At 39.4% G+C, this 72,089-nt stretch overlaps 1 long non-coding RNA gene and 9 other non-coding genes across 12 annotated transcripts; 5 read left to right on the top strand and 5 right to left on the bottom strand.

Annotated features, from left to right (window-relative positions):
* Positions 1 to 6,704: 6,704 nt before the first annotated feature.
* On the top strand, positions 6,705 to 6,798 carry TRNAI-UAU (transfer RNA isoleucine (anticodon UAU)). The gene is made up of 2 exons: positions 6,705 to 6,742; positions 6,763 to 6,798. It is a non-coding gene; the product is annotated as a tRNA-Ile (tRNA).
* An 18,476-nt stretch (positions 6,799 to 25,274) lies between these two features.
* Positions 25,275 to 25,347, top strand: TRNAF-GAA (transfer RNA phenylalanine (anticodon GAA)). Its single transcript has one exon. It is a non-coding gene; the product is annotated as a tRNA-Phe (tRNA).
* A 2,401-nt stretch (positions 25,348 to 27,748) lies between these two features.
* TRNAI-AAU (transfer RNA isoleucine (anticodon AAU)) lies at positions 27,749 to 27,822 on the top strand. Its single transcript has one exon. It is a non-coding gene; the product is annotated as a tRNA-Ile (tRNA).
* Positions 27,823 to 29,410: 1,588 nt separating this feature from the next.
* TRNAR-ACG (transfer RNA arginine (anticodon ACG)) lies at positions 29,411 to 29,483 on the bottom strand. The gene has a single exon. It is a non-coding gene; the product is annotated as a tRNA-Arg (tRNA).
* A 1,309-nt stretch (positions 29,484 to 30,792) lies between these two features.
* On the bottom strand, positions 30,793 to 30,874 carry TRNAS-CGA (transfer RNA serine (anticodon CGA)). The gene has a single exon. It is a non-coding gene; the product is annotated as a tRNA-Ser (tRNA).
* A 5,533-nt stretch (positions 30,875 to 36,407) lies between these two features.
* TRNAV-AAC (transfer RNA valine (anticodon AAC)) lies at positions 36,408 to 36,480 on the bottom strand. The gene has a single exon. It is a non-coding gene; the product is annotated as a tRNA-Val (tRNA).
* Positions 36,481 to 40,640: 4,160 nt separating this feature from the next.
* Positions 40,641 to 40,714, bottom strand: TRNAT-AGU (transfer RNA threonine (anticodon AGU)). Its single transcript has one exon. It is a non-coding gene; the product is annotated as a tRNA-Thr (tRNA).
* Positions 40,715 to 42,768: 2,054 nt separating this feature from the next.
* On the top strand, positions 42,769 to 42,842 carry TRNAI-AAU (transfer RNA isoleucine (anticodon AAU)). Its single transcript has one exon. It is a non-coding gene; the product is annotated as a tRNA-Ile (tRNA).
* Positions 42,843 to 49,381: 6,539 nt separating this feature from the next.
* Positions 49,382 to 65,890, top strand: LOC124226321 (uncharacterized). Of its 3 annotated transcripts, none has more exons than XR_006885268.1 (5): positions 49,382 to 49,791; positions 52,760 to 52,863; positions 56,019 to 56,226; positions 63,558 to 63,663; positions 63,847 to 65,890. It is a non-coding gene; the product is annotated as an uncharacterized LOC124226321 (long non-coding RNA). The 3 variants fall into 3 exon arrangements; XR_006885266.1 differs by having other exon boundaries at positions 49,382 to 49,948; XR_006885267.1 differs by having other exon boundaries at positions 49,382 to 49,948; positions 63,558 to 63,667.
* Positions 65,891 to 69,144: 3,254 nt separating this feature from the next.
* Positions 69,145 to 69,227, bottom strand: TRNAL-UAA (transfer RNA leucine (anticodon UAA)). The gene has a single exon. It is a non-coding gene; the product is annotated as a tRNA-Leu (tRNA).
* Between the last annotated feature and the right edge of the window lie 2,862 nt (positions 69,228 to 72,089).

Below are 72,089 nucleotides of genomic sequence, written 5' to 3'. Positions count from 1 at the left end.
TACTAGCCTAACTATAATCCATTTTATTTTAAAAATAGATATTTATCTATTTTATATCTACATATTTTATCTATTTATAGCTATATATTTTATCTCTTTTTTTTCCTAAAAAATAATCTTTTCGATCCTGTTTTCTCTTTGTTAAATTTTGTTTTCATCTATTTTAGTTTATTTCTTATGCCTGCCTTGGTTCTTTCATTGTTATTTTTTTCCAATGTCATGTCTCAAAGGCTTAATTATTTTATTTATTCTTGTTTAATGATGTGAAGGTTTTAGTCTCTTAGCTCGAATTTAGCTGTACATAAGAGTTATCAAAATACACATGCAGAATATCTGGAGTAATGTCTTCCTTACCTCATAATTGATTTTATCCCATATATATGGTACTATCCATGAAATCATTTTGAAAACAAGACATAACTCACCTGGTTATAATTTATTTGTTCAGGGATGATTGTCTTCCCATTTGGCCCAATCACAGCCTCTTTCCTGGGTTTTACCCTTTAGCCAGTTACTTGGTTGGTCCAAAGGTAGACACTCAGAAGTAGATTTATTGTGAAGGTAATAACTTTTCAAGCTACTGGATCCCTCACTTGCACTTCAGGGCCCTGGGAGATGCCCAAGCAAGACACTGATAAAGTCATGTATCTTTAAAAATTGTACTTAATGTCACTATGGAAACTCATAGTCTGATTTCTGCTCCCTTGTAGGTAACTTTCTTTCTTTCTGTATTTTGAAGTTTAATAACTATATGTCCCAGTTTTTATGGATTCAATATTTGTTTTTCCTGGAAAATGGCTTTCTTTATGAATATTTTACCCACGTTTTTATTTCTTGTCCCATTTAGTTTTTCTCTACTTCAGATACTAGTCACTTGGTTTTGTTTACATCTTAAATAGGTTCTGGGACCAATTCCAGTGTGGGGAGCAGGCTGTAGAGATTTCCTCACACAGCCAAGCAATTCTCCAGACAGCAGCTGGGTGTCCTACAATTCAACTCAGTTGTGACACTATCTACCCAGAGATAGTGTCAGATCCCACAGATTAAGGGTTTAGTCCTACAAGACTACTTCCCCCCTCCCCTTCAGATGCCAGTCACAAGTCCAGGTTATCACTTGTGCTTCTAACCAAGCAGCTATAGATTGGAGATTCCACCAACGCCTCCTTGGACTTTGGATGCCAGTTGCAAATCCAGGTTTTTACCTGTACTTCTGACCAACATGCTATAAATCAGAAGTTCCCAAAAACCCCTCATGGGTTCCATTAATTTGTTGGAGCGGCTCACAGAACTCAGGGAAATATGTTACTTGCTAGATCACTGGCTTATTGTGAAAGGATGTAACTCAGAAGTAGCCAGATGGAAGAGATGCATAGGGCAAGGTATGTGGGAAGAGGCCTGGAGCTTCTATGCCTCTCCCAGCTCATCATTCTCCACATGTTCAACAACCCAGGAAGGTCTCAACTCTGTCCTTTTGGGTTTTTATGGAAGCTTTATTATACAGTCACGATTGATTAAATCATTGGCCATGGATGATTGATTCAACCTCCAGCCCCTATCCCCTCCCCAGAGGTGGGAGGGGAGGTAATACTGAAAGTTCCAACCCTCCAATTAACACTGTTGGTTTCCCTTGCAAACAGCTCCCATCCTTAGGTTACCTAAGGACTTTCCAAAAGTCACTTCATTAATTAACAAGATGCCTTTATCGCTATTATTGGTAAGTTCCAAGGGTTTTAGGAGCTCTGTGCCAGGAATTGAGTTGAAGACCAAATACATATTTCTTATTATAAATCACATCACAGATCTCCATCTTTCAGTAAAGTCTATGATTACCTTAATATGTTTGTTTTTTTCCTTTGAATTCTATGAAATTTTCACTAATCTTGCTTTGTCACTGACTCAGTTTTTTTGAGGAGACGGACAGACTTCTTTACTTGCTCCTTCTAATTTGTTAATGCTGTAACGTTATGTCTCACTCTCTTCTCCTTGCTCTTCAATCTCCATTTTCTTGTCTAATTCTATTGTCTTGTCTTTGAATTCACTTTCTCTGCAGCCAGAGCATATGCATATGCCCTAGCCTCTACCACCAGATTCATTCATATCAAACTTCGATTCAGGAGTTCTAGACATGAAGAAGCAGATAGTGCAAGACATCCATTCTGGGGCCGGCTCCGAGTGGTTAAGTTCGCGCACTCTGCTGCAGCGGCCCAGGGTTCGGATTCTGGGCGCGGACACGGCACCGCTCGTCAGGCCACGTTGAGGCGGCGTCCCACGTCCCACAAGCAGGACATGCAACTAAGATACAGAACCGTGTGCGGGGTTGGGGGGGGGGGGGGTTTGGGGAGATAAAGCAGGAAAAAAAAAAAGATTGGCAACAGTTGTTAGCTCAGGTGCCAATCTATTTAAAAAAAAAAAAAAAAAGACATCCATTCTGGTGATAGTGGCAGCAAATGCGTTCATTTTCCAGAAAAAATATGAACCACTGCCTCACAATGGCAACAGTGTGAGCAGTCCTATAATGTGATTTTGTTTGTTGTTCTGGGCTACAGAGCCTCCAAGCCTGGTTCTCTGGCATCCTCAGGTGTTCTGTGAACTGCCTTGTATCCTTAAGTGTATTTCTTATCTACTTATGGTAGAGTTGGGTTTAGCCACATACAGCTAAGAACTCTGATTGATGTAATGAGTCTTTGCAATTTTATTCAAAGTGCCATGACAGGAGCAGTCTAACTTAGTCTTAGATTGTTCTTCTGATTTAGGTGAAATTGTTGGTTTGAGGTTGTCAGAGAAAATTAGCCTTAAGACCATATCCCTCCACCAATTTTGTCTCTCTCTACCTCCATTATCACCCTTGGAGAGGTGGGGTGGGAAGAGAACGCCAGAGAGAAAGAGAGGATCTTAGGGTTCTCTTGGTCTTGTACCTAGTGCCAATTCGTCCCAGCTGCTGAGAGGGGGCTTCAGACTTCCTGGGCATCTTTTCAGTAACTGACCCGTATTTCCACATTATTTTCCTTCGTATTTTGTGTTCTGCCAGGCCTTGGTTTATTCTTGGAGGTCATTTATTCCAGATAATTCTTCCTCCAAGATTTTCCTAACTTTATCCTAGAGAGAGAATAGCAAACTAGTGAGGTTTGGCAGTTCTTCCATCTTGTGCGAAGTACCCCTATCAGTGTTGGGGGAGATGGGTTTCTAGTCTAGAGGGACAGTATGCATCTTCTTCCTGGGCTGCATTCCCCTCTACCTCCCCAATCTACATACCTCCAAATTGGAGGATACTGGTGATTGTTTTCAGTTTTTTACCTGATTACTTATTCTATAAAGTATCCTGGAGGTGTATACAGAGACAACCTGGCAATCTGCCTCAATTCCCAGAACTTTTCTTTTAGATTGGTGCTCTTAATTGTTCCTTCTTTGGATGACCCTTTTAAAATCGATGTATGACCCTTGCCTTTTCTCCAGGTTGAGTACTTGTGAGGGATCCAAACTTTTTTTTCTCATTTTTACTTACTTAGGCTTATAAACAGAGAAGGTCTATCAAATAAGGGCTTTTTAAAAATATTACTTTCTTGAATCTACTTCAGAACAGTAAAATCAATCTCTGGGGGTGAGAACTGTTCATGCGTATGATTTTAGGCAATTTTCAGTTCCTCCAGGGTTGAGAAGCACTGTTCTAAAAATATCAAGTAGGAGAGAAGTCTTCAATGTGGTTGGAAATTCTGTGCCGTAGAAGTACATAGGAGCTAGGCCCTGAGAAGTTAAAAATACTATTTCAGAATTTTCACTTTATTAATATGGTCTTAAAGATTTGTGAAGAGAATTTACACCCAAAGGTAAATGGTATTTTTCCCAGCTTATAAAAAAGCCTTATCATCTTCCTCAAATGACAGATGAAGTGCAACATATCTGATACTTTCTGGAAGAGAATGATGAGAGCTTTGATTCTTGGGTTTTTCAGAATTGTCTTTTCGAGAAAGAATTTGAACGTTAATTACCTATAGGTGCCATTTGAGATGACTTTAACAGGACATTTCAGTTGCTACCAAATCTTCATCTTCTTCTTGATAAGTAAGTTAAAGACTCAGTGGTTTTTTTCGGTATTTTTATTACTATTATGTAGGGAAGAGGAAAAAGTTTTCCTTGACCCTCTTAGGGTCCCTGGCTGGGTCTGAAAATTAAACTGACAGAGACAGATTAACAGGAGAAAAGCCTACAAATTTATTTAATATAAGTTTTATATGACATGGGAGCCTTCATAAGGAAATGAAGACCCCCAAAAATAGTTAAACCTGAGCATTTTTATGCTGGGTTTGATGAAGAATGGACAGTCATGGAGAAATATGATAAGTCAAAGAGCATGAGGTAAATGTGGTAAACTTCAGGAAACTGGATTCTTATTGCAGTCCCTCTGTCTTTGCAGATGAGGATGCTCCCTTCCTCAGGGTGCCTCTCACAGGAGGTTTCATGACTTGCTTCAGAATAGACGGACGGGGGAGTGTCAGAGTGACCTTCCTCCTTCTGCTGTTTTCTCAAACTCCTTCAGCTTAAAATATTTAATATGCCAAGATGCCATAGTTTGGGATAGCGTGCTCTGAACCCCATCAATTACAAAAATATGTTTTTTCCATGTTTTCACTCCCATTTTCAAAGCATAATATTACATACCATCTCTAAAACTACTTCCAGTCATTCAGAACAACATCATCAATTGTATCACAGTTTCTATCAATCAGGATCTCAAGAAGGAACAGATGGTGCGTTCACACTGGGATACTTTTAGAAAGATTTCATAAAAGGGCTGCTTAGTAAAGGTGTGGGCAGGGACAAAGACAGGGAGATGGTTGGTTACCACCCCTAGGTCTGAAGAGAGAGGAAAGGAACCTTTACTGGAACTTGAAGGAAAGGTTGACTTTGATGAACTAGCCTGACTTGACCCACAGTAAAGGATCCAGAGAATAATTACCCCAACCTCTCTGTCCTCTCTCATTTTGATCTCCTGCACAAATGAAACTCAAGTTGAAGTCGGAGGGCAGGGGAGCCCATGATATGGTCCATACAGGCCAGCCTTCCATGGAGGGGTAGGCAGAGATCAGGAGATGGTTATTTTTTTTTTCACATCAACAATTCAAAGCACTTAGCTTTCTATCTACTTTTTTCTTCATGAGCATAATTTTATCCTTTTAATGCCTATGCTGTGTCACTGACTTGTCTTCCTTGATGAAAGTCAATTTAATATCCTGTAACATCCCGTTTTGTGAGTTTTTATCCCTTAAGAACAATAATTCCCTAGTTACTGTTTCTTCTTATCTAGATCCAGACTTGGGACACAGCACCATGAGTGTTACTGTGAGGTTTATACAAACCACTGAAAACAGTGTCTGGCTCTTGGTAAGCTCTATCCAACCAGTGGCTGCTACTGTTATTTAGATAGTACGACTCTGCAGGTTCAGGGGAGCTCAGGCTCTTTCTCTAGGACTGTGTGGTGGGGATGTAGGAGGAGATCATCTGGTGAAGGAGTCACTACTAAAGAGCTTATGCTGCTTCTCACTGCTCCTCACTTTAAAGGATTATCTAAAACACGTATAATGATCTCAATACGGCAAGGCAACAGACATCAAGATGTGGAAGCGGTTCTTCCCTCTCACCTACCTTTTCGTGTGTCTGTATGGAGAAATTTGGTCACTGGTCTGTTACTCTTAGTCCTGTTGGGTTCTATGTGGTCAGGAACAGGCAGGCTATTCCCTTCTTTACACAGTTCTCCTTCTCATTGACAGGAATTATTCTGTAAAAGCTCAAAAAGCTTTGTATCTCTTGTGTATGTGTACTTTGACAGCTGAAGTTTCCCCAGGTCAAAAACAAACAAAAAACCAAAACTGGCTTTATAGTTAGAGGCCCCAAGGAAGAAATGAGGATACTGGGTGGGCATTATGTCGCAGAGGCAAAGTATCCGCAATGAATCTCTAAAGGTCTAGACAGGTGGAGGAGCAGGATGGAGGTGGAGGGCTGGACATCGCCTTGACCTCTGTAACACGCAGCGCAAATAAGGAGTGGTTACCACTCTGGCAGTTTTCCCACAAGAGATGCCAGACTAGCTGGCTCTTTGACTTCGAATGCAGTTTTCAGGCATGCTTGGGGAGGATTTGCTGGAACCCTTGTATGCGCAGCCTGGAGCTGCTGGAACGCGAGGTCAGGGCGACAGGCAGGAGCGCGGCGGGTGCTAGGAGACGCGCGGAGGGAGGGCTGGGCGGGCTCGGCTTCTCGGTGTCCTGAATCTTGTAGGAAGCATCACGGACCAGCCCGGCGGTGCGCGGTGATGCTGAGCTCCAGCCAAATAGCCGGTGTCTACCACGCAAGTCGTTCCGTTCTTGGAGCGAAGGCGAGGAGGAGCCAGAGTCCGCTCGCTCTTTCTCCTCAGGCTTCTCTCGGGGCTTTTGAAAGGAGCATCCCTGGATCCCTGGGAAATGCTATTACCCGATGGCGTAGAGGAAGGATCACATACACGAAGATGTATGAAGCTTCCAGGAGAAATGGAAGCGTCTTGATCAAAGCGTGTTTTATTCGCTAGGCTAGCTGCCGCGGAGGAAGGTGGCAAGTGTGGGGCGGCAGAGGGTACCCGGCAGTCCAGCGCGCTCCCGCTCAGGTGTGTCGCGGGCATAGGCGCCCCCATGGCTCACGGCTCTGTAGAGTGCGCACCGAGAGCGCAGGGAAAGCATGCTCCAGTGGCGCAATCGGTTAGCGCGCGGTACTTATACAGCAGTATATGTGCGGGTGATGCCGAGGTTGTGAGTTCGAGCCTCACCTGGAGCATGTTTTCTTCCCTTTACGGTTTCAGACACTTCGTTCTAATGTATTTTTCCCTTCTCCTTAAAGAAGAAACTAAAAAAGGGGTTATTTATTTTCCGTGGTAAGACCGCGGATATCCCCATGATTAAGGAGGCCACTTGGTCACTTTCAAACAGGGGAAGAAATCGCAAACCAAAAGGAAGCAAATTGAACTTAACTATCCAAGCAAATTCGTTTCTCTTCAATAGGAGATCTTACAGCCGGGTTGTACTGCTTCAAAGGACTCTCCACCCTTACTCAGCTCCTTTCTTTAAACTATTCCTCAGCTCTTCGGGGGCCGAACAAGGGAACAGAAAAACTGGGTCTTGCGCTCTGCGATTTCGTGCAGCTGTCACCGGGGCTGAAGAATGTGCGGAAGCTGCTCCCAGACATCTTAGCTTTGATGTCCACAAGGCTTGAGGTGAGGTTGCTGAACTCCACCTGGGAAACCTAAATGTGCTTTGAGTCGAGCTCCACCACCTCGTTCACGTAAATCAGACTGGGAAATAGGAAATAAATTTTTTCCAGCCCTGAAACATCAGACATAGGTGGCTGGGTGTGTATTTCTTCCTAACTTCATCAGAAAATAAGCGATCGGCCTTGTCTGGAGAGCTATATATGCCGGAAATAAATGGTTCAAGGTTGCTCTGCTTTTATCCAGTCTCTCCTCGATTTTATTTTGTCTCGCAGGGCCCTCATTCTCTTCTGTGCCTTAAATACAGATATTCCCCACAGTTCTGTCCTCAGTTTTCCTCTCATCTAATGATATACACGTTCTTTGTATCATGTTCATCCCCATCATTATAATCTCTCTCTATAATCTGATGACGGTAACATTTCTCTCCCACCTAGTCCTCTCATTTGAACCCAGAGCTACACATCCTGCTGACGACCGGACGTTTCTAACTGGAAATTCCTGCGGGTCTGTAACATGAACACAAGGGGAAATTATCAACCTCACTTATGCTCCATCTTCTGTGCTCTTTATCTCAAACGCAGTCATTCAATAAATACACAATGCCTGCTCTTTGCCAGGTCCACTCTGGGTGATAGGTTACTGTGGTGAAATAAAAAGATGAAGCCTCTGCTCTCTGGAACCTAAGTTCCAGCAGCAAGAAATAATGAACAATTAAAAATAAATATGTAATATGTTTTATAGAGAAAAATAAAAATAGGGTAAAAGGGACAACGGATACTAGGGTATGTCCCGGGGGTACTATTTTATGTAGAGTTGTTATAGAAGGTCTCTTAAGAAAGTTAACATTTAATCCGAGGCCTGAAAGAAATAGAGGAGAAAGTCTGTATGCATATGGTAAAAGACAAGACCAGGCAGAGAGAAGGACAGATGCAAAGGCCTAGATGTGGGCAGGGCCCCAGAAGTAGTTAGAGAACAAAGAAGAAAAGAGGTTACTCCTGCATATTCTTCAATAGAAGAGCCTCTTCAGTAATTTTTAAAAAGCTAATACTTGGCATGATGTTATAAATGATACCACTTAAGACAGTCACCAAATGATGTTTGAGGAAACAGTGTGAAAGTAAAATTGCCAGAGACACAAAGAAGTGTCTCCAGGGGTCTTTCCTGTTTTCTGCATGAATCTCTGATCACTCAAGGGCTGCGTTGTCCCTAGTTTCCATGGCTTGAGTTTAGAAGCCTGCAACGACTCTAACCGCACCAATTTCTGTGAAGTTGTTCAAGACAGAAAACAGCAATGTGGTTTTCTAATGTTTCCTTTTAGTAAGATATGTCCATGAAATAAGATTCACTCATTTTAAGTGCACAGTTTGATGAATTTTGGTAATTGCGCTAATTTCCTATTGCTTCTGTAACAAATTAGCACCAACTTAGTGGCTTAAAGTAACAAAGATTATTGTCTTCCAGTTCTGTTGGTCAGAAGTCTACAACGTCGCTCGTAAATCTAAAATCAAGCTCTTGGCAGCGCTGTGTTCCTTCTGGAAGCTCTAGAGGAGAGTCTTTTTTGGCTTTTTCCAACATCTAGAGGCTGCCCACCTTCCTTGGCCCTTGGCTGTCTTCTATCTTCAAAGCCAGCAATTGAATCACTGATTTCTGCATCTCTTGTCACACCTTCTCTGACTCACACCTCTCTCTTCCACCTTTTAAAAAAGGACCCTTATGATTATATCGGGCCCACTTGGATAATCCAGGTAAACCCCCTATTTGAAGATCCTTAATCACATCTGCAGAATTCTTTTTCCATATAAGGTAACAGATTCACAGGTTCTGAGGATTGTGGTATGAACACCTTTGGGGAAATCCTTATTTTGCCAACCACAGTAATTTTATACCATTGTGTAAACACCACCACATTCAAGATGTGGAACAGCACCTTCCCCTAAAAATTTTCCTCCTTCCTTTTTGTAGTTCATCACCTCTCTCCTCTACTCCTGCCACTGGCCACCACTGATCTGCTTTCCATCACTGTAGTCTTGTCTTTTCTAGAATTTCATATAAATGGGATCATACAGTTTGTGGGCTTTTGTGTTAGACTTCTTTTACTTGACATAACACTGTGCTAATCCCTGTGTCAGAAATTCATTTTTGAGTCCCTGCTTCTCTACACTCTCCATATCTATCTGTTACTGAGTCTCCTTGATTCTATCTTACCTCCTTAATGTTTCTGGATATTTCCCTGCTCGCAGTCCAAAGTCCCTCCCAAAGGCCTCTGTACCTTGATAAATACCAATTTTTTGCCCTGACACTTCTTTTTTCTTCTCTTTCTTTGCCTCCACTTCTTCCACTGGTGATCCCTTGTCTGTCCTCAGGGCATGGTGGGAGCTCCACTTCCACAGTTTGCATCAGACACTCTCCTGTGAACTTCATATGCTGTGCCAGGCACTTGGTACATTAGTTCATTCTCCTATTTACTTCACTCTCCCATTTATTGGATCATAAACTCCTTGGGAGTTTATTAATTAATTGCTTTTGTTTTTTAGCACCCAGCTCAATTCCTATCTCTGAACAGATTTTACCTCTCAGTATACTTTTTCCACCTGTGGTATCGTGGAGACCTCTGCTCCTTTTCCTCCCTTTGTCTTCCCCCATTGTCACCCCTTAGAGTGAGAGTTCATTTTTATTTTATTGATTTAATTTATTTTAACAAAATAAAGGTTAAATTTAGGTACTGAGAAATGAATGACATTAACAAGACAGTTTCGTTTTGTCTCGCAGTTTCTCTTACTAAAGAATGTGAAGGTCAAAAGTCAGAGAAGGGATTTACCAGTATTCATAAAAAAGTAGCAGTAGCCCTGACCTGTTAAGCTCTTTTCTCTACCCAGAATGCTCTTCTTCATCTTGTGTCCATGACAGATTCCTACGCATTCTTCACAGCCCAGAGAAAAAGTCTGATGAGTTCTTTCTTCTTACTAATAGATAATTTGTAATACTAAAGTCACATTATCTCATTGTAAAAAAGATATATTTGTATACACAACTGTCTTTCCTACTAGTTTGCTGATCAAGCACAATTACTATGACTTGGTCTTTAACTTTTAACTAAACAATCCACTATGTGACACTTGTAAATGCTCAAAAATATCTACAGAGTCTCAAAATAGTACAGTGGAATAAAGTCAGAACTTTGTGGGGAGAGAAGGAGAATAGAAAAGGAAGGAGGAAAAAGTAAGGTGGTTTGAATGGGATGACGAAAAGGAAAAAAAAATGTGTTTCTTCTTGGTTTCTGCAAATGGAAATGCTGGATATTTTAAACAGTATAACTCAAGATTTTTCTGGGGTTGACATATGCTTTTGCTAAGTGTAAGATTAATATATATGCTTGGCTGACAATTAGAATTTTAAAAGAGTTTGTTTTAGCCCCTATGTAGGGTAATAGCTACTGTGAGATCTCACACTACCATCAAAAAAGGCTAAATATTCCACTTTTACAATTTCACTCTTCATATGAGAATAAGTCTAATAATTTTTTAGACTATTTATGTAGTGATAGAATTTTAAATAGTGAAACAAGAACCTTTTCTTACCATTTTGAACTTTTGGGTCTCTTTACTATTTGTTTATTTCTCCCCAGTTGCCATTTCTATTTCTGGTGCAAACTGAAAAGATCTGTATCCTTAAAAGTCTCCACAAGTGATTTTATACATAACATAATGTGGACTACTTTTGTGTCTTTTGTCACGTCCAAATTAAATTTCATATAGCAATTTTGTTAATTTTTAATTTTTTTGTATAGATAATATATTCACATTCAAAATATTTTTATTTACACAGGTCTTCCCAATTCTTATCCCCTAGTCACCCAGTCCTCCTTAATGCAGGCTATTGGTTTATGTTGTTAGCTTCTTGGAAAAGCAGAGTTATTTATATTCTCTTCTTTGCCAGATACCATTCCAGTTGAGTGTCTGGAGAGGAGCCCGTGCCCGCCTATATAAAGAAAAATTTGGCCATGCTCAAAGAGATATCTGGTCTTTGCTTTCAGCTACTGGGAGATAATCTATATTATACCTAATAGTAGTGTCTTTGGGCAGGGGGGGTGGTGGTGGAGCTGATCACATGCTATAACCACGTGAGAAAGAGCAGCCATGTGATTTAGGGTGGGAGCTTTGGATCACTGGTATCAGTCAACTTGGAGAGTTAAGTTCAAGCACATAGATAATCAATCACTCATGCTTATGCAATGCAGCCCCAATAAAAACTCTGGACACAGAAGCTTGAGTGAGCTTCCTGAGCTGGCAATACTCTGTATGTATTGTCACACATTGATGCCAGGAGGGTAACTTATCCTGAGGACAATGGAAGTTTTATGTTGGAGCCCTGCCAAAATCCACTTCATATGTCTTTTCTTTTGGCTGATTTTAATTTGTATCTTTTCCCTGTAATAAGCAGTAACCAGTGAATATAATAGGTTTGGTGAATTCTGTGAATCCTTCTAGCAAATTATCAAACCCAAAGGTGTTTTTGGGAACCCTCCAAACTTGCAAATATTGTCAGAAGTGGGTAAAGTCAAGGAGACTATGCTCTCATACATTACTGTTTGACTCACTCCACATAGGGGGCTAAACATCTCTTCTGATTTGACAATGCTGCTCATGCAACTCATCAATAGCAATATATCAAATAAATTTAATTATTTCTAACACTTCTTTTTTTTAGAAAATTAAAGAGCAAATCTTTCCTGATTTTCTATGGGCCTTCTGGAAAATCTCAAAGCCAGTTTTAGGAGCAAATAATATAAATTAGGATTTGATTGGAAGAGGAAAAATATCAAAAATTGTCAGGTAGTGAACATATAATTAAATGAGATCACATGTTAGTGAAAAACAATACTTGGCTGCCTATTAACCAAAGTGATGAGGAGATTTTAAAAGTAAACATAGAGGACTTCCAGTTTCCAGTCTGATGTAAAAAGTTTGGAAGTTGTCCCTCCCATCCTCACAGCAAGAGAAGGGCTGAGAAAAACAGAAACTTAATAACTCTTCTTAGATATATCAAGAATTGAAGTCACAGGGCAACTTGCTGACCCCAAAACTGGAGAGAGAGGCGGATACCATGAATCACAGGTACCAGGAGTGGAAGCTCACAGCTGGGGACAGTACTAGTAACAACACTTAAAGTCTAATTGATCCACTAAAAGGAGAGAAAATGGAATCATAGGAAGTGCTCAACTAAACCCAGAGAAAGATAGTAGAAAACAAAGAACAAAGAAAATGAATATAAAACATTTACAAATGTAATACAAATGATATTAATGCAACTATATCAATAATCACTTTAAAAGCAAATGTTTTAAACACTCTAATAAAAGACAAAACTATCAGAATGCATAAAAAGGCAAGACCCAACTATACTGTTATGGGTTGAATTGTGTTCCTCCAAATTCATATGTTGGAGTCCTAATCCCCAGTTTTAGAATGTGACCTTATTTGGAAGTAAGGTCACTGCAGATGTAATTAATTAAGTTGCAATGAGCTCATACTGGAGTGGCGGGGGTGACGGTGTCCTAATCCAATAAAACCAATATGACCTGTATCCTTATTAAAAGGGGAAATTCCGAAACAGATTTGCACACAGGGAGAATGTTTTGTGAAAATGAAGGCAGAGACTGGGGTAATGCTTTCACAAGCCAAGGAACACAAAAGATTGCCAACAAACCACCAGAAGCTAGAGGAGTTTGCAGCATATATTTGTAACTAATCTAAATCCGCTTTCAAATAACACTTTCATGGGTGGCACAAGTACCTAATAACAGAATATTCCCAATCCTCCCTCCCATCCATTATAACATTATTGTCATTCATTTCACTTATCTGTAAGCTATAATCGCTGAATACATTATTGCTATTATTATTTTTAACGATTATCTGAGTGATTAAGAAAAAAGAAATAAAAGATTTTATTTTGGCTTCATATATTCCTTCTGTGTTGTAGGTTGAATTGTTTTTCTCTCAAGCATTTTGAACTAAATGAAAACGAAAATCAACTTATCAAAAGTTGTGGGATGGGGGCCAGCCCGGTCGTGCAGCGGTTAAGCGCGCACCGTCCGCTTTGGCGGCCTGGGGTTCGCCGGTTCGGATCCCGGGCGCGGACATGGCACCGCTTGGCAAGCCATGCTGTGGTAGGCGTCCCACATATAAAGTAGAGGAAGATGGGCACGGATCTTAGCTCAGGGCCAGTCTTCCTCAGCAAAAAGAGGAGGACTGGCAACAGACATTAGCTCAGGGCTAATCGTCCTCAAAAAGACAAAAAAGTTGTGGGATGTAGTGAAGGCAGTGTTTAAAGGGAAATATAGCAGTGAATGCATACACGAGAAAAGAAGAAAGATCTAAAATCAATAATATAAGCTTTCATCTGAGGCAACTAGAAAAGAAGAGCAAATTAAGTTAGAAGAAGAAAAGAAATAATTGTAAAAATTGGAAACTAGAGCTGAAATCAATCAAATTGAAAGCGTGAAATTGATAGAGAAAATCAATAAAACTAAAAGCTGACTATTTGAAAAGATCAATAAAATTGATAAACCTCTAGCCAGGCTAACAAAGAAAAAAAGAAAGAACACAAAAATTACTAATATCGGAAGTGAAAGAAGGGTCATCATTACTAGATAACAAAGGAATATTACGTATTATTAAGTATACCCACAAATTCCATTACTTAGATTAAACGAACCAATTCCTCAAAAGACATAATCTACCAAAAGTCACACAAGGAAAAAGAGACAATCTGAACAGGTTTGTAAATGAACTTTTGGGAACCCTCTCCCTGGTCTGACAAGTGAGTCTAACAAGCAAGCTGCATAGGCTTAAAGTCAGTACAAAAATCCGTGCTGTACTGTGAAGCAACCAAGCAGAACGTCCTAAGCCTGTGTTAGAATGAATACACAACCTCACATCTCATGACTGAATACATCAGCTGGACAGATCCACAACAGGAAAAGATAAAAGGTACCGCACTCTTACATTTCAGAGGTGCACTTCTTAGAGATTGAAGGGAAAAGTAGATGACCCTGGTCCTTGCCTCTTTTTGCACATAGATAACACCAACATTACAAGTCTTGTTTGATATATAATAAAAAAGCTCTTGTTTATGTTATCTTTAAAGTATATGAATATCAGATGTGTAAGCCCTTTCGCTGCACACAAACTTCTTTGTTAAAGAAAAGTATATAAGATCTGTAGGCCTCCAAGTGGTTCCTCAGAGTTTCCTAGGACCCCAGTTTCTCATTTGATTATTAAATAAACTCCTTCATTTAACCTTTACCCAGACTCTTTATTTCAGTTGACAGGTTCAACATCTGCAAATCAATAAATGTGATACACCATATTAACAAAATAAATGATAAAAGTCATGTGATCATCTCTATAGATGCAGAAAAACCATTTGACAAAATTCAACATCCATTCATGATAAAAACTCACAACATACTGGGTATGGAGGGAATGTACCTCAACATAATAAAGGTTGCATATGGCAAGCCCACAGTTAACATCATACTCAACAGTGAAAAGCTGAAAGCTTTTCCTCTATGATAAGGACAGAGACAAGGATGCCCACTCTTGCCTTTATTCAAATAGTACTACAAGCTCTAACTGGAGTAATTAAGCAAAAAAAAAAAAAAAAAAAAAAAAGAAATTAAAGACATCTAAATAGGAAAAGAAGAAATAAAATTGTCTCTATTTATAGATGACATGATATTATATATAGAAAACACTAAAGACTCCACTCAAAAACTGTTAGAAGTAATAAACAAATTCAGTAAAGTTGTAGTAAAATCAATATACAAAAACCAGTTGCATTTCTATACACTAACAACAAAGTATCAGAAAGAGAAATTAAGAAAACAACTTCATTTATAAAAGCACCAAGAAGAATAAAATACTTAGAAATAAATTTAACCAAGGAGGTGAAAGACCTGTACACTGAACAGTATAAGCCATTGATGCCAAAAATTGAAGAAGACACAAATAAATGGAAAGATATTGCATGCTTGCAAATTGGAAGAATTAATATTTTTTAAATGTTCACACTACCCAAAGCAATCTACAGGTTCAGTGCAATCGCTATCAAAATTCCAATGGTATTTTTCACAGAAATTTTAAAAAAATCGTAAAATTTTTATATAAACATAAAAGACTCTGAATAACCAAAGCTATAGTGAGAAAGAAGAGCAAAGCTGGAGACATCACACTTCCTGTTTTTAAAATATATTACAAAGCAGTGTAATGAAAACAATATGATACTGGCATAAAAACAGACAATGGATCAAAAGAATAGAATAGAAAGCCCAGATATAAATCAATGCATATATGGTCAGTTAATTTACAACAAAGGAGCTGAGAATATACAATGGGGAAAGGTTAGTCTCTTCAATAAATGGTGCTGGGAAAATTGGATAGCTACATGCAAAAGAATGAGACTAGACTCCTATCTTATACCATACACAAAAATCAACTCAAAGTGGATTAAACATCTGAATGTAAGATCTGAAAGAGTAAAATTCCTAGAAGAAAAGATGAGGGGTAAGCTCCTTGACATAGGTCTTGGCAATAATTTTTCGGATTTGACACGAAAAGCAAAAGGTTATAAAAGCAAAAGTAAACAAATGAGACCACATCAAACTAAAAAGCTGTGTACAACAAAGGAAACATCTACAAAATGAAAAGACAACTGATGGGATGAAGAAAATATTTGCAAACCGCATATTTGATATGGGGTTAATATCCAAAAAATATAAGAAATTCATACAACTTGATAGCAAATATAAATAACACAATTAAAAACTGGGCAAAGGACCTGAATAGACATTTTTCCAAAGAAGAAATACAAATGGCTAACAGGTACGTGGAAGGATGCTCAACATCACTAATGATCAGGGAAATACAAATCAAAACCACAAGGAGATATCACCTCATACCTGTTAGGACGGCTATTATCAAAAAGACAAGAGACAGGGGCTGGCCCCATGGGCCGAGTGGTTGAGTTTGCGCGCTCCACTGCAGGTGGCCCAGTGTTTTGTTGGTTCGGGTCCTGGGTGCTGGCATGGCGCCGCTCATCGAGCCACACTGGGGCAGCGTCCCGCATGCCACGACTGGAGGGACCCACAGCAAAGAATATACAGCTGTGTACTGGGGGGCTTTGGGGAGAAAAAGGAAAAAAATAAAATCTTTAAAAAAGAATTAAAAAAAAAAGACAAGAGACAAAAAATGCTGGCGAGGATGTGGAGAAAAGAAAGCCTTGTATTCTGTTTGTGGGAATAAAACTGGTACTGCCACTATGGAAAACAGTATGGACATTCCTCAAGAAATTAAAAATAGAAGTATCATACGTTCTAGCAATCCCACTTCTGTTTACATAGCCAAAGGAAACAAAACCATTATCTCAAAGAGATATCTGTGCCACCATCTTAGTTGCATTGTATATAATTGAATTTTACTCAGCCTTAAAAAGGAAGGAAATTCTGAGCCAGCCCTCATGGCCTAGAGGTTAAAGTTTGGTGTGCTCTGCTTTGGCAGCTCAAGTTTTGTTTCCAGGTGTGGAATCATACCACTCGTCTGTCAACAGCCATGCTGTGGCAGCAGCTCACATAAAAGAGCCGGAAGAACTCACAACTATACATAACTAAGTACTGGGGCTTTGGGGGTGGAAAAAAGGAGGAAGATTGACAACAGAGGTTAACTTAGGACTACTCTTCCCCTGCAGAAAAATCAGAGATTTTTTTTAAAAAAGGAAGGAAATCCTGTCGTTTGTGCATGGATGGACCTGGAAGGCATCATTCCAAGTGAAATAAGCCAGACAGAAAAAGACAAATACTGCATAGTATCACTTATATGTGGAATCTAAAAAAATAAAGTCAAATTCATAGAAACAGACAGTAGGAAAGTGGTTGTCAGAGGCTGAAGGGTGGGGGAAATAGGGAGAGGTTGGTAAAAGGAATATTAAAAAAAAACAGAAGAGATACAAAAAACCTACACTAACATCATACTTAATGGTGAGAAATTGGATGCTTTCCCCCAAAGATTGAAAATAGGTAAAGATATTCCCTCATACCACTCCTATTCAGCACCATACTGAAACCAGCTAATGCATAAGACAAGAAAAGAACATAAAAGGTATACCTGTTGGGAAGGAAGAAAAAAAACTTTCTTTGTTTGTAAATGATATTATTGTCTATGTAGAAAATCCCAAAGAATCAACAAAACCTCCTAAAACTAATAAGCAATTATAGTAAGGCTGCAGGATGCAAGGTTAACAGAGAAAAGCCAATTGCTTCCCTATATACCAGCAATGAAAAATTGGAATTTGAAAATAAAAACACAACACCATTTGCATTAGCACCAAAAAAGAGAGAAATACTTAGATATAAACCTAATAAAATATGTAGATCTGTATGACGAAAACTACAAAACTCTGATGAAAGAAATCAAAGAACTAAATAAATAGATATTCCAGGTTCATTGATAAGAAACTCAATATTGTTAAGACATCAGTTCTTCCCAACTCGATCTATATGTTCAATTCAATCATAATCAAAATCCCAATAAGTTACTTTATGTATATTGATAAACTGAATCCAAGATTTATATGGAAAAACAAAAGATCCAGAATAGCCAACACAATACTGAACAAAGTTGGAAGTCTGACACTGTTCAACTACAAGACTTACTGTAAAGCTTCGGTGATCAAGAGAGTATGGTATTGGAGAGAGAATAAACAAATAGATCAATGGAACAGAACAGAGAACCCAAATACAGACCTTCACCAATACGGTCAACTGATATTTGACAAAGGAGCAAAGACTCTTCAATGGAGAAACAATGGTCCTTTTAACAAATGATTCAGGAACAACTAGACATCCACATGCAAAAAAAAAAAAAACGAGTCTAGACACAGACTTTACATACGTCACAAAAATTAACTCAAGTAGATGATAGACCAGACCTAAATGTAAAACATAAAACTTCTCTAGATAAAATAGGAGAAACTCTAAGTGACCTTGGGCTTGGTTTTGATTTTTTTAGATACAACATAAAGAGTATGATCCATGAAAGAAAAAATTGATGAGTTGGACTCCATTAAAATTAAAATCTTCTGCTCTGTGAAAGACGCTATGAACAGGATAAAAAGATAAGCCACAAACTGGAGAAAATATTTGAAAAACGCATATCTGATAAAGCACTGGCATCCAAAATATACAAAGAACTCTTAAAAATTAACAATGTGTACATAACCCAATTAACAAATGAGCAAAAGATCTGAACAGACATCTCATCAAAGAAGGCACACAGGTGGAAAATAAACATATGAAAAGACTTTATATCATATGTCTTCAAGTAACTGTAAATTAAACAACAATGAGGTATCACTATACACATTTAGAATGACTAAGATTCAAATAACTGACAACATCAAATGTTGCTGAGGATGTGGAGAACAGGGACTCTCATTCATTGCTGCTGGGAATGCAAAATAGTACAATCACTTTGGAAGACAGTTTGGCAGTTTCTTACAAAGCTAAACAAAGTCTTACCATATGATCCAGCAATTGCTTACCTTGGTATTTACCCAAATGCATTGAAAACTTACAACTACATAAAAACCTGTGCATGAATGTATATAGCAGCTTTATACATGATTGCTAAAATTTGGAAGCAACCCAGATGTCTTTTAATAGGCAAACAGATAAACAAATGGTGGTATACAGATACAATGGAATATTATTCAATGCTAAAAAGAAATGAGCTTTCGAGCCATGAAAAGACATGGAGGACCATTACATGCATATTACTAAACAAAAGAAGCCAGTCTGAAAAGGCTATATGCTGTATGATTCCAACTATTTGATATTCTGGAAAAGGCTACAGAAAGAGTAAAAAGACAGATGGTTGCCAGGAACTAGGAGTGTGTATGAAGGATGGGTAGGTAGAGCACAGGGGATTTTTAGGGCATTGAAACTATTCTGTATGATACTAAATGATGAATACATGACATTATGCATTTGTCAAAATCTGTAGATCTGTACAACAAAAAGAATAAATCCTAATGTAAACTATGGACAGTGTAAAATTTTCCATAATCATACTGTGTTTAAAACACAAAGTCCTGCTAGAGACAGGCCTCTATCTCATACAGCTGCTCTCCCTTTCAAGACTTTTGCCAGATTTGAAGCTGTGGGAGATAAGAGACTAAAAACTTCAAAATATCTGAGGGGCAGTACTGCATCTCCTACGATCTTCCAGAGCTGAAGAGGCAGACATTTGCCAGCTTCTCAAAAAAAAAAAGCTCAAGCAATTCAAGGAACAAGAACAAACTAGAGGTAGTAAAGATGTGAAGACTTAAACAGCGTGATTAGTCAACCTGATCTAATTGATATATCTAAAACAATGCATACAACAGTGGTAGAATGCATATTATTTCCAAATGTACATGGAACACATATCAAAATAGACCATATATTGAGCCATAAACCAAATTTCCAAGGATTTAAGTTATGTAGTCTATACTTTCACATCACAGTGGGTTAAATTATAAAACAATGAAAAAATATGTCTAGAAAAATCTCTAAATGCTTGGAAATTAAGCAACAAACATATTTCTAAATAACTTTTGGGCCAAATAAGAAATCAAATGGAAAATAAAAATTATGTAGAACTGAATGATAATAAAAATGCAACATTAAAAATGGTGAGATGCAGTTAAAGCGGTGCTCAGAGGAAAATGTATGTCTCTAAAAGTATGTTAGAAAGAAAAGGTTGAAAATCAAATATTTAAGTTTCCATCTCAAGAAGCTAAAAAGGAGCAAATTAATTCTAAGAAAGTAAAAGGAAGGAAATACTAAAAATAAATGCAAATATCCATTAAAATGAAAATAAATGTGCAATAGAAAAAATCAATGAAACAAAAAGTTAGTTCTTTGAAAAGATTAATATAGTCATTGAATTTCTAGCAAAATGATTTTAAAATGGAGAAAACACAAATTACCAATATTAGCACAAAAAGATAGTAAGATGATATCAACACATTTATGCCAACAAAGTTAACAATTTAGATGAAATGTGTGAAAAATGTAATTTGCCAAAGCTGACACAAGAGCAAATAGAAAATCTAATCCATACTATATCAGAGATATGAAATCTCTAATATGAAATTTTTTCTACGAAGAAATGATTAGGTCCATATAGCTCCACTGGTGAATTCTTCCAAATATTTAAGACAGAAATAATACAAACTGTACACCAAAACTTCCAGATAATATATAAAGAGAGAAAATTTTCCTAGCTTATTTGATGAAATCAGTATGATGCTGATAGCAAAACTTGACTAGGACATTACAAAACAAGAAAATTACAGGTCAATATATATCAGAGAAATAGATGAAAAATACTAAATAAGATATTAGCAAATTTAATCCAGCAACATATTAAAAGAATAATCTATCATGACCACATGGAATTTATTCTATAAGTGTAAGATTGGCTTAACATGTAAAAATCAATACACTGAGCACACTAAACACCAAAGAAAGAAAAATTATATGTACACCTCAGTAGGTGCAGAAAAATCATTTAATAAAGTTCAGTCCCCCATTCATGATTACAACTTATGCAAACCAGGAATAAAAGGTATCTTCTTTAATCTGATAGAGTACCTAGAAAAAAACCTATAGCTAGCTTTATAAGCAATGGTAAAATACTGAAAGCTTTCTTCTCTGAGATTAGGAAAAGACAAGAGTGTCCACCATCACAACCACATTTAGCATTGTATTGGAGGTTCTAAGCAGCAGTATAGGCCAAGAAAAAGTACAAAGACTAGAGAGAAAGAAGTAAAATCATCATTAATCACGTATGGCGTGATAGCATACATAGAAATCCAAATTATCCACAAACTATTATCAGTGAGTAAATTTAGAAAATTTACTGTATATAAAAAGGATATACAAAAATAAATGGCATGTCTCCACACTAACAATAAACATTTAAAAAATGAAATTTAAAAAGAAGTACCATTTACAATAGCATTGATAAATGATATATGCAGCAACTAATCTTTTAAAACAACACTTCTACACTGAATACTACTAAACATTGTTGAGAGAAACTAAAGACCTAAGTGAACGGAAGAATCTACCATGATCCTGGCGAGAAAGATCCAATTTTGCTAAAATAGCAATTCTCCCCAAACTGACCTATAGATTCTATGCATTGGCAAACAAAATACTAGCAGGTTTTTTGGGGTGGGCAAAGGGGGGTAGGAATTGACAATCAATTCCGAAATTTACATTGAAATAAAAATTATTAAAAATCCAGAATAGCTAAGGCAATTGGAGTAAGAAAAACAAAACGAGAGGCCCTTTATTATCAGGTGCTATTACTTATTTTAAAGTTATGGAAATTAAGACAATGTGGTATTGGTGTAAAATCAGACACGTAGACCAATGGGATAGAATAGAGAGTCTAGAAAAAAAACCAATTTTATATACAGTTCTCTGTTTTATGACAAGAAGACATTGCAATTCAGTGGGGAAAAGATTGACTTTTCAATAAATAATACCAGACCAACTGAAATCAGATAAGAAAAAAGTGAGTTCAATCTCTATCTCACGTCACACATAAATTCAAGATATAGACTTAAATATTAAAAGTAAAACACTAAGACTTCTGGGTGAAAAAATAGGAGCTTCATGACTCTAGTGTAGGCAGATATTTCTGAAGTGGAATGCAAAAAGGCACTAATCATAATGATTGAAAAAATTGTCTTTATCAAAATTAACATCTTCAAACTCAAAATTACGAGAGCTAAAGGTGTGCCACAACCTGGAAGAAGATATTTGTAACATATATATCTGACAAAGGACTTGTATTTACAATATATAATGAACCACAAATCAATTAAAAAAGATTGGCACCCAACCCAATTTTTTAAATGGGAATAAGCATATGGAAAGGTGTAAAATATCATCAGTCATAAAAAAATACAAGTTAAAAATCACAAAGAACTATCACTACATCCTGACCTGAATAGCTAAAATTAAGATAACTAACAATACCCAGCATTGGCTGCACTATGAAGCAACCAGAAGCCTCATACATTGTTGTCAGCAGTGTAAGCTGGTACAACCATTTGGAAAACTGTTTAGGAGCATCTAATAAAGTTAAACATTCCATATATCCTATGACCCAGAAATTCTATCTATCTATCTACCTACCGACCTACCTACCTACCTATCTATCTTATAAATGAGTATTTATGTTCACATGAAGCCCTGCACAAGAAGGTTCAGTGCTTTTTATAAGAACCCCCAAATAGAAACACTCCAAACGCCCATCAAGATTAGAATGGATAAGTAAATTGTGGTATATCCATAAAATGGAAGTCAACGCAAAGGAACAAATTACTTTTACACAGAAATATATAGATGAGTCTCAAAGACGATACTGAGCAAAAGAAGCCAGACATAAAAGTTCAGACTCTACCAAAACCCCAATGGCATTTTTCACAGAAATAGAACAAACAATCCTAAAATTTGTATGGAACCACAAAAGACCCTGAATAGTCAAAGCAATCTTGAGAAAGAAGAATAAAGCTGGAGACATTATGCTCGCCAATTTCAATCTATATTACAAACCTATAGTAATTGAAACAGTATGGTATTGACATGAAAACAGACACATAGATCAATGGAACAGAATCGGGAGCTCAGAAATAAACCCATGTGTATATGGTAAGTTATTTTATGACAAAGGTGCCCAGAATATACAATGGGTAAAGGATAGGCTCTTCAATAAATGATGTTGGGAAAACTGGGCAGCCACATGCAAAAGAAGGAAACTAGACTGCTATCTTACACCATACACAAAAATCAACTCAAAATAGATTAAAGAATTGAATATAAGGCCTGAAACATAAAACTCCTAGAAGAAAATGTAGGGGGTAAGTTCCTTGACATTAGTCTTGGTGGTGATTTTTTGTATTTGACACCCAAAGAAAAGGCAACAAAAGGAAAAATAAACAAGTGGAATTACATCAAACTAAAAAGCCTTTGCACAGCAAAGGAAATCATCAACAAAATGAAAAGGCAACCTACTGAATGGGAGAAAATATTTGCAAATCATATATCTAAATAATGGTTAATCTCCCAAATATATAAAGAATCCATATAACTCAATAGCAAAAAACAAAATAATCTGATTAAAAAATGGGCAGAGGACCTGAATAGACATTCTTTCAAAGAAATACAGATGACCAACAGATACTTGAAAAGATGTTCAACATCACTAATCATCAGGGAAACGCAAATCAAAACCACAGTGAGATATCACCTCACACCTGTAAGAATGGCTATTATCAAAAAGACAAGAAATAACAAGTGTTGGTGAGGATGTGGAGAAAAGTACACTATTGGTGGGAATGTAAACTGGTGCAGCCATTGTGGAAAACAGTATGGGGGTTCCTTGAAAAATTAAAAATAGTACTACCATATGATTCAGCAATCCCACTTCTGGGTATTTTGTCCAAAGAAAATGAAAACACTAACTTGAAAAGATATATGCACCCCTGTGTTCATTGAAGCATTATTTACAATAGCCAAGATATGGAAACAACCTAAGTGTCCATTGATGGATGAATGGATATAGAAGATGTAGTATATATATATATATATATATATATATGCACACAATGGAATATTATTCAACCATAAACAAGAATGAAATCTTACCATTTTGACAACATGCATGGACCTTGAGGGCATTATTCTAAGTGAAATAAGTCTAACAGAGAAAGACATATACCATATGATCTCACTTATATGTAGAACCTAAAAAAAATAAAAAAACATAAAAACTCATAGACATGGAGAACAGATTGGTGGTTACAGGAAGTGGGGGGTGAGCAAAATGGATGAAGGAGATCGAAAGGTACAAACTTCCAGATATAGAATAAATAAGTCATGGGGACGTAACGTACAGCATGATTACTATAATTAACAATACTGTATTATTATTTGAAAGTTGCTGAGAGAGTAGATCTTAAAAGTCCTCCTCATAGGAAAAAAAATTTTGTAACTATATATAGTGATGGACGTTAACTAGACTTATTGTGGTGATCCTGTCACAATGTATACAAATATTGAATCATTATGTTGTACACGTAAAACTAATATGATGTTATATGTCAATTATACCTCAATAAAACAACATTAGTCAGAGAAATTAAATAGTGGTGATAATTGCACAACTTTGTAAATATATCAAAACCCCCTGAATTGTAAAAGGCTAAATTTTATGATATGTGAATTATATCTCGATAAAAGACACAATGAAAAAAATTAAGCCAGAGATAAAATCTTGCTGGCAAAATTCAAAAAAACATTCACAAAAAGAATGCAGGTTCTATTTGATTCAATGAACATGAAGTCGAAAAACAAATGACAGTGTGTATAGTGAAAGAGTTCAGAGCAGTGGCTAACTTTGGGAAGGTATCAAATGAGAAGGAGCAGGGGGGAACAGATGGTGGTTACACAGGGATGTAAACTTGTAAAATTAATTAAGCTGTACACTTAAGATTTGTGTACCTTACTGTATGTAACTTATACCTTAATAGAATAGAAAGGAAAACAAATAACAACATTGAAAGAGTAAAATATATTTGAGTACCAAACTAGAAATGATTCCAAATGGTGTTGTCTTGAATTCTAAGAAGCTTCCCATTCCAGCAGGAAGCTTTGAGTCACCACACTCCTACAGCTATCCAATTCATATCCATTGGAATCATATACAAATTATCCTTTATCACTCTGCTTTTTCATTCTTCCTATCATACTCAGGAAACTTTGGGTATCTTTCCCCATTGTCTGATTGTATGTTGGCACAATTATTTTTGAAACGGGCAAAATGTGGTATTTTCAGAAAACAAAAGATTTTCTTTTCTCTCAAATGTAACATCCAAAAAGGAAAATAGCTATTTAAAAGTAATTGACAAAAAGATGACTCCAAGGGTCGCCGAAATAGCTCAGTTGGGAGAGCGTTAGACTGAAGATCTAAAGGTCCCTGGTTCAATCCCGGGTTTCGGCAGGCGCGTCACCATTTTGTAAATCCTGTGGCAAAACGCGGTTCTCCACCTACACAGTGAAGTTCTTTCACAACTTCCAGTAATTCCTTGAGGTAAAGAGAAACTTATTCAGTGCTTTATTTCGTGTGCACTTATATATTGTTAAATGCATCTCTAAGAATCAGGGCATAAGCACTTTCAATTCTCCGTTGAATTACCTCAGTTTCTGCCTTCACTTAGTTTTTGGCCTTATAAATCCTTACATTCTTGTGAGAACTTTGAATCTCGTATGAAGTTTTGCTTATTCTATACAGCACTTTTAGTGGTTTTCAGCTACAGGGACGGTCCTAATGCCTGGCTAGTCATTTAACTGTGCAGAGAAGCAAGAGACGACAGCTTAAACAAAAACTGAATTTTAGGAGTATTTATTACGATTATATGGGATGATATCTATATAAACACAGACTCATATATATGCTGTAAAATAAAATAGGCGTTGTTAATATTGATTTACTATTTTTCCGGAGACACTGTTAGGTAATTAATTAACAGAATCTAATCCGGAATATAACGAATATTTTGAAAATCTCCTACAAGACGTTTGTGGTAGATGTTGCAGGTTTGTATTGCCTATGCTTGAATATTCATAGAATATTTTGGGGATGATAAACAAGAAGCTGAGAACTCTGACAGTCTCTGGGGAGGATATGGAAGTAGTGGGGGTCTAAGATAGGTGGAGATCACTGTTCATTCTAGACCGTTGTGTACAGTCAAAGAAGGACAGATCTTTTATTGACCCCTTCTTTTGGTCCGGAATATCTGCTAGTAATGTTTACACACAGTATTTCATTTTAAAATAGGACAAAAAATAATGTAGTTCTTGGATCTGGGACCTTCACTTTACCAGGGAACGCGATTGAAGGTGGGGGTGGGGTGAGGACAATAGATCTAAATCTTAGGTTTCACCAGCTGGAAACGTGCTGATTTTTCTAGGAGCAGATGCAGGATTCCTGCCAGCAGTGCTTGGTTTGAGTTACTAAAGGAAGAGCCAGTGCCCAGATTTGTGCCATCTTTCCATAAACCTCAGGACAGAGTCCAGGAAAGTCAGGGAGATGAGCCACCCTAGGGAGCTCCATTTGTCCGAAGAAGGAGTTAAGAGTAATCTTTTTGGTGTTAAAATTACATAAAAAAAACAAGCTTTTTCTCTCAGGATGGCTTTACACGTGAACTTCAAGAGTTTGGAATGTACAAGGGATCCTCAAAAGCCGGAATATCGTTCATTGACACGAATAAAGAAGACATGTGACTGCAGAGGCCATGCCAGAAAGATTGCTTTCACATGATTTTTGAACACCTGCAAGACTTTGCTCTTGAAACCCAGGGCAAGCGCCCTTGAAGACTAGAAGAATAAAAGGTCAAAGACTCTGGCGGGACTTAAATACTTTTAGAGTAACACTAGGAGCCTAACCTTTCTCCCTCGCACCAGCGTCGGTTCTAAAATCAAGAAAAGCATTACTTGTTTCGTTTAGCTTTAAATTAATATATGCGCTGAAAATTTACTAGTCATCAGTCAGCAGGAAAGTTCGAAAAATACAAAAGAAATAATACAACCCCAGGAACATGTAAAGGGAGATTTCCTGAGGCTGCAGGAGATGCCTTTCAACCTGTCTTCAGGTGATAAAACCAACAGTCTCACCAAGGACCAAAGAGCGCATCTCATTGACTCTCGCCTCCGCAACCCCGTGCTTGTATCCTTTAGTTGGCAAAACAGAATTTGAGTGACACACAGAATGTGCTGTTGGCTGAGAATTTTAGTACTTAGCCAGGCGCCACCGCAATCGCTCCCTTCTGCAAGCCACCGCGGTCCTTTTCTACCGCCTTCAGAAAGCATACCAGATTTACTATGTCACTCCAGTACTGTTGGGACGCCCTTATTCCAACAGCGAGTATCGTTGCCGACGTCAACGCCTAGGTTGTGACTCTTTAGAGATCCTAAGAACACGCAGCTCCTTTCTTCAGCCCCACTCGCCTTCCTTTCGGTTGCCTTGAACAAACTTGAAAATAGTAGGTAACAAAATTACAAGTCGTTAAAGAGAAGTTTGCAGTTTGCAATTCAGTACGGACACGCCTCTAAAAAGGGGAGGCTCCCTTCATCCACAATTGAACATCCTGTTACAGTAGATTCTCCATAGAGAAATAAACTAGATTCAGTCTCTGCACAAAAATTTCTTCGTGGATTTTGTTGTCCAAATCCTAAGAATTGAAATACTGTATGTTCCTTATTGCAGTCTGTGAATATGGCTTAAAGATCTCCCTGAGGGAGGTAGCAGAGAGGGGGAAGAAATATTCCCTTTATTTTTATTGACAAACACAAAAATGTCAACGAACTTACCAATTTATTAAAGGATAAAAGACGCTGCAGGTGGCCGGTTAGCTCAGTTGGTTAGAGCGTGGTGCTAATAACGCCAAGGTCGCGGGTTCGATCCCCGTACGGGCCAGTCTCGGGGTCATTTTGACCCCTGTGGGCGGAGTAGGCATCTCCAACTCAAGCCGCCTACACCCTAGATCTGCAACTGCTCTGAATCTTAAGGTAAGACGTTCTTCTTCTCTTAATGGGACAGGAAATTCCTGTGTTGCCGTTTTGTTTGTTATTATTTTAATAAAAAACATAGAAGCGCTGGGAAGAGTTTCTTGAAGAAAAGTGAGGGAGTAGTGTGTGCGCGAGGTGGGTATGTTTTAGGGAAGGGGGAATTTGGAAGAGTTACAAAACTGCCTGCTTAGTTTTCAGTGAAACTTCCGTAGACAATATTACTGTGGCTCCTTCAAAGAGTTTCAATAGAGAAAAGGAAGCAGGCTCAGGGTGACCACTGACTTGTTTAGAGCGGGGTGCTAACAGCAGCAATACACGGGGTTTGTTCCCAGTAACGTCTGTGCTTCATTCTTTGTCCTCGTCCCAGTCAATTTCCAAGGTAAATATCCGCTCCATCTGAAGTTGCCACTTGGCTTTCATGAAAACTCTTCTCTCCTTTTAGCTGTAAAGAGCAGGGAACTGAATGAGATGCTGTAAGAATCGCCAGCTCTCCTTTCCACCTTGTTCAAAGCCAGCCATGGACCACCGGAGGCAACGCGCTTTTGGCGCATCACTAGTTTCAGCCGCAGCGCCTCTGACAGCGCGCATTGGTAACTTTAACAAATTTATCTGCAAGGCAGAAAGAGGATACAAGCCACACGTTCGGAAATCGATCCACGTATGATGACACTCTTTTGGTCGAGTTTGAGGAATTCTCATCCGCTTGACAGTGATTGCCTCCTAACCTCCACCCCGCCTCCATGCAGAGAAATGAGGCCGGTCTGTTCAGCGAGGCCCCCCCCCAAACCTGCCACTTCCTACGTCTTCCTTTACACCCTCATTGTCTCCCGAGGTGTTTACTTTTTCAAATAAAAGGGATTCCTGTTGGTTCTCTTGTCTCCTGAGGGCCAGTTTCTCAACTCGCATATGTCCGGAAGATCGCGGGCCGGGCACGTGGGGGAGACGGCGGCGCTGAGTGGCATCGGTTGGCTTCAGGGCCGAGCTCTGTCTAAAGCGTCCAACCGAGGCGAAGAGCTTCTCGCACCCCGCGACCTCACAGCCCAACCTTTCTTGACTCAACATTTCCCCAGGAGATGTGCCTTTTCTTTTTGCTAGTAGCCATGTGAAGAAAGAGCCGTGCAGGATAGACCTCCATGAGTGATGACTCTCCTCAATGGGAAAAAATATTGATGCAGAAGGTACTGGTAGAAAAAAATTCCTGTTTATTTTTCTTTAAAGCTTCTTTTATTTTAAAACCTTCCTTCGAATGGTCTTTTTCAGCCAATCTCCTTTCTCAAGTTCAGGAAGAGATGAAAGTAGGAAGAAGAAAATCTTACAGGATGGCTCCTTTGATGTTTCTGAAGTCTCTTTCAGACTCGACTGACAGCCGATATGGGGCAGCGCCATAGAAGGTGAAGGATCAGTTCCAGGAAAATACATTCGAAGGACTCTAAGAATTGTTTCAACATCCTTTTGAAAAAAGTACTCACGAAGTGTGAAGGAAAAAGAGAGCCGAGCGAGCCAGCCAGGAGTCGAACCTAGAATCTTGTGATCCGTAGTCAGACGCGTTATCCATTGCGCCACTGGCCCGCACCTGTGAGAGCTGTGGTCAATATTCATATTTTTATTACTATAGGCAGTTTGTACCATTCGGAGAAATGGTGTCTTTTTTGTTTTTTTTTAGACATGGATTAGGACCAAAAAGTATTCTGATTCTGGGAAAGAATTATTTATTTTTTTGATTTGTTTGCATAATATACATTTAACTAGGTTTTTTTCTTGGTTTTTTTTTTTTTTTTTTTAAACAGTGCTCAGTCTTAGTTATTCTCTAACTCCAAGCATTGGAAACTTGTTTGGTACTTAGTAGCTGCTTTCGTTGTTTGAACAAATCTCCATGGACTCAATTATCTGTTGCCTGTCCCTCACTCTATTTTACACCCTCTCTTTCCTCCTTATCCAGCTTATGTTAATTATTAATATATTATATTCTTTATTCATTATAATAAATATATAACTAATTTAATAATTAATTAATTAAAATATAATTATTTATTATAATAAAATTATATTAATTTTGAGGTCTTCATTACTTTTTTCCCCAGAATATTCATCTACCCACAACATGCGATAAACACAAAATGCAATAAGCAGGCAAGGATTCTGTAGAAGTATATCTTTTAAGAATCATATATGACAAAGAAACTTAGAAACTAGGAACTCATTTACTAACAGAGGAAACTAGCTTAAAATTTACCTAGCTGTTCAAAGTAGGCAAAATAGGGGAAAACGCAAAAGTGCCTACAAAAGAGGGGTTTAGCATGTTAAGAAGGAGAAAGAGGTTTCATATGGACTTGAAAATCAAGGCAAAGTCAGAAGTCAAAATACATCCTCTCCTGTGTCTCAATTTCCTCTTTTGCATAAAGCACTTCAAAGAGCACTTGGCAAATACGATGGAGTATTATCCTCAATTGTTATGGCTCTAACCAGCCTCCGATGTCAGGACAAATACTAAAGATTGCTGCCTAAGAATGCTTTAAGGAAGCTGCCGGCTCTGAATAATCAGAATGGGAAGCTGTTCCCAAGATTTTCAACGTCTCCTCTGTTCTCTTTGCTGCTTTGATCGGACACTCCTATCAAATTTAAAAGTTTCATCTCAATGGACCTAGCATGTTTGAGGGTGCTCGAAACCCGGAGCTCCGTCAGGACAATGGGGAGACTGGGTTCAGGAGGTTCAAACACCCAGACAACGAAAGGGAATGAGGAAACTCACAACTGGCTAGTGCCTGCCCTCCTGAAATATTCGGGTTTTAAACCGGAACTGCCGCCTAACAGGTTTCTCTGCATGCTGGGAGGAATTAAATTTTGCCGAAGTTTCAAACTGTGGAACAGAAAATGAGAACGCTGTGAGCAGGATTTGAACCTGCGCGGGGAAACCCCATTGGATTTCGAGTCCAACGCCTTAACCACTCGGCCATCACAGCCTCGGGTGCAAGGTCTTGCACTCAACGGACTGAAGACAAGTACGGGTCATTTGCCATGTATCGTGAAAGTGGGACCACTGATTCTTGACTGCCCCCAAGAAAATCTTCTCCAACCCCAAGCTTGCATATTTCACTTAATGACAATTTCAACTTTTCAGATACTTAGGCGAAAAACCTTGGCAACATCCTTGACTTCAACTATTCTTTCATTCTTCACATGTTGAGGGAGTTCTCTCGGCTCTACCTTCAAAATCCAGATCTGAAAAACTTCTCACCACTCCAACGACTGCTACCCCGGTCCAAGACATCTTCATCTCTAACATGGAATACCTATTGCAAATATCTCTTAATACAAAACATTCTATGAAAAGCAGAGATCTTTTTGAACCTAAAAAGCTTTATGGCATAGCTTTGCTCAAAACTCAATAGTATCTCCTCATTTCATCAGAGTAAGTGCCGAAGTCCTCGTCTGGCCTGTAGGGTTGTTTGTGCTCTCATTTCTCTGGCTGCACTCCTTGCTCACTCTTCTGCAGTTACTTTTGTCCTTCTTGTTCTTTTTTGTATGTATCGGGCACATTGCTGTTTCAGGGCACCTGCACTGACTGTTCCCCCTGCTGGGAATACTCTTACTTTGAAGTATGTATGACTCAATCCCTTACCTACTTCAGGTCTTTTCTCAAATATCACCTTATCAGTGAAACACAGCCTGAACGTTATATGTAAAACTATAAGCTTCCCTCACGCCAATGCTCCTCCCCATTCTTTGCTTTGTTTTTCTCCACATTACTTATGATCATTTAATGTGCTATATAACATTAATTTTGTGTATTGCCTTTCTCCTCCATGAGAATGCAAACTCCATGAGGGCGGGGATTTTTGCCTGTTTACTGCTAGATTTTCAGAACCTAGAAGAGTGTCTGGCACATGGGCAACATTCAATAAATATTTGTTGAAAATGCATGAAATAGGTTTCAAAATCCCATTGTGCAGAGGAGGAAATGAGAGCCAGATAGGTTATTGAGTTTCCCAGGATCACAACATCATAAAACTGAAACTGAAATCCAGATGTTCAGATTTCCTGCCTAGAGATCATTCTACTCTTCCAGAGATGGCTTAGGGGAGAGGGTGGGATTGAGGGGGAGGATGGGAAAGTAATGTTGGCTGAATTGAGGAAAGAGGGAAAACTATAGGGAAAGTGGGGTGGTCTTGCTACCAAACCAAACAGCTTCCTCCACAAGAACTGTACATCCGACTAGAATTTTTCTGACACCTACATTCAAGGGCCATCATCTGTATAATTTGTCTCAGGGAACATTGCCTTGATGTCAGTACCATTGTTCATACCCACTCCCTTAAATGAAAAAATTCAACCCTCCCTTTTGTCCTAAAATGTGCATTTCCCCATTTCCCCCAGGGCTGCAGTACCAACAGCAAGCATAACATTTGTATTTGCTATCTCTGGTTACTCTCCATGTCCTCAGAGTCTCCTCATACCTGACTTTCTCTGCCTCTCCCTACACAGGGGAAATCAGGCTCATAGTCTATGCCTAGTTTCACTCTCTTAATATCTGTGTCTTTCACAGACCTGTCCTTCCTCTAGAAAACTGCAGTAATGAGGACACTTTAGCCTCAGATACACATGGGTTAAGATACTGGCTCCAAATTTTAAAACTTGTTTGATGTCAAGCAAGTTATTTAACCTCTCCACTCTTCAGCTTCTATATCTATAAAAGAGGTAAAAGACTTGAATAACAATAACATCTACCCCTCAGGCTTGCTTGTTAGTTTATATGAAAAAATCATTCAATATTTTGTTTAATAGCTGGTAATAAATTGTAGCTATTACTATTGCTCTAGCCATTTCTTTCTCATTATTAGTTTCAACAACATGACATTTGAAGGGGATCAGAATATGCCATCCCAAAATATGCCACTTTAGCAGAAGGATGATTTTCAGCTGAAAGTAATTGAGAAAAAGCAAACACAGGAAGGGCTGTCTGTCCTCCTCCTAGCTGCTAAAAGCAGGGCATAAATTTCCTTTTGTGAAGGTGCTCCTCTCCCATCTTTCATACCAGGAGAAGAACAACCCTTATCATCAGAGATGGAAAGTCAGCACCAAGATGAGTCTGCACAGCGTCTTACTAAAATTACCCTTATCTTCTATTTGCTTCCCCATGTATTTACCTTCCCACAATTATTGTCCCTAAAAGCCCAAATTCCCCTTTTCTTTGTCTAGTCACATCTCTACAATTTATCACCCTTTGTTAAAATCATATAAAAGCTTTCAAGTCTAACTGCTTCTTTGGGTTTTCACTTCTTTTCTGTGAAGCTTTCGTGCACATAAAATTGAAATAAAAAATGTTAACGTCAATAAAATTTGAAAACTTTTTCTCCTGTTAATATACCTTTTGTCAGTTTAATTAGTAGGTCCCAGCTACAAATCTAAGAGACTAGAGGAAAATTTTTCTTCCCCTACACTTGGAAATTGCAAAGATCATGGCTTTGGGAACTTGAAGAAATTATACCCATGACAAATAGGCTATTAAGGAATCAGCATATAATGTGGAGGCTGGAGTACTCATGTTTGAATCATAACTCACATACTAGCTCCACACTTAGGCAAAATAAGTTGAGACACTGCAAGCTTCAGTGTCTCAACTTGTAATTAGGAAAATATGATTTCAATCTTCTTAAATTTGTTACATCTTGTTTTGTGGCCTAACATATGATCTATCCTGGAGAATGTTCCTTGTGCACTTGAGAAGAATGTGTGTTCTGTTGCTTCTGGATGGAATGTTCTGTATATACCTGTTAAATCCATCTGGTCTAACATGTCATTTAAGGCTGATGTTTCCTTATTGATTTTCTGTCTGAATGATCTATCCTCTAATGTAAGAGGGATATTAATGTCCCCTATTGTTATTGTGTTGCTGTCTATTTCTTTCTTTAGATCTGTTAATATTTGCTTTACACACAGATGCTCCTCTGTTGGGTGCATAAATATTTACAAATTCTATATCCTCTTATTGAATTGACCCTTTTATCATTATGCAATGCCCTTCTTTGTCTTTTATTACAGTTTTTGTTTTAAAGTCTATTTTATCTGATATAAGTATAGCTACCCCAGCTTTCTTTTGTTTTCCATCTTCCCGGAATATCTTTTTCTACCCCTTTACTTTCATCTGTGTGTATCCTTATATCTGGAGTGAGTCTCTTGTAGGCAGCATAGTGATGGGTCTTGTTCTTTTATCCATTCAGCCACTCTTGTCTTTTGATTAGAAAATTTAGTTTCTTTGCATTTAGAGTGATCATTGATAGGTAGATACCCATTGCCATTTTGTAAATTGTTTTCTGGCTGTTTTGTAGTTCCTCTGTTCCTTTCTTCTTCTCCTGCTCTCTTCTTTTGTGGTTTGATGACTTTCTTTAGTGGTATGCTTAGATTCCTTTCTCATCATCTTTTATGTATCTACCACAGGGTTTTGCTAAATCAGGAGAATAATATCTTCCTCAGAGAATCATGGTAAAGGTTCAGTCTTAACAACAGTGTCCATTGGATGCCTATTATGTACTAGGCATATGCAGTGCAATGTGGACTCATGGATGAATGAAACCAGACACTGCTCCCACCCTCATGCAACTTACCACATTCCAGTGAGAAAGACAGACATTAATCATGTTATCTCACTGATAAATGTAAAACATTCAAGGAAAGAAAATACATAGTACTATGAAGAATATGGGACTTTCACTTAGGGATTTTAAGGAAGTCTTTCCAGAAAAAGTAGAGATCTAAGACCAACTGAGATCTAAGCATGAGCAAGAGATAACTGTGCAAAGAGGTAAGCACAAAACTTTTCAGCTAGAGAGGACCTCATGTGCAAAGTCCAGTGGTAGGAGAGAAACTGATTGCCTGGAGGCCCACACCTATGGAACACAGACTGCAAAAGACAGTGAGCTGTGACATGTGGATGGAGAAGTACCTAAGGGTCGGGATTGTGGGCAGTTACATATAATGAATGTTGTAGAATACAACATCTGTAAAATGTATGGTATATATCAGACTCCTAAAATGCTAGTTTCTCTTTCCTCTTCCCTTCACCCAGCCAAAATATTCAGAATATGAGATCTAATGTGACTTAACTTCTAATGAAAAGCCAGTTAAATTTCCCCCAATAAGTTTGGAAGAATTCATATCAGAAGGGGCGTGGGAATCCTCCTGGTCCATTGACGGGAACCTTGGCAAATTCTAAGCGCTGGCTCCCCACCCGGAGATCCCAGTCTCTGTCGCCCCCGTGTGGTCACTTAGCGCAGGCGCTGATGTTAACTGAGTTTGACACTAGGGAAAAAGACAAAGCAATTTCCCTGAACGTGGGTTAGGAAAGTGCAAGCATCCTCCTTCTAGTGTTATGTCCATTCCAGAAGAAAAACTGTCCCTGTTAAATTCTTGATTTTTAGCAAAATACGTTATGAAACACAAACAACTCACGAAACTTTCAAACCCTTTCTTATTTCCGCGCGTACACTAAACTAATTTCAGGGATGGTCAGGATCCTTCCCTTCATCCGGGGCGATCTCCGCCTGCTGGGCGCCACTTCGAGTGGAGCTGGATGCTCAATGCTGAGTTCCGGGAGAAAGTCGCATTGAATCCATTGAAGAGGAGGCTGCAGGCCACGAGTGAGCGCCCGGAGGCGGCCCTGGGGCTGCGGAGCGTGGTGGGGGGCTGGGTGCAGGTCCGGCCCAGCGCCGGGCTCAGCCCACCGCCGCAGCCCAAGGCGCGCCAGCATTTCCCACTGTGCGGGGAACGCACTCGAGCTGAATAGTTTAAAATCAAGCCCCACGGAGAAACAAGTCCCAGCAGATCCGTCTGGGGGTGGTGGGAAAGAAGGGAGAACGGTGGTCCTGAAAATGAAAGTAAAAGTCTCCTTCGCCCAATACAGATCCTCGGGGAGGTCTTGGGGGCGGGAATCTCTCCTTATTCAGTCCTCCACCCCCCTTCTCCTCTCCACAACGCTTCTTCCCCTTCCACGCCTGATGATTTTGGAAATATCGTATGGTACTACTACTACTACTACTAATAATTACCAGAGAAGGCTGTTGACACTCGGTGGCCGTCGCGGCTCAGTTTCGAGACAGAGCACTTTTCTTTCGTTGAAGTTCGTGAGAAAGTCACTTCGCAGAAACCCACGCGTCCCGCTCTCGGGATTCCAAGGGAGCCAGTCCCCCGGCGCAGCACAGGTGGGGTCCTCTGCCGTGGACGCCTCCTCCGGTTGACACCACTCGGGCCCCTCAGCCTTTCCAGGCTGCGGAGGCCGAGTGAAAGGAGAAAGAGGGGCCCCGCGATGTGCAGGGAGGGGTGGTGGGGAGACGCCGGCTTCAGAGCACGTGGCGTCAGGACAGCTTCCATTTTAAATTCCTGGACCTCAAAAGGAGCACACAGGTTCGTGTAGGTTTTTAAGTCTGGGACTGCAAAAAGAAGGTGCAGATTTGTATCTAAATGGAAGTGGAAAGACTCAAGCAACACATAAAAGGAACATGTTTCCGCCCGGTTTCGAACCGGGGACCTTTCGCGTGTTAGGCGAACGTGATAACCACTACACTACGGAAACCCGGTTCTCAATGTTTGCAAGTAAATGTTCCTTGATGTCTTAGGTCTTTTGCTTGCAGAAGAATTTACATTTATTGAAATCAACAATATCATCTACCAACAGAGATGCGTTCACTAAATATTTCCGCTGTAATGATCAAAGCAGTCTGTCTAGAACAGCCAAAAAATTGGAAACTGCCCCAGTGCCCTTGAAGGCTTCCTAGAGAAAATGACACCAGATCTGAGACTTAACACCTGAAAAGAACTGTGTAAGCTGTATAGAGGTTAGAAAGAGAATTTTGTCATGAGAAACTGAATGGAGTGGGCCTGGTCTTTGAGGGAAAATCCAAGGATCTGAAGCAGGGCATGGAAAGAAATGAGACTAAATGATAAGATGTGGGCCAGATCAGAAGGAAGAAGGAATGTTCTTTCCAAAGCAGGTATATTTTAATCTGAAAGTGATTGAGGGACTGGAGACTAACCTTCAATTCCTGGAGTGTAGATATCGTCAGGGAAGTGTTTTTGTTTTTGTTTTTAAATCAAGATGTAACTTACATACATTAAACTGCACTAATCTTAAACTCAATAAAAAAATATATGACATCAACTCATAGATTCAATGAGCTCAGCAAATGACAAGCAGGATAAACATAAAGAGAACTATAACTAGCCAAATTATGTTGAAATGCTTGAAAACTGAAGATTAAAAATATCTTAAAAGCAACTGGAGAGAAAAGATAATGCATTTTAGGTTAAACAAAAGATAAATTGAATAATAGAAATTAATTCAAAGGAAAGCAGAAAAGGAAGAACAATGAACAAGTAGGACAAATGGAAAACAACATGATGATTGACTTAAACCCGAATATAAATAATTGCTTTTGATGTAAATAGGATAAACACTTTATTAAAACACGCAGAGACTGGCAGGCAAGATAGTAAAATAGAATAAAGAAAAACAGGAGCCAACTGTGTCTTGCTTACAAGAGACATTTGAAAAACAAGAAAACAAGTTGAAAGTAAAGTGGTGGGGAAAGACAGACCATGGAAACACCAACTATTAGAAAGCTGGTGTGGATATTTCAACATCAGACAGAGTAAAATTCAAGGTAAAAAGTAAGACCAAAGATAAAGAGGAATATTTCATAATGATAAGATGATCAATTCATAGAGAAGGCATATTAATTCTTATATGAAGTAAAACTAGGAAAACTAAAATGAGAAATAGAACAATCACAATTATGGTTGGTGATTTTAAAGACCCCTTTGACTAACTGATGAGAAGCTGAAAGAAAATGGGAAATAAGTAGGGATACAGAAGACTTGAACCATAGCTGTTAACCCATCAACTTGATCTGATTGGCATTTATAAAACACCACACCCAACTACTGCAAGAATACACATTATTTTCAAGTGTATATGAAAAATTCACCAAAACAGGGCCATCAAGCAAGTCTCAATACATTTTAAAGGATTAAAATAATTTTTAAAAATGTTTTCTGACAATAACAGAATTAAACTACGAATCAACAACAAAAAGATAACTAGAAAATTCTCATATACTGGGAAACTTCAGCATTGCAGTTCTAAATAACCCACAAATCAAAGTAAAAGTACAATGGAAATTAGAAAATATTTTGAACTGAATGAATGAAAGTACAATATGCAATTAAAGCAGTGCTTAGAGGGAAATATATAGATTTAAATGCATATACTAGAAAAAGAAGAAAGGTTTAAGATTGGGAAATTTTAAGGAGGAAATGATGGTTTGTATTTTAAACCAGAGACTTTGTCTGCTGTGCTGAGAATGGCTTCAGATGGCCAATCTTGTAGATAAGAACAGGAGGAGGCTGCTGCAGATTGTAGTGAAGAAGAGATATTGAAGACACAAATAGGGACCAGTAGAAGGACAGAAGGAAAAGACATCTCACATATGCTGAAAGTAAAGTCAGCAAGACTTTGTGATGATTTGATGTGGGGTAACTCGGTGGGAGCAGTGAAGTTTAACCAGAGGTTTCCAATGGGATTGATGATCATTTGAGTTTCTGGTGTCCTGTGCTAGTGGTACCTACATGAGATCCAGGTGGAGAAGGAAATACGAGTTTGAAGCCAGGGAGAGACCTCTTTTAGATGAGAATATTTTGAAAGATCAGCTCCAGGCAGGCAGCCAAGGCCCTCACAGTGGATGAAGAAATTCTGAGAGGTGCAGGAAGGATCAACTCCAGAGACTCAGCAATGGAGCCAAGATATAAAAGTCAGCCCTGGAAAGTGTGAAGATGCTTGAGATTTTTCCATGTGTGATCATGGTTTAGGTACAAGGGTCAGAAAACTTAAAACTTAATCTGGGGGTGTTCAAGACTCCTGAATTTGGTGTGTTGTTTATGTGGAATTGTAGACAGACTAAGCATTAAACAGTTCCAACACAGAGAAGAAAGTATGAAAACAGGTAACAAGGACAGTTGAATCCAGAAGATGTCAGCTGAGTCTGCAGAGTAAGAATATTTGGAAGTAGTTTTCCATAGTGCAGTCATTTTCACATTCACTTCACATACCTAAAGTTCTCTGCTTAGACACCAAGTGGAAACACTTCCCAACCATTTCTCTTCCCCAACATTTTCCATCATCATCATGCCTTACCTTTCAGCTTTTTAGGGCCATTTCATTCAAATCAGTTTACCAGAGTTTATCCATTGCCCAACGCTGGGAATGAATACCTGGACATGAAGGGGAAAGAACCACACAGCTGGCCTAAGACAAGACCAGGCCTACATAAGAGCACAAAAGAGCAGCTGTCCCTTTGAAGATCCCAAGCCATGGAACATTTAATGGGGAAGGAGTTTTGAATAAAGAATAACTTAGATCAGGAAAGAAATCGTATTTTGATTAGAAAGAAGTTCCTTTAGCAAAGACACAAATATAAGTGTCCAGGACTAGTTTCAAGTTGTTTTATAAAGTAACAACCTTTTATCATTCAGTACTGCTAAGAACTCAGCTCTTCTGGAGGTACAGGATGTCATTGATTAGATTCAATTCCATTTTAAGGGGTTCCTTGAAATGTCAGTGTTCTGACACATTTGCATTCCCAGATGCTCAAAAAAGAAGTATTCAATCTATTAGGCCATGGCAGTGAAGAGTAAGAAGGTGCTTACAATGCAATCCATTGCTTGTAGAATTCTGTGCACGCTGCTAAGGACTGGGGAGTGGGCAACTGTAGAGTGTGACAGATTTTAGAAAGACCACAGAAATAGCGCAGATAAAACAGAAACACCATAGTTTTCAGGAATTGATGTCTTCTTCAGACATTTTATGTAAATATCTGCTTAGAAAATGTCTAAGACTGCAGGTCTCAAAATGCTTTTTCATTTGCCTCCAGTCTCTTGTTAGACACTTTCCATGTTTTGTTATAAGGACCATGTTTGTTAAAAGAACCATTCTTTTAAGATGACATCATATTCTCCTCTTTTCAAAAATTTCAGTGATGTCCTGGAGTCCAGAATCATTTAAAAAGTAGGAACAGTGATTACTGTACTCAACTTAAACCTTAAATAAGGGTGGGGTTTTTTTTTAGCTCTTTCTTTTATTTTTTCCTCCTTATTTTCCTTTAGAATAGGACTAAGAGCAAAAAGGCAAAGGGAAAGTGCAGGTTTACTAGAAGATGTGGTCAGTGGCCAGGAAGATTCAAAGGTGGAGGATTTAAACTCACCGCCACAGACCGTGGACCACTGTCTTCAGTGCATTCAAATCACTGAGTGCCACCTCTATTCCGAGTATGTTGAGGGTTCTGAGGTTCCAAAAACAATTTAATCTCTCTCAATAATCACGCAAATCCAGAGGACATCTGAAAGGGCATGTTTTTAAAGCTGTTGAATCTCTATCATTTGATCTCAAACGGTAGGACACAGGGGCAAACATCAGCTAGGCTAGGCTACCTATCCATGCTAATATCATGATGTTGGGACAAATATTAAGAGTCCTTAAATTACTCTTGGTATATGTACTGGGAATGGCATTGTTCAATCTTCTACCTCTGTTCCCTTATACACGGTACCCCATTTTTCCCAAGCAAAGTGTAAGGCCCGAGTATTAGAAGATTCATTTGGTGTAAATTCAAGTTGTTTCCTATTCAACTAGAGAAAATATCTTATACTTTGGCGTTAGTTCACGAAAAGGAGGGCAACTACAGGCCCCGCTGGGATTCGAACCCAGGATCTCCTGTTTACTAGACAGGCGCTTTAACCAGCTAAGCCACGGAGCCAGCCTTAAGGATGCCCTGAGTTACGTATTATTTGGACGTAATTTTGCTATACTCTTATCCATAATGTTCCTAGTAATTGGTTTGCCAAGTGATTTGAAAGAAAAAAAGAATAGACATCTGGTCTCAGTCAAAACAAAAGGATCTTTTGGAAGGATGAATACAGGGACTAGATATTCCTCAACTTCAGGAACGTTGACTGCTAATGGTTCACAGCTGGGTTGGTCTCTGGGCCTTGACCTCAACAGAAGAGAGTCATCTTGCTCAAAGTTACACCAACCCCAGGTGACAGTCCAAATCCAAGACTGATTGAAGGAGGAATAGAAAGGCCTGCCCAGCTCCCCATCCTCTCACCCCCCCCCCCCCCACCCCAACCATTCAGGACATTTCTGAAGGGCCATTCCAGGTATAGATATCCCCCTGAGACTGACGGAGGCCTGTTTCAACTGCATCAAGTTCAGTTTCTGCTTCTTCCCAATCCTGCTTCCCTCACTCTCTCGTAGCTGGTGATTATAAGGGCCTTCCCAAAAAACCTCCTACACACAAATCTCCATCTCAGCGTCTGTTTCTCAGGCAACTGACCTAAACAAAAAGGGGGTGACTGATGCTTACTTTGATCTCTACAGGTCTGAGTCAGTCTGAATGTAAGCCAGGCTTTCAGAAGTCATTTCCCACAGCAAGTGCCCGAGTAAAACAAGAATATTAATAATAATAATATTCTCCTCTAAAACTTGCAGAATTTTCCCCACAGAACAAAACAAATGAAGATATCTACTAGTTGATTCAAAAGATGTACAAAGTTCGTAAAAGGTGCTAAAGGACCAGAAGAATAATTTACATTTATGATATTAAAAGCAAACATTTGAAATGGAAAGTTAGAAAATAAATGCCAAAGTAGCTAATCAAAGGACGTGATTCTCATTTCTCGAGAAAAACGTGTTTCAAGTACTAAACACTTTATATATTAGTAGTGCATATCCAAAAGAAGACTATGTAATATGTAGATATATATGCACACACGTGTACTTACAAATGGAGGGAGAGAGCATGAAGAAGGCTTTTAAAACGTACATAGGCCAATTAACTTCTGAAAATATTACTATCTCTAGCTTAGAAATAGTCATGGCGGGAGGAGGGGAGTAGAACCTAGCAAAGAGAGCAGAGGGTGACTCAGGAATTAGCTGCTCTAGTGGCCCTTCCCTGGGTTGACACCTGCCAGCAGGTGGATCAGGTCGAGGCTGGAAAGGGCGCGTATCGAAGTTGTGACTCTCAAAAAGAGTCCTCCGTCCTATGAGTTGCCCGAACTGGGCCTCGATTCCTCCTCCCCTTCCAGACCCCGGCGTTTCTCCCCGGCCCACATAACGGTCCCGACGCCGGAGACGCCCTGGCTTCGACATCCCCTGTCACTGATTTGGGCGTCCTTGTTCTGCCCAGGGACGCGGTTGGGTCAGCTGCTCACCGGAGGCCATCTCCTTGGTTCTTTCGCCCCCGCGGACCCTAGTCTCGCGCTCGGGCGCCACCAAGCGTCCGATGATCGGCACTGCAGCGCCAAGTCCCTGACTTGCCCGCGCGGAGCCTAAAGCCCGGGACACGCGGATGTGGATTCAGGGTCTCAGTGACTGCGGAACATCCCGAGGCCAGGCGGCGAGAGGGTGCAGGTTCCCGGGTCCCGAGGTCTCCGGGAGGAGCTGAATTGCTTGAAATGGTCTCCAGAGCGGCGAGGAATCCGGATCCCGCGCGCGGGAGCCAAGTCCTTCGGGGGTCTGTGGTCAGTTTCGTGATCCGCCCGTCACGGTCTCGGGAAGCCCTGCTGCGGGACGTTGGCCTGAATCTTCTCGGGTCATAACTGGCGGTTTGAGAAAGACTAAGTTTTTCCAGAAGTAGGACGGCTCCTTGAGGCAAAATATGGAGCTTTTCCCCCCTCCTCACTCCTCTTCCCCGCCAGTAGGGAAAGATGGGAAGAAGGGCGAAAGCAATTCTCTCTTCTTCTAAAGAAAAACTTCAAGAAAACAATGCTAAGTGTCGTTTACAATCTGAAAGAATGGGACCTGCAGCTTGGCCGGTTAGCTCAGTTGGTTAGAGCGTGGTGCTAATAACGCCAAGGTCGCGGGTTCGATCCCCGTACGGGCCAAGTCTAGTCGGTAATTTTGTCCTCCAAAATGGAGAGTAACACAGGCCTCCTCTCACTTCTTAGTGTTCTTATCTCTGGTCTGGACTGCGCGGAGTAGGACTTTCAACTTCCTTTCTGAAGGGTCCTGAAAAGTTAGGTGGGCTAAGGAAACTGATCTCCTGGTCGGGGCGTTTCGTTTCCCCAGGACTTGTCTCCTCCACCTCGCTCTCAAAGTGAACACGCCCAAGGTGAAAACGGTAGCAGAGACATAGCAGTTAGAAGGTATCAGAAGGGGCCTTTATTTAGTTTTGTTTCTTTTTCCTGTGTGGAAACCTTTTTTGGAGATAAAACAATTATTTGCTTCCTTCCTCGGAAAACAAATTGTAAAACCACTCAGCCTTCATATCACTCACTGTGGGTCATCCTGCATTCCCCAGTTCGGTCTAAGAAAAACCAAGATTAGAAAATGTGAAAGAAAAATTTTCCAAAACTTTGTTTATAAAATTTTTATTTATAACATTTTGTTTTGTTTTATACTCTGCATGCTCATTTTTTAAAGTGTTCTTGCATACACAATACATTCACTTGTTACAAAAAGCAAAAACTAAAAAAAGATACATTGAAAAGTTTCTCTTCCATCCTTGTCTTCCATCAGCCCATTTCTCACCATCACCTCCCATAGGTAAATTCTGTCCTTAATTTTTCGTTTATGCTTACTGATTTTCTTTATGCATATACATGTAAATATTTATGTTGATTATTATTTTTCTTCTTTTTCACACGAAAGAGAGCATAATTATTTACTCATTGTTTTGCATTTGCACTTTTCCCTTAGTATCTTGGATATTTCAAATTGCACTTTCAACCTTGTACATTGTCAAAAGCAGAGCCTATTTTCAAATAAGTTGGTCCTGCCAGCCAGGAGTTGACTCTGGAAACTTCTTACCCATTGCACAAAGTGTAGGCTTTTCCAACCCAGGGAAGGAGGTGGGTGGAGATGATATCCTTAATTTTCTATTATACTGTGAACAAACCATTTTCTTTCTTAAGCCATACGATATACCAAGCTGCCCAATAATCAAAGGAAATTAGGTATAGTTTCAATAAATATTTATTGATCTCTCATTCTTCAGTATGGCAATCTATTCTCCTTCATGAAAAGGTGTGAAAGAAATATTAAGTGACAAACTAGAGTACAAAAAATTCTGTGTGCATATGGACAGCTAATCTTTGAGAAAGGAACCAAGAACCTGCAATGGAGAAAGATACGTCTCTTCAATAAATGGTGTTGGGAAAACTGGACAGCCACATGCAAAAGAGTGGAAGTAGACCATTATCTTACACCATACACAAAAATTAACTCAAAATGGATTAAAGATTTGAAAGTAAGGTCTGAAACCATAAAACTCTTAGAAGAAAAGATAGCAGGACACTCTGACATAGGTGGTATCTTTTTGAATACCAGGTCTACTCAGGGAGGGAAACAGAAGAAAAAATAAATAAATGGGACTACCTCAGATTAAAAGGTTCTGCAAAGCAAAGGAAACCAGGAACAAAATGAAAAGACAACCCACCAACTGGGAGAAAATGTTTGCAAATCATTTATCAGACAAGGGGTTAATCTCCAAATATACAAAGAACTCATATGATTCAACAACAATGAAAAAGAACAACCTGATCAAAAAATGGGCAGAGGATATGAGCAGACTTTTTTCCAAAGAAGACATACAGATGGCCAACAGGCACATGAAAAGATGTTCAACATTGCCAGATTTAATTGAGAGCTTCGAACTATTGAGACTATTGTATTAAGATGCATCAATTGGCTGCAAAATAAAAAAGGAAAAATCTCATTTTAATTAGTTGAGGAAAGGAATATAATATCTTATTTAACAGCAAGTCCCGAGGTAGGATGGGCGTTTGATCATGATTCTGACTCTATTTCTCTGTGATCTGCTCCGTTCCGCCTCCCTCTGATGTTGGCATTACCCTCAGGCTGTCTAGCCTTATAGCTATCATTAACATTGCTGCCGGAAGTACCTGGGGCAATCTGTTCTTTGCTCTTGACTCAGATGGAAGTCATAACTTCTCCTCACAACCATGAAAGTCTGATTATGCCAATTTAGGTCCCTTGCCCACCTCCGAACTGATAATACCTAGCAGGGGAATACCATATGCTTATCGGTTTAAACCTAAATTCTTGAATCAATCACCTATAAGGGCACAGAATTTACGTATTTATCTTAGACTAATTCTGAATTGTCCCTGGACCTTAAAATGAGGGTAGAATCCCTGAGTTATCTAGTTTCTGTGTATGAGTAGTGGAAATGTGAACAAAATCTGTTATATTAAGGAGAAAAGGTATAATGGGTACCAGGTAGCAACTGTGACCAGTAACATAGATTGGCTCACTCTATACCTCTGCAACCCCATTGTAGTGTGCCTTCCTCTACACTGGAGCCCGAATGGGTGAAAGCTCAATTTCTCAGACCCCCTTGTTGCTAGGATTCCCTTTGTGACATAGCTTTTGCTGAGCAGGAGCACTTGTGTGAGACTTGGAGAAATGAATGTTGTTGAGATGAAGGCTGGATAGTTCTTCTGGCATTTGTCAACCTAAATAAAGAGGTAAACTGAGGCAAGCTCGAATTCCCAGAAATTGAGTTTATTCAGAAACAGCAGAGGAATTGCAATTCAGGAAAGTCATGCTACGGCAAGCTACAGGAGAGTCCATTGAGGGTTTGGGGCCGGATGTATTTATGGGCAAGGAGGGTAAAGAGGGGGAAGTCTGGGCAGAGTCCAAGTGGTAAATTCATTGGCTTGAGGATGGGGAGAGATTCTGGGAGGATGTTCGTTGGTCAGGAGGTATGTCTTAGTCATCTGCAAATCAGGCATTTAGGGGAAATCAGTCTCTCAGTTAAGTTCCGTTCTGAGGCCACATGTGTGAGATTCTCCATTTCAGATCCTCCAGTTCCATATTAGATTAAAATCCTTTCACGCATGCTTGCTTTTGGGGGTATTTTAGTTTATCTGCAGCTACTGTGACAGAAAATCTAGGGTTTTGTGGAACAGAAAGTGGCAGCAGTAGGATTTCTAATGACACAATTTCATAGTGTGACTGGGTGTTTTTCCTGGCTGGGTGCTTCTGGCAGTATAGTATCCACACTAGATTCTGGCTTCCAAGAAATTCTGTGGACTCATAAGAAATCCCTTTTGACTTAACATAGTTAGAGTGGATTCTGTTTTCTGCAACTAAGAACGCTGATTAGTTATCAACATTGCCTACTGCAGTTGTGATGAAGGTAAATAGTGAGAAGTAGAGAAAGGCCAAGAAGATTGAGTCAAAAAAAGAGTATATCAAAGTCGTGGCCCATATTTGAAGCAAAGTAAAGTTTAAAGGAGTTTAGGCGGTTAACGGAGTATAAGAGAAGACCTTGACATTAGGAACATTGTAAATGACTCCTGAGTTTTTGATTGGCTTACTGCACAATGAGTTTACCCATCAGAAACCAGTCTACAGAGTTTACCCCTTCACAGACCCTGACCCTTTTACTCTTCTATCTGATTGGCAAATACCGTATTTCTCTCTTTTCTTTCCTATTTTACCCACAGACATAATAATCTTTTCTCTGTACTCATTCCACTGATTATGACCCTTGTTTTTCTTTTTATATCTTATCACTGTCCATATTCCTTGATTTTCTTTTTGTCCCACCACTCCATCCTGGTTGCATTACCCACCATTACCACTAGCTAAGAGAGCTTCCCCTTCCTACTTCTTTCCTATTGTTCTTTTGTTCACATAAGCTTCATACCCCAGGCATCATACTCTGTTTCTCTCTCCCTCTTGTTCATTTTTTCCACAGATATTTCTAACTTTTTTCTCTCAATCTTTAACACCCACCTCTTCTCCTGGGTTCTTATTTGACTTATAACCCTGCCCATGTATTGTTTGAAAGGGCTTCTAATGCATGTTGCCTGTGGGAGGGGGAGAAGGAGGTTGTTACCCTATTAGAGTGGACGGTGACTACTTACATGGCGAACTCTTCAGGTGGGAAAGCAAGGAACAAGAATGCAGAATTGGCTACAAAACAAGAAATTTCTATGAAAATTGAACTACCTGGAAGAGATATCTAGCAGACAAAATTGGAATGCTTCTTTATATGTGATTGCAGACAAGGCTGTGAGCTTGATAACCATTTAGAGAGGCATTTGGGAAACTCTGTAGGAGAGACAGGATAAGCTTATGGCAAACTCTGTCCTTAGTGAACACTGGCTGGTGAACACATAGGATGAAGAAGCTTTAGCAGCATAATGATATAGAAAAGCCTTTGGTTAGAAGCCAAGCTTTACAGATAATCTAAAAATGGAGTAGGTCTTTACAAATATTTTTTAAAATGTGGAAAAATACTTCTCATATAAAAACTACCTTTTGTTGAACAGGAGGATCTGTTTTGAGAGAAACCAATTAACTGTAAAGGAAAGTAGAAAGCTTTCTAGTCAAAGCTCCTTCTTCTGGCACCAGAGAAGTGGAGAAAGGGTATACCCTGTGTTAATGATTTCGAATGACTTTCAGGAAAAGCTTTATCTTATTCAACTTTTAATGATCCCCACTCAGAGAAGACACAGATACTATTTCTCTAGTGCTTGTATATATTTGGGTTGCATCATATTATTCACTTGTTTGGCTATTGTCTTTTAACTATATTTTAGTCATTTTATTTAGGTATTGGGTTGAAAATTCCTTGAGATGTTCTGTAAAACCTAGAAGTTTATAATATCAAAGTGAATGAGTGAATATAAATAAATGCTTCATTAAGAATCCACGTTCCTAATTCTCAATTATGTATGATGAAGAATTCATCATAGACAGAAGCTTTAAGACCCTATACCATGGAATAATATTGAGTGTGGTATGTAGTCCTTTCATTCGTATGTGAGCCTCCTTTGACACAATGAACTCCACAGCAAAAGATGGCTGGTCAGTGTAGGATAAGCCAGGAAAAGTTCCAGTTACAATCCTCTCCAGGAAAGCAAAATCTACACTAAGGGACTGAGATGTATTTATTAACCTTTGATCAAAAGAAAAAAAATACATTGGATCTGAAACTTATCTTTGTAATAAAGAAACTGTGGATATTTATACAGTGGGTATGAGAACCAAATTAGATATCATTTTTTCAGGATGAAAATTCCCGTGTGAAAAATGTCCTCCTCATGCCAAGTGGAAATTAAGATCCTTATTATCAACGATGGAAAGTTGAGGCAGAGGAAAATCTGTACAAATTAACCCTTATCCTCCTGTCACTTTATCCAACTAATTATGCTAGCCCACGTCCCTTTGCTTTGTCATTTTTTCATAATTTTACTGCTCTTTATCTGATTCATTATTTACGCATTTAACTCTAGCTGCTTCTTTGGGAGTTTATTTCCTTATGAGGGCTCCTATGTCACATACAACTTATAATAAATAAACTTGTATGTTTTTTTCCTGTTTCTGCCATTCGTTACAGGGACTGGAGCTGGGAGCTTAGAGGGATAGACAGAAAGATTATTTTTCCTTCCCTACACTGGAGCGAGGGACTGGACTTTTCTGATGTGTGCATTCTTGAAAGTCCCTGGGAAACAAAATCTAGGCTGTAGAAAACTTCAAGTTTCTTCTAAAAATACAGTAAAAGGAGAAAGAGAGAGAGAGAAACTATAGATTCAAAAAACTTGAACCATACTTGTCCAATGAATTGTTTAAAAGAGTACATATTTATCACATATATGCTTTTTATATTATAGAATATATTTATAAAATATATAAAACAACCGGTAAAATTTGAACAATGATTAGATTCTTGGTGATCTTGTTTTTGTTATCATTTTTAGAAGTAATAATGGTATTGTGATTATGTTCTTTAAAAAGGTCCTTATCTTTTAGAGATACTTAAGTATATATTAATCTTATGTCAATTATATAGGAGTTTGAGGCAAAAGGAAAAGTCGATAATTTCTCTATGAAAAATTTTGAAATGGTGTTCATTATGGATTTTTTGCATTAATTTTGATTTTAAAAAATTACCTTAAAATATTTGTTTCGATTTCTAAGCTTTTTGGCAGCCTCCTAAATTTTGTGCCCAAGCCAAGTGCCTCACTCACTTCACCTTAGTCCGGGTTATGTTAAATTTATCAATGACATCCGTCCGAGATTTACTTCAATTTGTGCGGAGGAATGAGAGTTGGGTCATAGATTAATAAGATTGCCATGAGTTGATAATTGTTGATGGTGTGAAGTATGTACACGTACATCGGATTCATTATACTACTCTATCTTTGTATATGTACTTTTGAAGCTTTCTCAAACAATTTCTCTGTCAAACCTAAACCCTTCCCGCCCCGCTACAAAGCAGGGCGAAGAGAGACCAGCACGTGGAGCATCTACAGCTAGAAACAACCACCGAGACGCAGGAACCTCCCAGGTTCCTAGAGTAGCCCTGGAAATGACGCTGGGGGAGGTAAACCCCTGTCCGTTCGTGCGACCCCAGAGGCTAAAGTGTTCGCGGTCTTGTTTTTCTGGAAGTGGGCCTCCGCGATCTCGGGAACCAACACCCCGAATCCGGTGCCCAAGCAGGGAGGCCAGGTGCTTTAGGCGGCTCCAGAAAGGCCAGGCTTCGGAGCCTCTAACCTGATGAAGGTGGGACTTCGGCAAAGTCGAGAAACCTAAGTCTGGGACAAGAGTCGGTATACCCATGGCCCACGTTCTTGCTCAGAAGAAGCAGACTGCAAAATTCTGGAGGTGACAAAGGGAAGATGAAGGCACATAAACACCTGCTCCTCGCCTCCAGACCCCAAAGCAATTTCGGCGAGTTTTGGAAGGGAATGAAGGTGACAACTGTGCTAAGACTCATCTGGCCTGGGAGCAGATGGCGCAGGCCTGGATGTCGCCACCGGAGAAGGTCCATCGGGAAGCAGCCTGGCCTCGCGGGCGGTAATAAGTCACTGTTTATGGGTGTGGTTGTGAGGGAGGGACACATGCAGGGAGAGATTCAGGTTCTCGAGCGACTGGTGCTGAGGAGGTCGCCTGCTCTGGATAATAGTACCTTGTGGAAAACCGTTACCCGGAAGGCAGAAGTGTTGTGACTGTGGTGAGTGCACTGTTTGATGATTCTGGGCATCAGGTAAATATGAGATGTGTAATGCTATGAGGGGGTGGGGGGACGGCGGGGAGGTGGTCCTCAGACAGTAGCGGTCCATCTCCAAAGCCTGCCTATAACTGTGAATCGCTTGGGGAGCTTTTAAATTTCCCGGGTGATGCTAATGTGCAGCTGGTGATGGTAGCCACTGGGCTATTGTCAGATCCAAGAGGCGCATCTCACCTTTATTCTTCTGTGCAGAAACCATTCTTCTGACACTGCCTAGTCGAGGCACTGCGGGCTTAATTAGCACTTAATTTCGTGTGTGCGATTCTTCGAATGAAATCTACCAGCAAAGTACTGAGTCCAAAACTTGGATAATGCAAGAAATGGATAGAGGAAGATAGTTCTCATTTTATCCTTATCTAATCTGAGGAACTCAGCAATACTTTTCTCTGTTTAACCATATTTTCTTCACAAAAGCAAAATCCCTGTAAGGATTTTCTGGCACTGCTGGGTACTCAGTGATAGAATTCCAGTGTCTTTTCTGTTAGGAGTTAATGTAAAAAGTCAGTGATATTCTTAAAGCTCTAATATTTTTTAATTATCTTTCAAATGATCTTTGTTCTGTTGCAATGATTATAATAACACTTACTGAGGAATTATATGCCAGATACTACTAAGTACTTTACAAATGGTATGTAATCCTCACAGCCCTGCTTGAGAGATGCACATCCGTTTTTCACAGAGGTAGAGCTGAGGCTCAGAGAGTTTAACCTGGTAATACGTTCAAAGTCATATAGCTAGTAAGTCTCAAAACCAAGGGTTTGAATTCATGTCTATATGACAGCAAAGCCTATGTTTCTGACTTTGTTAACCCTAAAAATAAAGAGCCAAAATGAGAGGCAGAGAGGCATTTATTTTGGGATCAAAGAATTGCAATTCAGGGAGCAGAGATAAGAGTAGCAACTCAAATAGTATCCCACTAGGGAGTAAGAGGCAGGGGCTTTTAAAGGAAAAAGAGGGAGGTTTGCATTACAAAGAATGTTCATTAGAGTTGGTGGCAGAAAGCTAATCTTGGCTAATCATAATTGATTGCTAGGGCTAGCTAGAGGGAGACAGGTCTGTCACTGTGACAAGTTGCAGATTTCTCAGAATATTCGTGTCTTGACTTAGTTTGAAAGTTCACGTTCAGCCCAGTGAGGATGTGTGTAAGCCCCATTTGCTTTATGGCTTCGCGGCTCCAGTTTAAAGCCCTTAGACATAAGTGACCCCATTTTGTTTCACATTTCACAACTTTTAAGCCAATGGAGTGCTTCTGCTATAGTCTCTCATTTTAACTTTTATATTACCACATAAAAAAGTCAAGTTATATCAAGATTTCTGACCCCCAACCATTCCACAAACTTTTCGTTCAGTACATAACTAAGAGGACCCATTTCCTGCATGATGTCTCTAGCAATCATGGTAATTGCAAAGATCTGGGTTTTTAAATTTGTTGCAAAGAAAACCTTCAGTAGTATGTTGATTAAGAAAGAAATGTCTAGAAAAGGGGAATGAGATACGTGAACCAGGGTGTACCAAATTGTCAATTCAGGAAAAAACAGCAACTAGAAATATGATAATGAGTGACAAATGTGAAGTGGGTATCTTGTTATTCATCACACACCCCTTTCAACCACATCTGCGTTTATATCCATTCATTCGTCAATGGACACTTGGATTGCTTCCACCTTTTGGCGATTGTGAATAATGCTGCTATGAACCATGGGTATACAAATATCTCTACAAGACCCTCCTTTCAGTTCTTGAAGTATATACCCAGAAGTGGAATTGCTGGATCATACTGTTTTTATTTTTAATTTTTTGAGAAACTTCCATTCTGTTTTCCATAGCAGCTGCACCATTTTACATTTCCACCAACAGTGTACAAGGGTTCCAATTTCTCCTCCTCCTCCTCAGCAATATTTATTTTCTGTTTTTTTGATAGTAGACATCCTAATGGGTGTGAGGTGATACAATTATGGGTTTGATTTGCATATGTCTGATGATTAGTGATGTTGAGCATCTTTACCCATTCTTATTGGTTATTTGTGTATCTTCTTTGGAGAAATGTCTGTTCAAGTCTTTTGCCCATTTTTTAATCAAGTTGTTTGTTGGGTTGTGAATTTTTTGTGTGTGTGTGAGGAAGATTGGCCTTCAGCTAACATCTGTTGCCAATCTTCCTCTTTTTCTTTTTTTCTCGCCAAAGCCCCAGTACATCGTTGTATATAATAGTTTCAAGTCATTCTAGTTCTTTTATGTGGGATGCCGCCAAAGCTGGCTTGATGAGCGGTGTGCAGGTCAACGTCCAGGATCCGAAATGGCAAACTCCAAGCCACTGAAGGGGAGCACGCAAACTTAACCACTCAGCCATGGAGCCAGCCCCTTTTTTTCTTTTTGTATAAAGAACCTCCTATGGGGTGGGCCTGTGTCTGAGTGGTTAAGTACGCATGCTCCGCTGCGGCGGCCCAGGGCTTCGCCGTTTCGGATCGCCAGTTAGAATCGCGGACATGGCACCGCTCGTCAAGCCATGCTGAAGCGGCATCCCACATGCCACAACTAAGAATATGTACCAGGGGCTTTGGGGAGAAAAAGGAAAAAAGATAAAATCTTTAAAAAAAAAAAGAACCTCCTGGATCTTCTATTTTTTGCAGGTATTGTAGATAAAAGAGAAAGTATGCTCAGAATTAATTCTTGAACTGCTTTCAATGCCTCTAGGTTTTTTTTGGGTATATGTGTATAGAGAAGGTAACACTTAAAAAATGAATTGTTGTTTTCCAGGTGGACAAGGTGGAGGAGAGAGAATTTCCAGGCAGCAGGATTATAAACAAATTCACGCTGAGAAATAGCCTGGTGACCTTAGCTAAAGTATATAATAAGAGCAGGTAAGTGTGGAGAGAGAAAGCATTTACAGATTGTGTGGGGGACTTAGACATGCATCTTCCAGCCCAATGCCATCCAAGAGAACTTTGTATAATGATGGAAATGTCCTGCATCTGTGTTGTCCACCATGGTAATCACTAGCCACATGTGGCTACTGAACATGTGAAATGTGGCTAGTACTACTGAGTTTATTTTATTGAATTTTTATTACTTTTATTAGCTCCATATGGCTAGTGGCCACCATTTTGGACGGTACAACCCTAGGCAGTGCTTTTAAATGAGAACATAGCATAACCAGGTTTATATGTTAGAACGATTACTTTATAGTTATAATGTGGAGGATGTGTTGAAGAGGGGCAAGACCAAAAGCAATAAAATCAGTTAAGAGACTCTTGGTATAATCTAGGTAAGTGAGTTAAACTTTGGCCACCTCCTCGCTTATCAGCCCCTTATTCTGTTGTCTTTCATAGATTAGTTAGGTTGTTTGTATGATTTGTACACCAAAGAAAAAGTAACAAGGGTTTAAGCAAGATAGCAAATTTATTTATCATATGAATGTCCTTCTGAAAGGCAAGGCACAGCCTTCTGGAAGCTCTTCTCCGAAAAGTTCTCCAGGGGCCTTTGCTTTTCTCACTGCTCTGCAGTCTCCAGAGCATTGTCCTTGTCCACATGGGCAAAACTGAATCACAGCCTGTAGGAAAGGGAAAGAAAATATTATGACGAAGCAATGTCTTTTCAGCAACATGACAGAATGAAAGTAGCACACAACACTTTTGCTCACACTCTGTGTTTGTAAGTGTGAAAATTTTCAGCCACAGCCCAGCCTTTCTTGTATAACAGTGTCCTTGCATGAGGCAAGAAGAGAGAATATGAGGAGTGAGAGAAAACTTTTGTTCGACGTCAGAGACTCCCTGCTGTAGAGTTTGCTAGGGCTGCTGTAACAAAGCACCACAACCGGCTGGCTTAAACAGCAGAAGTGTATTGTCTCACGGTTCTGGAGGCTGGAAGTCCAAAATCAGAGCGTCAGCAGGGTTGATTCCTTCTGAGGGCTGTGAGGGAAAGGTCTGTTTCAGGTCTCTCTCGCCTTATAGATGGCCATCCTCTCCCCACGTCTCTTCACATCGTCTTCCCTCTATGCGTGTCTCTGTTTTCATCTTTCTCCTTTTTATAAGGACAGTAGTCATATTGCATTAGGGCCTATCCCAATGACCTCACTTTAACTTCTCCTCATTTTGCTTCTCTAAAGACCCTCTCTCCAAATAAGGGTCACACTCTGAGGTTCTGAGGGTTAGGACTCAAATGTATGAATTTTGGGGGAACTCAGGTCAACCCATAATACCTAATAAGGGAACTTGTGAATGTGACTAGTTGAGAAAGTATCCGACCAGAGTTCACATCTCATTTGACACCAGAGGATCCATATTTAAGGAAACTGTTCATATTAATGTTAACATGGTTTTATGACAGCCCCAAATAAATATGCCAACTGCTGCTCTATTCTGATAGTTAAAGAGCAGAGATGCCAAAAACTGAGACTATCAACTGAATCAGTGAGTTTTCAAGTTTCAAAAAATTTTTATTTCTCATCAAAGAGCCTCGAAAGTGGACATTTACCTTTTCTGAATTTTCTTAAACCATAACTAGGTTAAGGCCCAGATAAGAGAACTAGGACACCTGCTGTTGAGAGTCAGGATGTCTCAGCTACAAAAGAAAGCTTGGGTTGCATATTCAAAAATAAAAATGATCTAACATAGAAAGCTTGGCACGGAAGGAACTATGTTACGTATAACATTGTTAGGACAAAACCAAACTGAATTTCATTTAAAGGTTGACTTTATAAGTTGTTAGCTCATTAATTAAAAAATGTCCCTTGTTTTTTGTAAATCGCTTTTTCTCTGCACACTGGAGCATCCTCTTGGCCAGTTTGTAAGTGGTGAGGCTCTTTCCACCAAGCTCTTGACTCCTCTGCTATAGGAAGTGAGCCTTCTAGCAGATGTTCACTTTCTAAATTTACTTTTTCCAGAATATGAAGCTTTGCGCCATTTTTAAATATCTTTAAACTTTCTCTATTTTAATATATTAATAATTTCAGAACTCATTCCCTAACCTGTTGTACCCACTGATCAGCTGACACTTTAGAATGAATACTTTGATCTAAGTGTTTTCAGGAACAGGATGAAGTAAACATTTCTGTCCATAGGCCTTCCTTCTTCCAATTAAATGAAAGTGATATGTTGAAGAAAGCAGATCCCTCAGGGTTTAGGTTGTAGTCCTGAATTAAGCAATCCTTCTAATGCTCAGAAAAAAAATCCAGTCTTGCCTCTGTTCTTTAAATATCCATCCAGTTTCTTTTGTCAGGGAACTCAAATCTCTAATGATTAATGCCAGCCTGAAATTCAGGACAGAGGCGTATAATTTCTAGTTAATGCTCCTTGTTCCCCAACTTTATGCAAATAAAACAGGAAAAAAATATACAAAGCCTTTTTTTAAAGAAGTATATGTTCTATTTGGGACGTTACATTAAAAGATATACACACACCACAAAATACCCTGTAGGGCTACTTGTAAACGAGTGTTTAAATAGTATAAGCAGCATTCACAAGTTTAGTAGAATCTTTAAAAAAAGGAAGGGAGACAGCAATTAAGAGGCTTCCATGCTCTCAGGCTTTATGATTTCATGTGATGACTGAGAAAGAGTGTGCAGGAGAACGGACATCCTTTTTGTTAAAATATTTGGACTGACTCAAGAAATGTGGGCTTGAGAGCCCTAGTTTTTGGACTCTAGAAATTTCATGAAGGCTCAGAAAAATACACATCCACTTGATACTTGGCATGAGTTTCTGGGTGTTCATGGATACCTTAGGCAGGTGCTGTCTATTCTTTATCCCAAATGCCCTTCTCCTTTGATTTCCTCCTCCATGGTAGTTAGAGACACAAAAATCCTTCCCTTTCCTGACTCTCTTGTAGTTGGGGCGGCATGTGACCTGGGTCTGACTGTTGGGATTCAAGTGAAAGTCACTTTGAGGGGCTTCTGGAAATATTTATTTCTAAAAAAATAAAATCTTTATAAAAGAGGAGGGTGTGACTTGGCTGGCCTGCTCCATCAACTCTTTACCCTGTACTTGTTTGCCCTTTTCTCTTCCTATCTGGGATGCAGACGAGATTCCTGGAGGAGCAGCAGCTATTATGCATCATAATGATGAAAGCCACAGAATAAAGAGCAAGAAGGTAGAAGGAGCCTGAGAACTTCATGACATTCTTGGACAGTGGTGCCAACCTTGGATGATTTACCTCAGGATTTTTGGTTAAACAACATATATTAACTCCTTTCTGTTTAACCCACTGGAGTTGAATTTTCTGTTGCAGTGAGTACCATCCTAACTGATTATCCTGGCTAATATGTATTAGCACCTGTCACGGGCCAGTGTAGTTCTAAGCACTTTATGTACTAACTTTTTAAATCCTCACAGCAACCTTATGAGATAGGCCTAAGGTTCTCAAAGTGAGCCAGCAGCATTAGCATCACCCGGAACTTTGTTAGGAATGCAAGTTTAGGGTCCAGCTCCACACCTCCTGAGTCAGAAACTCTGGGAGTGGGGGCCCAGTAATCTGTTTTAAGAAACCCTGCAGGCGATTCTGATACATGCTGAAGTTTGACAGCTTTATCTGTAGGTGAGGTATTGTTGCTATCCCTATTTTACATGTAAGGTAGACTGAGCTGAATCTTGAGTCACTTGCCCAATGTCACACAGCTAGTAAGACTAACTCCTAAATCTGTGTCTGTAAAGTTATGCCACATGTTAAGAACGCCTACTCTAGAGTAGTAGTCTTCAAAATTTGAAAGCATACTCCTTTGAAAAATTATGTACCCCCTTGCACATTTTTAGATTGATATCTAAAAATTTCACATCATAAGTTCAAACAGTTGTAAAGAATGATTTCTAGGACATTGTAAATTGTGACATTTTAAAATGTGTTCCATCACTCTTCTACATGAATCTAAATACCACAGTGATGATTTTTTAAATGGGCTGTCCATTTAAAAAGTAAATTTTCTTTAACATTTGAAATTTTACATCCTTCTCTTGAACTCGTATTTTCATTCCCCTGCCAACAAAAATACATCCTCTTGTAACACACCTGCTTTGATCTACCCTGTCGTTCTTCTCTGCAGCAAAAAGTACAAACATTGAACTTAATTTTTAAAAAATTTCCAGTGATCATATAGCTTTAAGAGTTATAAGTATACAATCAAATAATTGTGACTGTATTATATGTTTTGATAAGTTAGTAGACATACAAACTAAAATTGAATTGGAAATGCATCTCTTAATGAGATGGATGGGACTTAAGATTTTCTAATTGATTCATGTATCCATGGATGAATGTTCTTTGTTGCAAGAATGAGACAAGTTCAACATCAATTTTATGTCTATTTTTCATTATAGATATGAGAGATTATATTCACATAAAAAAGAGGAATTAGGGCCAGCTCCACTGGTGCTCTGCTTTGGTGGCCTGGGTTTGGTTCCCGGGCACAGACCTACACCACTCTGTTAGCAGCCATGCTGTGCTGGTGTCCAACATACTAAAAAATAGAAGAAGATTGGCATGGATGTTAGCACAGGGTGAATCTTCCTCAGGAAAAAAAAAAAAAGAGGCATTAAAGGAGTTTTGAAATAGGAATGCAATTCTAATCTTTCTAACTCCTGTATTAATGCCAAAATCACATAATATATCATAAAAAAAGTTTTGTTAATCTATTACTGACAACTGGGTTAGAACGTCTCACTTTTGTGTAAAGCAAATGTAATAAACAGAAGCCACCTGAGTTGCAAAAGGATTTTGTTACCCAGTCATTTAAGCCATTCACTTTATCACTGACATCGTTATTTTGGAGTCCTTTTGTCAGATGCTTCAAGGAGGTTTTGCATCTTGGGGCAAGATGATGGATAAGATATGGGATGGTTGAGAGTTATCTCCTTTTTCCTTAATGAGAAAAGAGTTGTGACAAAAGAGGAGGTGGGAAAGCAGAAAGTTTACTGGCAGATCAGCCACAACTGAGTCCACGTGGAAGTGCAAGATCAGGAAATAGATTCCCTTGAAACTGTCTGTATTCTCAGGGATATGCATACCCCAGTTTGAAAACTAAAGGATACTAAGAGATAGCTCTTAGTATCACCACTGTCATGTCCTATGTCAGCTTAAACAAACAGATTACCTTAGTTTCAGTTTCTCACTCAGGAAGTAGGTATAAGAATGTGGAGCTAAGCTGCAAATCCCAAATTGTTGGTGCTCCCAGTGTCAATATACATGCCTGAGAGACATGTGTTTGATGCCTTGGGTCATCTTTCACCTTTTCTTCACGTATTTTCAGATAAATACTCAATTATCCTGGATACGTCCTAAATTCAGTAGAAAACTTGTCCTGGTAGCAATAGTCACAGCCAAGTTCTCAAGTTTCGAAAGATGAACCTCTATGCTGCTTTAGGACTGTTTGGCCGCAATCCCAGAATGGTGTTTCTGTGTACACAGCACTGGGAAGTGAAGTTAGAATCACAGGTATTCAGCCTGTTTCTCTCTTCTCTGCCTTCACATCCTCCTGTAGCATTTTCTGTGTCTGGACTAAGTTGCTTTCCTTCTCTCATCCGTAGCTATACTGATCCATTTCTCTTTTTCTTTTTTTATTGTGGAAAGAACACTTAACATGAGATGTATCCTCTTAACAAATGTTTAAATGTACAATATATTATTGTTGACTGTAGGTACAATGTCGGACAACAGATCTCTAGAACTTCTTCTTCTTTTTTTTTTTTTGAGGAAGATTAGCCCTGAACTAACATCTGCCACCAATCCTCCTCTTTTCTGCTGAGGAAGGCTGGCCCTGAGCTAACATCCGTGCCCATCTTCCTCTGCTTTATATGTGGGATGCCTACCACAGCATGGCTTGCCACTTGGTGCCATGTCTGCACCCGGGATCTGAACCAGTGAACCCCGGGCTGCCAAAGCAGAACGTGCGCACTTAACCTCTGCGCAACCAGGCCAGCCCCCTATTCATCTTCTTTGACTAAAACTATCCCTATTGATTAATAACTCCCCATTTCCCCCTCCCCCAACCCCTGACAACCACCATTCATTCTTTAATTCTATGAATTTGACTATATTAGATATCTCAAATAAGTGCAATCATGCAATATTTGTCCTTCTGTAACTGGCTTATTTCACTTAGCATAACATCCTCAAAGTTCATTCATATAGTCGAATATTGCAGAATTTCATATTTTAAAGGATGAATAATATTACATTGTATGTATATACTACATTTTCTTTATCCACTTGATGAACTATAGGTTGTATCTACATCTTGGCTATTGTGAATGGTGTTGTAATGAACGTGGGAGTGCTGTCTCTTCCAGATGCTGATTTCATTTCTTTTGGGAAAATCTCTACAAGTGGAATTGCTAGAATACAGTAGTTCTATTTTTAATTTTTTGAGGACCCTCCATACTGTTTTCCATAGCAGTTGCACCATGTCATTCCTGCCAACAGGGTGCAAGGGTTCCATTTCTCCACACCTCACCATCACTTGTGGGGTTTTTTTGGGTAATAGCCCTCCTAACGGGTAATAGCCCTCCTAACAGGTATGAGGTGACATCTTGTTGTGGTTTTGATTTGCATTCCCCTGATGGTTAGTGATATTGAGTATCTTTTCATACACCTGTGTACCATTTATATGTCTTCCTTGGAGAAATATTTATTCAATTCTTTAGCCTATTTTCTTCTTTTTTTGCTGAGGAAGATTTGCCCTGAGCTAACAACATCTGTTGCCAATCTTCCTCTATTTTGTGCCTGAGCTGCTACCACAGCATGACCACTGACAGATGAGTGGTTTCAGGTTTCCACCTGGGAACTGAACCTGGGCCACCAAAGTAGGATATGCCAAACTTAACCAGTAGGCCACTGGGGTTGGCCTTTTAGCCCACTTTTTAATGGGGCTATTAGTTTTTTTGTTTTTTGCTGTTGAGTTGTAGGAGTTGCCTTATATATTTTGAGAATTAACCCCTTATCAGGTATACGCTTTGCAAATATTTTCTCTCGTTCCATAGGTTGCCTTTTCATTCTGTTGTTTCCTTTACCGTGCTTTTTCATTTGATGTAGTCACACTTGTCTGTTTTTGCTATTGTTGCCTGTGCTTTTGGTGTCACATCCATGAAATCATTGCCAAGACCAATATCATGAGGCTTTCTTCCTGTGTTTTCTTCTAGTGGTTTTACACTTTCAGATCTTACATTTGAGTCTTTAGTATATTTTGATTGTTTTTAATGTATGATGTAAGATAAGGGTCCAATTTTATTCTTTTACATGTGGATATCCAGTTTTCCCATCACCAGTTATTGAAGTGATTATTCTTTCTCCATTGTGTATTCTTGGCATCCTTGTGGAAGACCAGTTGACTGTAGATGTGTGGGTTTATTTCTGAGTTCTCCACTCTGTTTCATCGGTCTGTATGTTTTTATGCCAGTACTATACTCGTTTGATTACTGTAGCTCTGTAATATATTTTGAAATCAGGAAGGGTGATGCCCCTGGCTTTGTTCTTCTTTTTCAAGATTGATTGACTATTTGGAGTCCTTTGTGCTGCCATATAAATTTTAGAATTTTTTTTCTATGTCTGTAAAAGATGCCATTGGGATTTTGATAGGGATTACATTGAATCTGTAGATTTCTTTGGTGTGGACATTTTAACAGTGTTAAGACTTCTACTCAATGAAAACAGAAAGTCTTTCTCTTTGTGACTTCTTTAATTTGTTTAACCAGTGTTTTATAGTTTTTATTGTACAAGTGTTTTATCTCCTTACTTAAATTTATTCCTAAGTATTTTATTCTTTTTTTTTTTTTTTTGTGAAAAAGACTGGCCCTGAGCTGACATCTGTGGTCAGTCTTCCTCTTTTTGCTTGAGGGATAGTGGCTCTGAGCTAACATCTGTGCCACTCCTCCTCTATTTTGTATGTGGGATGCCACCACAGCATGGGTTTGGTGGGTGGTGTGTGGGTCTGGGCCTGGGATCCAAACCTATGAACCCCGGGCCACCGAAGAGGAGCATGAACTTAACCACTACACCACTGGGCCAGCCCCATTTTATTCTTTTTTGTACTGTTGTAAATGGGATTGTTCTCCTAATTTCCTTTTTTTTTTAAGATTTTTTTTTATTTTTTCCTTTTTCTCCCCAAAGCCCCCCAGTACATAGTTGCATATTTCTCGTTGTGGGTTCTTCTAGTTGTGGTATGTGGGACGCTGCCTCAGCGTGGTTTGACCAGCAGTGCCATGTCCGCGCCCAGGATTCGAACCAACGAAACACTGGGCCGCCTGCAGCGGAGCGCGCGAACTTAACCACTCGGCCACGGGGCCAGCCCCTCCTAATTTCCTTTTTGGATAGTTCACTGCTAGCGTATAGAGGCACAACTGATTTTTCTTGGCTGATTTTTTTATCCTGCAATTTTACTGAATTCATTTATCAGTTCTAATAGTTTTTTTATGGAGTCTTAAGTTTTCTCTGTGTAAGTCATGTCATCACACCTGTAAACAGGAACAATTTTACCTTTTTTTTTTTTTCTGGTTTGAATGCGTTTCTTTTCTTTTTCTTGCCTGAGTCCTCTGACTGGGACTTCCAGTACTATGTTGAATAGAAGTGGAGAGAATGGGCATCCTTGCCTTGTTCCTGATCTTAAAGGAAAAGCTTCCAATTATTCACCATTGAGAATGGTGTTAGCTGTGGGCTCACATGTGGTCTTTATTATGTTCAGGCACATTCCTTTCATACCTTGTTTGTTGAGAGTTTTTATCCTGAAAACTCTCAAATGCTTTTTCTACACCTATTAAGATGGTCATGTGATTTTTTTTTTTAAAGATTGACACCTGAGCTAACATCTGTTGCCAATCTTCTTTTTTTGTATTTTTTCTTCTTTGTCTCCCCAAAGCGCCCCCAGTACATGGTTGTATATTCTGGTCATAGGTCCTTCTGGCTATGCTATGTGGGACACTGCCTCAGCATGGCCTGATGAGCAGTACCATGTCTGCGCCCAGGATCCAAACTGGCGAAACTGTGGGCCACCGAAGAGGAGTGTGCAAACTTAACCACTTGGCCATGGGGCCGGCCCCATGATCATGTGATTTTTATCATTTATTCTATTAATATGGTGTATTAAATTAATTGAACAGTCGTTGAGAGTTATTGATGATGATGTATATCCTTGTACCCCTGGGATAAATCCTGCTTGGTCATAGTATATTATGCTTTTAATATGCTGTAGGATTCAATTTGCTAGCATTTTGTTGAGGATTTTTGCATATATTTTCATCAAGGATATTGGCCTATAGTTTTATTTTGGTGTCTTTGTGTGGCTTTAGTATCAGGCCTTATAAAATGGCCTTATAAAATGAGTTTGGGAGTGTTCTGTCCTCTTCAATTTTTTGGAAGGGTATGCAAGGGATTGGTGTTAATTCTTTATGGCTTACCAAGCAATGCCATGTCTGCACCTGGGATCTGAACTGGTGAACCCCGGGCCGCTGAAGTGGAACGTGTGCACCAAACCACTGCGCCACCAGGCCAGCCCCATCTTTTTATTGACAATAGAAAATAGAAGACAATGTGTAGGGCTGTTACCGAACTACAGTGGGTCTGCTTCTTGTGAGTTGAAATCAAAGCCTTCGCCAGAAGTACTGGTCACACAAAGTAATATTTATTTGCAGCAAATAGAAACCATTGGGAATCATTTCCAAAGCCAAGCAAGGGAAAGCAGGGGCCATTTATGTCAGATGAGGAATGAATATTCAAAAGGGGGAGGTGGATATTCGCTTGTGCAGGGTCAGTTGGAAAACATGCTTCCACATACATCACATGTTATGGTAATAAGGCCTAAGCTCCTCCTGGGGCAGAGATCTTAACATTGAAATGAAGCAAAGGTCATCTCTTGAGCACTTCTCAGCCTGTCTGGGCAGGCATAGCTCTTGTGGTGGAGTTTGACCTGTTCAGAGAGGTTGGTGATTGCATCTCTTAACATAACTAAAAAAACAATTTGGAGAAAAGTTAAGTGCTTCTGAAACCTCCTTTGAGTTGCTTGGGGCAATTCATTGGTGAAAGGACCTGTTGCATAATTTGTGAGGCCCAGTGCAAAATGAAAATGTGAACCTCTAGTTCAAAAATTATTAACAACATGGAGACGATGACAGGATAGCATTACACCAAGTGGAAGTCTCTTCTGATGGCAGGACCCTGTGCAACTGCCCAAGTCGCATGCCCAGGAAGTCAGCTGGGACGATGTGTTGTAGGGTAATAGTAAAAATTTATGTGGGCAACTCACACTTTAGTCTCTGGGTCCTGTTAAACTCTTTGAAACTTAGAGATTGTCCTCCCCAGAATCATCAGTATCGTTAATTTCTTAGGAGCCTTCTGCCTTTGCAAATCCGCGTGTTTTGGATCTGTTTGAGTTTTAAAATCTCAGCCAAGCCATATGGATACCATCTTATCAGAAGAGACAAAACTGAGCCTAAAACCAAGCAGAAAGAGTAATCGCAATGAAGAGGACTCTCCATGCATAACTGGAGATTTCAGCCACCCACATTTACTCCGAGTGCAGTGTCGCATTTTCTGGAAAGAACTGACTTCTTCCCCTTGTTCTGTTCATTTATCTTTCTAGAGCCCAGGACCATGGGTGTGTTTCATGGCAGAGAAAAGTGAAGAGGAGAATTGTGTGTGTGTTTGAAGGAGAAACAGATCAGCAGCCTTTTGATTTGGCTCCTAAAGTATGTAGGTGCCTATTTCCATTATCTCTACAAATATACCCTTACTGGGCCTCCTATTCTGTAGGGGTGTTTCCTTGTCTATTACATGCTCCTTCCCTATCTGTGACATTTGAGTTTTGATAAAAATCCTCTTCTCTCTGGAAGTGTTGTCACTGGTAATTTTTTCCCACAATGTCATTGCAGCAAATGTTTCTGGTGGGCATAGTCTCTACGTTTGGTGGAGAGGTCTTCCTCACTCTGGTATCCGATCATCTGATGTCACTAGAAGACGAACCGTTTGGCCCTACTACATATAAAACCATTGCGGTGAAAAAGGACAGCATGGGGATCCTAGAGACCGAAGTTGGACTGCGTGACTGAGGCTTATGCCCAAGATTCTAGGGTGAAACATTGCTTGTTCCAATGAGACTATCTAAAGACTATTTGATACAAGTGTTGCTGAGATGATACAGACTTTTTAGATAAGTGAGAAATGAATGTCTAGAATATTTTAAAAGCTACAGAAAGTAGACAGAAACGTTTTCATTAGGAATAGTTTATAAAAGAAGAGAACGGTTTTCTTTAAGGAGCAAGGAAACTAATATTTATTGAGCACTTGCTGTTTACCAGGCACTGTGTATGTGTGTATGTGCGTGTGTGTATGTGTCTGCTCACAACGGCTCCGTGGGGTAGTGATTATTAGCTCCGTTTTAATAATGAAGACATTGTGGCTCAGAGGGAGTAAGGTGCAAAGCCAGAATTGCGAGACAAGATTGTTGGCCTCCCGTGTCCATGTGTCCACTCACTTTTCCTTTTGAAGGTCTCAGGTAAGGGGTAGCCTCACTGGGATTTAGGCAGCCTGCCCCAGGGTCCTTGTTCTGACTACTGTGCTCCACTGCCTTTTAAGAGCAAATTTATCTTTTTACCAGGGAGTGACGACCTTATCTAGATAAGCAAATTCATAGAATCCTGATAGTAAACTGGAATGTTAATTGTTCTAATATTCTATTGTTTTGACTTTCTTTATCACTAATACTGAATATGGACTGAAGGTCAGATGACTCCTGTCCCAAGTAAGGGACTCTGAGCACCAGGGAAAATGATTCTTTTTAAAGTTTTACTTTAAGTATTTCATAATTTACTTCATTTTCCCCCAATTGTAGTGGAGGTATCTGGCTTAAAGATCCCAAGGATTGATTGGTTGTTTTTTCACTCTTTATTTCTGAATTTACTTTTTTCCCATTTTAATTATAGAAGTATTTTCAAGGATTACTGTCAAAACATAAAAATATATGGCTAAGAAAAAATATATGTATATTGCAACATTCCAAAGATAAACATACTTTATGTGTTAGAAGAAACACAATTTATGGGCCTGGCCCACTGGCCAGGTGGTTGAGTTGACGCGCTCCACTTCCACAGCCCAGGGTTTTGCCAGTTTGGATCCTGGGCGCAGACCTAGCACCACTCATCAAGCCATGCTGAGGTGGTGTACCACATGCCACAACTAGAAGGACCCACAACTAAAATATACAACTATGTAGTGGGGGGCTTTGGGGAAAAGAAGGAAAAATAAAAATAAAAAAAAGAAAATTTATGTGTTACAAAACACATTTTATGTGTGTTAAGCACATTTTGTTGTGTGTCTACTTCTGGACATTTATATACATATACTGTATCTGTACATTTTTAAAAGGGATTATCATCTTTTAAAAACTTTCTTGTAACGTGTTTTTTACTTAATGCTATTTCTTAAGCATCTTTACTGAAAGATAATAGATAGCTAATTATTAACTCTGAAGAGCAAGGGTCAAGAAATATTTGTTGAATGAATGTATAATTTCCCTTTATCACCAGCTGCTTCCAAGCCCCCTACTTCAGGTGTCTGGGAATACCACATGGCTTTAGGCCAAAAGCGTTTTGTCCCTCATTAGGGCAAAAAAAATTAAGGATGTCTTTTCTCCTCCTCCTTCTAGTTCCAATAAACCTACACTTTGTTCCCATTCCCTCCTTTAGAGGTGCGATGGAAAAGAAGTTTTCAGATTCAGCTCCTTCCTGGACGGGTAAACTTGTTTTAAAATGTCACACTTTTGTGCAGTAAGAAAACTCGAAAGTGCTATTTGTAAGCTAAGTACTGATAAAATAGAAATCTCCTACATATATTAAGTGAAGAAAAGAGCTGCAGAATAACGGTTAAATATTTTCCATTTTATGTAAAAGTTAGATAAAATAAACATGGACAAAGAAAACAGCTCAGTGGTTACCAGGGGAAGGGGGTTGAGGGGTGGGCACAGGGGGTGAAGGGGAGCACTTGTGTGGTGACAGACAAGAAATAATGTACAACTGAAATCTCACAATGGTGTAAACTATTATGATCTCAATAAAAAAGTTAGATAAAATAAGACTATGTTCATATTTGCAAGTATCATAAAAAAAGTCAGGAGGGATGCATAAGAAGCTAAAGCAAAGGTGTTGGTGAGAACTGGGGAGATGAGGGAAAGGAGGCACCAAACACTTTTCCTTATGCCTTTTAATACTTTCTCATTTTTGAACCAGGTGAATAACCTGCTCACGCAAAAAAAAAAAAAAAATTTAAACAAGAAAAACATGTTGCATCTGTTTCTTTCATTCTTACTATGCTAAGGTTGGTGAAAATTGTTTTTCCTTATTTTTTAATCTTGTTTTCTCTTATACTAAACTGGTGTGATGGTTAATTTTACCTGTCAACTTGACTGGGCCATGGGGTTCCCAGATATTTGGTCAAACATTATTCTGGGTGTTTCTGTGAGGGTATTTTTGGATGAGTTTAAATTTAAATCAACAGACTAGTAAAGCATATTGAATCAGTTTCCTGTTGAAAAGACAAAACAGCTGTGGGTCTCTTCCTTACCTAGAAAGCCTGGGAGGGTAGAGACTTAGTTTTTTTCCCCCAGTGCTGCATTCCTAATGTCAAGATGCATGCTACAAAAAAATTAGTTTGAGGGATGTACTGGTAGCTATTGTTACTTTATGTGTTAGATGTGAAATTAATATCTACAAGTACACACTTCTCTCTATATAAATTATACTTACACACTTAGGGAACATATGCTTATATTAATCTAAAAACTAAATTAATATCAGTTTCCAGATATCTATTGGAAGGAAGCATGTGAAGTTCCCTCAGCAGCAGGACCCCAAGAAAAAGACAGGGAGAGCAAGGTATTTCGATGGAGAGTGGCCCTCAGAGGTACTTGACACCCCAGCCTACACAGTTCAATTTTCTGCTATAACGTTTCCATCTTTGCATTTTACGTTATTTGGTTTAAAAAAAAAATACAAATCTATTAGTTTTCTGTTGCTGTATGACACATTATCACAATTTAGCAGATTAAAACCATGCCCATTTATCTACTCAAAGTTCTGTAGGTAAGAAATCTGGGCACTGGGTGGCTGGGTTCTCTGCTTAGGATCTAACAAGGCTAAAATCCTTCACAGCACTGTATTCCAGCTCTCGCGGTGATGGTGGAATCCCTGTTTACTCACTGACTGTCAGCTGGGTGCTCTCAGCTCCTGGAGGCCAGCTGCATTCCATCAGTCCCCTCCATCTTCAGAGCCAGCAACAGAGACTCTACCTCACTTCAAATCTCTCAATTCCTTTCACATTTACAGTCTCTGACTCTAGGAAGAGCCCAATCTCTTTTAAGGGCTCACCTGATTAGGTCAGGCTCACCCCTGATAACCTCCCTTTCTGAAAGTTGACTGTGCTATATAACATACCCTAATTGTATTCACAGTCCAAGGGATTGTGCAGGTCTTATATACTAGTGGAAGGGCACCTTGGGAGCCATTGTAGAAATCTGCCTACTCAAGAAACAACAACAGAGGTTGGAGTTAAGTAGAAATTGCCAGCATCACCGACAATTAGAAGAATTTAATAAAAACAAGTGCCAGATACAACAGGTTCAGATCTTCCCTGTGGCAGAGATGGGCATGGATCTGCAGTTGACTCTCTTGTGAGGAAAACTACATAAGTTAACTTCTATAGGAATGGAACCCGGACATTGGTGTCATCAGCATTACACTCTAAACAGCGTTGCTAACTGACCACTAAGAAACTGCTGTGTTTTCTCTTTAGAAAGTTCCAATTTGTGTAAAATCTTTGTCGTCTCATTTCAGAAGAAACAAACCACCACGCATCCTCTCTCTACCCCATCCAAGAAACAAAGATAAGAAAACCCACCTTTGGTAGGGATGAATCTTGCCTCTCCATAGATATAGATAGACAGATACATAGATAGATACTTTAAACCTTACAACTGCCTTCCATGGGGTAGGGATTATTATCTGCATTTAACAAATGAAGAAATCAAGGCTCAGAGAGTCAGCGGGAAAGCCGGAATTAGAACATTTGATTGTTGAGTTCCAAAGTCCACGCTCTTTCAAATCATCCTAAAGATGCCAGGCTTCTGCTTCTCTGGATTTTAACTAGAACAGAATTTAGTCTGCTGGCATTTCAATTGATGGGCAGAATGTGGCTCTTCAATAACGGCGTTGGGATTATTGGTGGTCCTCTGGAACTAAAGTAGCATTGGATCTATACCTCGCATATTAAAACACGGAAAAAATCAAATAAAGATCTAAATATTAAAAAAATCATGGACATTCTAGAAGAAATCATAGAGTTCTTTTGTTACTCTTGTTGATCTTGTAGTGGGGAAAGGCATATCTAAGTCAGACATAAAACCAGAAGAAAAGGCTGATAAATTCAACTGCATAGCCCCAAGTGTACATGTTCAAAATTACCACAAAATTCAAAAGCAAATAACAAACTGGACTACTTGTGACATATCAAAACAAGGTTTAATTGACTCACATTTAAAGAGTTCCTACAAATAGTAAGAGAAAGACCTAACAACTAAGTAGAAAAATGAATAAAGGATATTAATAAGCAGTTCACAGAGAAGGACATACAGATGGCTCTTTGACATAAAAAGATGCTCAACAAAAGTACAACCAGAGAAATGCAAATAAAACTCCACTAAGGGACCATTTTTACAAGTCACAATGGAAAAAACAAAACAAAAAACCTCACATTCTGCTGAGGAGGATTCAACCATGCTTTCCAGAGTGAGTTGGAGGGACAGCCCTGGCAGGGTTGTGCTTTTCTGAATACAGCAATTTGGAAACAAAGAGAATCCCCCCGCGGGTGGTTCTCACTTCCTGGGGGCTACAGAGAGTTAGAGCTTCTTTTGTGTTGCCTGAGGGACAAATGGCCACCACGTTACCATTCTTGGAAGTGAAAGGCCTGGAGTATTAAAATCTCATTAGGCAGACTGCTGGGTTGTTTCTTATTTTAGCAATCTGATAGGACCGTGGTGGAAAATAATTCACGCTCTTATTACTGCCTGCTGAGGCAATTTCTTTGGGCTTGAAGACAAAAAAGCAGCGTAACGTTTTCGCAAACGGATAGAAAAAGGCTGGTATTTTCCCACGAATGATTCTGGAGAGGAAAACTTAATCTACCGAGAGTGGGGTTCGAACCCACGCGGGCACTAGCCCATTGGATCTTAAGTCCAACGCCTTAACCACTCGGCCATCCCGGTGACTGGGCTTCTACTTTTCGCAATTATTTTTTTATTAGAACCAATGTGTTTGCGCTGAGCATTAAGAAAATGCTGAATTATTTGTTTTTGTGGAATTGTATTAAAATATGAGGGGGATTATGATAGAGAAAATACAGCATGCTTTCTGTGCTTTCAGAAAGCGCCCACTTTTTTCGAACTCCCCTCATTAGATCACTCCTTAACTTCCAGATAAATCTTTTTTTTCACTTGATAGGAAAAGAAATACGAGAACGGGGAGGGAGGCAGAGAGTAAGAGAAATCACCGCATTAGCGCCACCTACTACCTCGGCTTCACCAAAGGCACTGTCCCAATTTTTCCTAAAGAGATCATTGTTTTGCCTGCTGAATTCAAGCCTCCGCTCCAGACCCGCTGAAGCATGGGAGGCAACAGCGCCGGGGTCCAAGGGACGTTATATTAAAACGAGCTCGCCTTGGGAGTAAATCTGGAAATCTCTGATGGACACAGAGCAGTTCAATTTGGTGACTTTGATTTTAATGATGAAATGCTTTAACTTTACAGAGCAGCATGTCCGCCAAAGGAACACACTGAGCTCGGTGCAGGCTACCCAGACGGTAAGACACCGCCCCGGGGCTCCAAGTTCTTCCCTGATAAGCCCGTTCTTGTTACAGTGGACAGTCTAATCCTTGAGGCCAAAAGTATCCTCCGGGGAGACTTATTACAAATGAAGATTCCAGAACTCCTCTTGTAATGATCCTAACTAAAGAGATATAGGGTGGACCCCAAGAATCTTAATTTTACCAACACTCCTAGGTAATTCTAACATCATTTGTCTGCTCACTACACTCAGTTAGTCGTGCTAAACGTTGTCATGGAGAACTAAAGAATCCCTGAAAAAAGCTCCCAGATGGGAAATTTTGAGTCTCTGGAGAAGACAGAGCTGAAATGAAATCCTGAAGCACAGGTTGGAATATAATTAATTTATGTAACAGTACTGAACGCCAGTGTGTGACACATCCCTCAGGTAACCAGAAGAAGCGCCACAATGTGAGAAGGTGGTGTCAGCTGTAGCAGACATGCAAAGTGGGTCTGAGGACAACTCTCCCCAGAATCTCAGTTGATGAAAAAGAAGCCCCTCACTTATTTGGGATATTCAGACTGAACGGGCCCGTAGCCAGATCTTTCTCTCCGCCTGATAAGTTCATGCACACAGAATGGCCCCCTCTAGTCCTTTGGCTGTCCAGATCTGAGTTCTGTCTCTGACCAGATCAAGGTTCCATTCCTAGAAGAGGAGATATGGCCTGAGAGATTCCTGCTTCTACCAAATGCTGAAGGAAATTCAGATCTGTGAGTGCTGGGGCAAGAACTGAGTTGGGATGGGGATGGAGATGAGTGGAAGGTTCCACAAAAAAACATATCAGAGATAGAATCAGATACAAAAGTTTTCAAAACACTTTATTACTGTCGTTCTTAACATGGGCTACACAGTAGAATGAGCTGTGAAGTTTAATACTTAAATGTGAAAGTGAAAAAGAAAGCTATTGAAAGTATATGAAGGAGAATATCCTTGGGTGCCGGGGAGCAGAGAGGAACTTTTAAGAACTTCAAAAGCACAAGCAATAAATTAAAATAATTCTAGTGTTTGCTTACATTAAAATTAAGAATATGTAAAATAAAGGACCAAATAGAAACATGAATAGATAAATGTGATAATAGAATATATTTGAATTGTCCAAAAATGGCAAGGGCTTAATATATATAGCAAGAGGCCACGAAAATCAGCAAGATCCAAATGAAATGGGCAAAGGATAGAACAGGCAATTTAGGAGAGAAATATATGAAGACTAAGAAAGATTGCACGAAAAATTCCAAAATCATTAGTAGTCACAGAAATAAAAAGTAAAAAGAGATATTACTTTACTGCCATTAGACTGGCAAAATTGAAAAGCTCAGTAAAATCAATTATTGCAGGACTAGGGACATAAGAACCCTCATGTCCTGCTGGTGGGAGCTTAAACTGACGAAGTCATTCTGGAGAACTTCTTACTCAAATGAAGGATGTTCACATCCTTTGACGGAGCTATTCTGCTCCTGGTATGAATCTTCCCCCACCCTATCCACCCCCTCAAATCTGACGCAAGTGCAGACAGTACACATGAAAGGAAGTTAATCACAGCATCATTTGTGGTCTTTTGAAATTGGAAGAAACCTTATTTTCGCTATTGGACAGTGGTTAAGTAAACTGTTGTAAATACATCCTTTAGAATATTAAGTGATGTCCAAAGTAACAGAGTAGATGTACATGCAGCAACATGGATGGCATTTAAAATTATAATACTACTGAAAAAGAACACTGGAAAAAAGAGATGAGGACTTCTGCTTCGACCTGTGAAGGAGTCACTGCTATGGGAATTGCTCTTCCCCTGTACACAATTTGAATGCTGGACATAAAAATGTGAAATGACCATTTTCAGACATTTGTCAGCTGTCAGTGCAGGACTTTGATCCCTGAGAGAAGGGAAACAAATGAGGTGAATCTTACAAAGATTTTAGCTTATTGCCTAGAGGCAGTTTCCAGGCCTCAGCAGAGTGAGGGGGACTTCAGACAGAGCCAGACAGAGACACTGAATTGGGAGCACAACGATGGGATTTCACAGTCTAACTGCAGTTAGAATAAGTGGGACAGAATACCAGAGAGGAGAAAGCTGTGCAAAGAGAGAGCTCCAGAGTCTGCAGAGGGATCTGCTCGTATCTTTGGTGTAATATTGATTGGTGCGTGAGTCGGGTTGAAACTCCATGAGGCTGGGGAAAGAACTACTGGAAAACAGCAAGCTGTAAAGGGCTGGGAATAGTCTTCACCAGCTATAGTGAAGCGACCTCAT

This window comes from Equus quagga, chromosome 15, assembly GCF_021613505.1.
Source record: "Equus quagga isolate Etosha38 chromosome 15, UCLA_HA_Equagga_1.0, whole genome shotgun sequence".
Taxonomy (NCBI): domain Eukaryota; kingdom Metazoa; phylum Chordata; class Mammalia; order Perissodactyla; family Equidae; genus Equus; species Equus quagga.
Note: the sequence above shows the minus strand (reverse complement) of the source record. Positions and strands in the feature narration are given on the sequence as shown.